This window comes from Rutidosis leptorrhynchoides, chromosome 4, assembly GCF_046630445.1.
Source record: "Rutidosis leptorrhynchoides isolate AG116_Rl617_1_P2 chromosome 4, CSIRO_AGI_Rlap_v1, whole genome shotgun sequence".
Lineage (NCBI taxonomy): Eukaryota > Viridiplantae > Streptophyta > Magnoliopsida > Asterales > Asteraceae > Rutidosis > Rutidosis leptorrhynchoides.
Window position 1 is genome coordinate 279272306 of NC_092336.1, and position 72089 is coordinate 279344394.

The following is a 72089-nucleotide window of genomic DNA, read 5'->3' on the forward strand; positions in this document are numbered from 1 at the left end:
TGGGGTTTATGTTGTTGATTTCTTAGACTGGATACAAAAGTGGATTTACTAGGTTTTAGGGTGGGTTTCGACTTGAGTAATAAACAAGAAGGTAAATGCACGTGTTTGATAGGTTGTGTGGTTGTGTTGTGAGCTTTCGAATGCCAAAACAGAAAGCAGTCTGCAGCTGCTATAGCAGCTGCCTTTGTGGTTTTCCTTTCGAGCAGCGGCGGTCGAGTTTTCATGGGATTGTCAATCGAACAGGAAACAAACAATCAAAGCAAAGGGTTCGATTGTAGTTTGGGAAATTCGTCATGGTGATGGGTCGAGTAAGCTGGAGACAGAAAACAGTTTGGTTATGTCATTATGGTTGTGACCGGCGGCGTAGATGGATGGTTGATCAAGAAAAGGGGAGAGTGAGTGATGAACGGAACTCTTGTTCCTAGTGTAGGTGTATGTATATAACTCATACATATGAATAATATAGGGATAGACAAATTGGTGAAATCGAATGTGTAAAGTTAAGATAATAATAGAGAAAAAAATAAGCAGCCTCAACTTTAGTTGTTAGCTTGATGTGATACCAATTTGGATACTTGTGTTTGATTTAAATCACAGCTGGAATCCATTAATGACAGAACAAATAACTAATATGTACTATAATAATGTAAAACAAAACTGATTCTGTAATCGATTTTTATAAATACAAATATTAATAATGATAATTATGAAATACTTATTATATTTTTAATATTATAAAAAAATACAATTAAGTATAATAATAGACATATTAATAATATTATTAATCAGAACAATACCAACTAATAATAATAGAAATTATAATAATGATAATAATATTAATAACACTAATCTTAGTAATAATAATAATTACAACAATAACTATAAGCTGTAAATGATCATACCATTAAGGTTAACAAAATAATGAATTTTAATGTTAATAATAATATGTATTGATATTACAAGTAACATAAAGGATATAACAAGTTATTTTTATTCAATTTCTCAATATATATATTTTATATATTTATTTCCTAATATTTAATTCATATATTATATCAAATAATATTTCAAATTATATATATATATATATATATATATATATATATATATATATATATATATATATATATATATATATATATATATATATATATATATATATATAACTATTTATAACTAGTTGTTCGTGAATCGTCGGAAACAGTCGAAGGTCAATTGAATATATGAAACAGTTCAAAATTTTTTTGAGACTCAACTTAACAGACTTTGCTTATCGTATCGAAAATATATAAAGATTAAGTTTAAATTTAGTCAAAAATTCCCGGGTCATCACAACTACCTACGAGCGACGTTTCAATGAACTGGCTTTAATGTGTCCTGGAGCATTTGAGGACGAAGAAGCAAAAATTGAAGCATTCATAAAAGGGTTGCCGGAACGAATCCAAGAGCATGTAGGTGCTAACGACCCTACAACAATGCAGAAAGCGAGATGTATAGCCCACAAATTGATAGGCCAAATTACAGGAAGGATAAAGAAAGAAGCGACCGAGGAGGCCATAATGAAACAGGGAAAAAGAAAGTGGGAGGAAAGCAGTGATCAGGGTCACCAGTACAACAACAACAATCAAAACAACAACTACAACAACAATCGCAACTACCCCAACAACAACAATAATCGAAACAACAACCGCAACAACAACCGCAACAATAACCGCAACAACCATCCCAATAATAATAACACCAACAACAATCTCAATCACAACAATAAGAATAACAAATGACTCAACAACAATAACCCTAACAACAAGAACAACAACAACAACAACGACGACGACAACAAAAGGCAAAGAACTATATGCCCCAGGTGTGATACGTTTCATCCTGAATGGTTTTGTAGAGAATTATGTACCAAGTGTAATAGGAATGGCCATATTGCGGCAAAGTGTGAAGTCTACGGACCAAATAGAAACAAAGGAGTAAATAATGCCGGAACAAATAATAACGGCGTTGTTTGCTATGGATGTGGAAAACCGGGCCATACCATAAACCAGTGCAGGAATGGAAATAGGCAAGGCCGTGGCAGAGCCTTCAACATTAATGGGAAGAAAGCACAGGAAGACCCGGAGCTTGTTACGGGTACGTTTCTTATCAACAATACACCTGCTTATGTTTTATTTGATTCGGGTGCCGATAGAAGTTATATGAGTAGAGAATTTTGTGCCAAATTAAATTGCTCGTTAACGCCTTTGGATAAAAAGTGTATAGTTGAAGTAGCAAACGATAAACTAATTAAGGTTGATAAAATTTTCCGAAATCGAAAAATTAGTTTAGTTAGCGAAACGTTTGCAATTGATTTAATACCGGTGGAATTAGGAAGCTTCGATGTAATTATTGGAATGGACTGGATGTCCAAGGTGAAAGCCAAAGTTGTTTGTCATGAGAAGGCGATTCGCATTCCGAGAGAAAACGGGTTACCCTTAATGGTGTACGGAGAAAAGGGTAATGCCAAATTAAATCTTAGTAGTTTGAAGGCGCACAAACTAATAAGAAAAGGTTGCTATGCCATACTAGCACACGTCGAGAAGGTTGAAAAAGAAGAAAATTCCTGAGGTGTTTCCGGACGAATTACCGGGACTACCTCCACACCGATCCGTTGAATTTCAAATAGATCTTGTACCAGGAGCCGAACCAATAGCTAGTGCTCCATATAGACTTACGCCCACGGAAATGAAAGAATTACAAAGTCAGCTACAAGAATTATTAGAACGTGGTTTTATCCGACCGAGTACGTCACTATGGGGAGCTCCAATTTTGTTCGTTAAAAAGAAAGATGGGTCTTTTCACATGTATCGATTACCGTGAGCTGAACAAAGTAACCATCAAAAACCGATACCCTTTACCCCGAATCGACGACCTATTTGATCAACTCCAAGGTTCGAACGTATACTCCAAAATAGACTTAAGATCGGGTTATCATCAACTGAGGGTTAAAGAAGCCGATATACCAAAAAAAGCCTTCAGAACTCGTTATGGCCATTACGAATTCATGGTTATGCCATTCGGTCTAACCAATGCACCTGCAGTTTTCATGGATCTCATGCACTGAGTATGTAGTCCATATTTAGATAAGTTTGTTATTGTCTTTATTGATGACATTCTTATCTATTCGAAGAATAACCAAGAACACGAACAACACTTGAGAATTGTATTAGAGTTGTTAAGAAAAGAACAACTTTATGCAAAATTCTCTAAGTGCGCTTTTTGGTTAAATGAAGTACAATATTTTGGCCACGTAGTCAGTAGTAATGGAATCAAAGTTGATCCCGCCAAGATCGAAGCCATCAAAAATTGGGAAACCCCGAAAACTCCAACACAAATACGTCAATTTTTGGGGTTAGCCGGTTATTATAGGAGATTTATTCAAGATTTCTCCCGAGTAGCCAAACCTTTAACTGCCTTGACACACAAGGGGAAAAAGTATGAATGGACTTCCGAACAAGAGGGTGCCTTCCAATTGTTGAAAAAGAAGTTGACTACGGCACCTATTTTATCGTTACCTGACGGAATGGAAGATTTTGTTATCTACTGCAACGCATCAAGAATGGGTTTTGGGTGTGTTCTTATGCAATGGAAGAAGGTGATTGCATATGCTTCTCGACAACTCAAAATTCATGAACAAAACTACACCACACATGATCTGGAATTGGGCGCAGTTGTTTTTGCATTAAAGATGTGGAGACATTATCTATATGGGGTCAAGTTTATTGTATACACCGACCACAAAAGTATCCAACATATTTTAAATCAAAAGTAACTAAATATGAGGCAGCGTAGGTGGGTTGAGCTGTTAAATGATTATGATTGTGAAATCCGTTACCACCCGGGGAAAGCGAATGTGGTAGCCGATGCCTTGAGTAGAAAGGAAAGAGAACCTATTCGAGTAAAAGCTATGAACATGATTATTCATACTAATCTTAGTACTCGAATAAAAGAGGCACAACAGGAGGTTTTGAAGGAAGGAATTTTTGGTAAGGAAATACCCAAAGGATTCGAAAAACAGCTTAATATTCGGGAAGACGGAACCAGGTATTTAACTGAAAGAATTTGGGTACCAAAGAATGGGGATTTGAGGAAAGTGGTACTAGATGAAGCACATAAAACCAGATATTCAATACATCCCGGAGCAGGGAAAATGTACCAAGACCTCAAAAGAAACTTTTGGTGGCCAGGAATGAAGGCCGATATAGCCACATATGTAGGAGCATGTTTGACTTGTTCTAAAGTTAAAGCTAAACATCAGAAACCATCGGGTCTACTCCAACCACCTGAAATCCTAGAATGGAAATGGGAAAACATTACCATGGATTTCATTGCTAAGTTACCGAGAACCGCAGGTGGTTATGATATGATTTCGATAATAGTCGATCGTCTTACTAAGTCAGCACACTTTCTGCCAATAAAAGAAGAGGACGGTATAGAGAAATTAGCACGATTATACCCGAAAGAAGTTGTTTCTAGACATGGTATACCAATCTCTATTATCTCTGATCGTGATAGCAGATTTACTTCCAGATTCTGGCAGGCATTACACGAAGTGTTGGGAACTCGTCTAGATTTAAGTACTGCCTATCATCCACAAACTGATGGGCAGAGTGAAAGGACGATTCAGACACTCGAAGACATGCTACGAGCATGTGTTATTGATTTTAGAAGCAGTTGAGATTGACATCTACAATTAGCTGAGTTTTTCTACAACAACAGCTACCATTCTAGTATTGAGGCGGCACCATTCGAGGCACTTTATGGTAGAAAGTGCAGGTCTCCGATTTGTTGGAGTGATGTGGGGGATAAATAGATTACAGGTCCAAAAATTATCCAAGAAACCACCGATAAAATCATTCAGATTCAGCAATGATTGAAAACAGCTCTGAGTCGACAAAAGAGCTATGCAGATGTTAGGAAAAAACCTTTAGAGTTTGAGGAGGGTGATATGGTTATTCTTAAGGTATCACCTTGGAAAAGTGTTATTCGTTTTGGAAAGCGGGGGAAATTGAGCCCAAAATACATTGGGCCATTCAAGATTGAAAAACGCATTGGGCCGGTGGCCTATCGACTTGAGCTACCTCCACAATTAGAAAAGATTCACAACACCTTTCATGTTTCGAACCTCAAGAAATGCCTAGCTACCGAAGATCTCATTATCCCTTTAGACGAAATTTAGATTGATGAGAAACTAAATTTCGTTAAAGAACCCGTCAAAATTATGGATCGTGAGGTCAAACGACTCAAACAAAGTAAGATACCAATCGTTAAGGTTCGATGAAATGCTCGAAGAGGACCTGAATTTACTTGGGAACGAGAAGACCAAATGAAGCTGAAGTACCCACATTTGTTTTCCGATATCGCACGTTAACTAGGTACTATTCTAAATTTCGGGACGAAATTTAATTTAACGGGTGTGTAATGTAACGACCCGAATTTTTTCCGCTAATATATATAAGATTAATATTTACATAATTAAATGTTTTCAACATGTTAAGCAATCCAACTTGTTAAGACTTGTCTATTTGAAATGAATTTCATACAAACGTTTGTCCACCCAGTTTGTCTGACGATTCACGAACGTCATAACGTGTAATAATTATTTAATGGAATATATATATATGGATATATATATATATATATATATATATATATATATATATATATATATATATATATATATATATATATAAATTGTTAAAATGATATTTAAGTATTTCATTAAGTATATTAACAATTGGTTATATATATAAAATGAGACTACTAACTTAAAGACTTCGAAACAATATACATATATGTAATGTTTTTCGACGTCTTAAACCCTAATTTAAACTAAATGTATATGTATTGTATTAAGATGTATTAATACACTTTTGAAAGACTTAAATACATATATACTAACATACTTATACTCAACAAAGATAGCTATACTCATAATCTCATTCAATTCCATCAAGAATTCTATTCGTATTAGTTCGGTATTTACACCCGTATCATACCCAGCTTCCATACTTAAATACTATGAGTATATACCAATATGAAATACCAATTATAGCCTCCTTAGCAGCCCTATGAGTCACAAGACAAGGATAAACATGATGGAGACTTGTGGGAACCAACATTTAACTTCTAGTTTGCATTATTATGCTATATTCTAAATTTTGATAAAGTCTCTTAACCATATGCATGAACCATGACTTTTAACACTCTTTTTACTCATTCATATCAGCTGTTTAACTTACCTTCACTCTCATAATACTCACACACAAGAACTCCAAGTATTCTCTCCATTTTTTACTCTTTAAACACTCTTTAAACACACATACTTCAAGTACTAGAAAATCTTCATTCACTTTGATCATAAACTAGCTTCAAGAACACTTTGTTAACTCATCTACTCCTCTTTATCAAGGTAAGAATCATATATAGGCTTTGGTTCAATTCATATACTTATAACTATCTTAATTCAAGATAGAAATCTTATTCGAACTTTTGTTCATTCTATGATTCTACTCCAAGGATTACAAGCCATCAAGGATATCTTTGATCACAAGATTATCATCTTATTTTCTCAGCAACTTTGTTCATTTATTTTGAGGTAGTCACCTTATTCATAATCTTTTTCGATTCATATCCATATAGCTATCTTATTATGAGTTTATAACTTACAACAACAAGAACATAGTTTAGATTAATTCTAAACTTGTTCACAAACAAATTTAATCCTTCTAACTTGACTTTTAAAATACTTCAACACATGTATTATGATAATATGTCAAGCTAACATAAGGATATAAAACTTGTAAACACGAAGAACACCTTAAAACTGAACATACGCCGTCATAGATCATCGGGGGCTGTTTTGGGTTTAATTTTAAAAACCTATCTTAAACTTTGACTTAAAAGATTTCCTTTGGTGAAAAATCTTATTTTATATGGATATGAAATATATCCAAAATCTATGGTTAAACTCTAAGTGGAAGTAGGTTTTTCAAAAGGGTCATCAAGATGTCGTTCTTACAACGGATATGACTATCTTCTCTTATTTGACACCTAAGCTGTATTTTCAACTATAAACTTATACTTTTTCTATTAAGATTAATAATTTTGAGTTCGATACGAAACCATGGCAACTCGAATCACTCAAAACGGATTTGTAACGAAGAAATTATGGGTAAAACAAAATTGGATATTTTTACTTGTTTTTAGCTACGGTTTTGATTAATAAAAATGGATGCTAACCTTATCCTAGCTAACTTACCTTGTATCCTACATGTATTTATACCTGTCTTTTTCCCGAACTTATGGAAATACAATTTATAATAGTCGTGATTAAGTTCTACGACAATATATTATAGTCTTAATAAAGATCGTAAGGCACCATATATATATATATATATATATATGACTTGATCACCGTGGATTCATATACAAAGTTTTGACATATCATTTTGACTTCTTCTATATATATTATTGGAACGAACTATTAGACACCATTGGCAGTAATCTCGAGTTAGCTGTGGGTCGAAGTGGATTCCAAAATATTATATACTTTGAGTTGTGATCGAGCCTGAGACATGTATAAAATGGGTTACGGATTGCTTCAGACAATATACATATTATGTGTCTTATTATATTAAGACAATATATTATAGTGTTAGTGAATTCTAACACAATATACGCATTTATATTTATATATATATATATATATATATATATATATATATATATATATACTGTTGGACTATTGGACTATTGGACTATTGGACTACGAACGTTGGACTACTAACAATGGACAGTAAAAATTATCACAAGTATCATAAGTATGGAATATATATATATATATATATATATATATATATATATATATATATATATATATATATATATATATCTTGACACAAGAATATTATTATTAGGTTCGTGAATTTGTCAAAAGGCCAAGTCTTATCACCATCTATTCGGAAATCATCACAAGTGAGTTATAGTCCCATTTTTACTTTCTAAATTATTTTGGGATGAGAATACATGCAAATTTATAAATGTTTTACAAAATAAGCACAAATTCATAAAACTACATTCTACGACTGTTTTGTTATACCGGATATCTGTACTTATTATTATTATGCTTGGTAACCTAAGAATTAGTGAAAAACACTAATTGACGTGAATCCTAAAGGTAGATCTACGGGCACCAACCACCACCATTTTCGAGTAGTGGAAATGCTTTAGTACTTCGAAGGGTTCTTGTCATACATTTGAATAGTGGAATGTATGATGCCAGATATCTTAAGCGCTCTATGTTAAGGTTGGTTACCAGGCGACTCATCGTATGAATGATTTTTGCAGTTGTAATGATCCTGCGCATTTAATTAAATGAAATCTTGTAGCTTATTAAATGTTATGATTATTATATAGAAATTAAACCTATGACTCACCAACATTTTTTGTTGACGTTTTAAGCATGTTTATTCTCAGGTGAATATTAAAAATGCTTCCGCTATCGTATGCCAACCCAAGGTCAAGATTTGGAGTCAGCATAATTGTTTATATTGTTTAAACTTGCATTCGGAGTGTTGTTGTAATATATTTGATCATATTGTAATGGGTTGTGTAAAAACTTATTTATTTGTGGAGATTGTCTTTGATAGACAATCTAAATTATGTCATTAAGACCTTTATTCAATAATAAAGGTTATGGTTGTTTTTAAAAATGAATGCAAGATTTAAAAAACGTCTCATATAGAGGTCAAAACCTCGCAAAGAAACCAATTAATATGAAACGTTTATAATTAATATGAACGCAGCATTTCACAATACAAAGAATCATCATCTAAATCATTTCAAGGAAGCAAACATCAAAACAAATTACATATTCGGAATCCTTGCATCTTCCTCTTCGAATCCATACCAACTTTGTTGCATTTGGGTAACTTTCTAAAAACGATAGATTTTGTGTTCTTGATGTTTTTAACTTATAGAAGTGTTAATTAGTGTCTATGGATCAAGTCTAACATGAATATATGATTCATATGCTTGTTCTTGTCATTTTGATGTAACTAGCTTAAACTTGAAATGGGTGTGCTTAATCTTGAGTTTTGGTGGATCATATGTTGTTAGATGTTAAAAGTGCATGTATTAAATGTGTTACTAGCATCACTAGCTTCAATTTGGTATGTAAGTTGACTTGGAAAAACCTCATTAACATGATTAAGGATTTTATGATTGTTGGTTAGGATTTGGTAGCCTTAAATGTGATTTTTGATGCATTAAAAGCCTTGAAATGTCATTTGTAAGTGTTTAGTAGTATTGTATGTGTAATTACCTACGAAACGGCGTATTAAATGTGTGTAGTAAGTTCCCGAATCATCTTATGCGTTTTACGAACTTGAAACCGTGATAACGAACTTTAAGTGATCAATTTACGAGAATTCGATTATTGTAAATGATGTTTTTGATTGATGAAAAGTATTTAGTTGTATTCCTTGTTAAATTACCTTTCCAACGATATAAGATACGTGTTTTGAATATTTACGGTTCATAAGTTATGGTTGTTTGAAGTTGGATTCGTTTAAGTGTTCAAAACTTCCAGACTTGCTGAACATATACATGGAGCGGCGCTCCATAACCTTGAGCGGCGCTCCAAATCCGGCTGTCCAAAGTTTCACTTTTTTGTTTAATTCTAACTATGCTACGCACCTCCAATTAACATGAAACTTATTCTAACATGCTCATATATGATTATTAGATTTAGAAAAATAGTTCGGGACCCGACCCGAATGTGTTGACTTTTTCGTTGACTTTGCCTTGACCAAAGTTGACTTTTGCCCAAACTTAACCAAATACTTATGCAATCATTCTAACATGCTTTTATCTTTGTATCTTGCATGAAACTTGACAAATTGACTCACATGCTATATTTATCGAGTCGTAACGAGCCATAGGACTAATTAAACACTTTGACCGACCGTGATTACCGATATTAATACAACCTATTTGTTTAGGTCAATACTAGCATTTGTTCTTACACACGTTTAGCTTGTGAAGTACTTATTTACTCGTGCACTCAAGGTGAGATCATAGTCCCACTTTTACTCTTTTATACTTATACTTGGGATGAGAAAACATAAACGATTCATACTTTTATACTTTGAACACGAATACAAAAGCAAAGACACGTACGAGTTAGGACGAAAATCCTCAAATCCAATTATCATTAGTTACACTTATAGGGTGTAAGCGAGAACTTATGTTGTGTGGCCATACGGGTTTAACGAACCCTCATTCGGACGGTTCGCTACCGTTAGCGAATGAAATATAATTTTATCGGAATAGTGTAGGTTCTAACACTATATGCAGAGGTAAGATTCAGTTAAGTTTGATAATTGGATGCTCGTGATACAAACACATCTTTTGAGATGTATATGTAGCGACCCGGCAAAATCGTCATTGACGGTGCCGTTAACTTAGGTCCCGTTGCGTGGTCATAGTCTCTATATGAGACGCGTTTGACCAAAATTATGTCGCATTCATTTAAAACGTACAAGACTTACAAAGTTTATTTTACCAAACAGATCGACAATGAGTTTAAGTGTACAAAAGTTATAAAGTGTAAATGAAATAACTTGCGACATAATTAGTTTAAAATCACAGTTTGCTATAAACAGCGAAAGTATGTATGCTTAAAGTTTGAATCCAAAAGCGCTATCCCTAGCGTATGCATGTATGCTTGACTCCAAGCAAGTAATCAAAGTGTGCGGAAGCATGTATCAAGTAGCCAAGTATGAACCAGAGAAACATATAGAAAACTGTCAACGAAAAACGTTGGTGAAATCATAGATGTAGTAATAAACGTTATTTTTGAACCACAAGATTTAGTATCTCCATAAAATTGATCATCCAAAAGTTGCATTCCAAAAGTTTGTTCGCGAGCACCCAATTATCAATGCTTAACATTCCTTCCATAGAACCCCATCACAATAGTGTTAGAACATACACTGTTTCTCGAAAATATATTTCATTCGTAAACGGTAGCGAACCGTTTGAATGAGGGTTTGTCAAACCCGTATGGCCACACAATATAAGTTCTCGCTTACACCCTGCAAGTGAAACTAATGATAATCGAATTGAGGATTTTTGTTCTAACTCGCTGTGGAATGTTTGTTTCATCGTACTTGTGTTCAAAGTATAAAAGTAAGTAGTACAAAATGTAACAAAGTATATATTTCTCATCCCACAATTTAAAAGTATAAAAAGTTGTTGAAAAGGTGGGACTATGATCTCACCTCGAGTGCACGAGTATAAATGTACTTCACAAAGTAAATGTGTGCATGATAGTTGCTTAGCCTCAACCTAAACAAGTAAGTTGTATCAATTAACCGGTTACGACACAAGGTCGGGCGAAATGTGTTCAATTAGTCCTATGGCTCGTTACGACTCGATTATGTAGCATGTGAATCAATTTGTCAAGTTTCATGCAAGATACAAGTATAGAAACAAGTTAGGAAGATTGCACAATCATTTGGTTAAGTTTGACAAAAAGTCGAACTTCGATCGGTCAAAGTCAACGAAAAGTCAACACGTTCGGGTCGGGTCCCGAACTATTTTTCTGAGGTTTTTAATCATATATGAGCATGTTAGAACAAGTTACATGTGAATCGGAGGTGCGTAGCATAGCAAACATTATTCAAAAATCGTCAAAGTTGGACAGACCACTTTGGCGTGCCGCGCGGGTATATGACGCGCCGCGCCATTACCTGTGCAGAGAATTCTGGCAGTTTTCACACTCAAGCACGAATCCAACTTCAAATACCCATAAATCCTAAACCGTAAACATCCAAAACAAGTATCTTATATCGTTGGAAAGGTATTTTGACAAGGAATACAACTAACTACTTTTCACCAAGCAAAAACATCAATTACAATAACCGAAAACACGTCAATTGATCAATAAAGGTTTATTTTCAAAGTTTCAAGTTCATCAAATGCATTTTAAGTTTCGGGAATCCAATTCACACATATGATATGCCGTTTTGAAGGTAATGAAACGTGCATTACAACTAAACACTTACAAATAGCATTTCATGGCATTCAAGCATCAAAAAGTTCGTTTTAAGTCTATCAAACCCTAACCAAAATCCACAAAAATCAATATTCATGTTTTGAAGTTTTCTTAGTCAACCGATGCATCAAAACGAGGCTAGTGATACTAGTAACACAATTAAAACATGAACTTTAACAATTTAACAACATTAACTCATCTAAAATCAAAGATTAAGCACACCCATTTTCAAGTTCATGCTAGTTACTTCAAAACAACAAATCGAGCAAATAAATCATATTTTCATGTTATACACGAGCCATAGACACTAACTAACACCATTTCAAGTCAAAAACATGAATTTAGAGAAATATAGAGTTTTAGAAATATTACCCAAACGCGATGAAATTGGTACCAAAATGTAGAGGATGAAGAGAGGATCACGAATATGTAATTTGTTTTGTGATGAACTTCCTTGATTGAATTTAGATGATAAATCTTTGATGTTGGGGTTTGAGAGAAAATATGGAAGTAGCAAGAATGAGGGAGGTGGAATGGATGGAGGAGAAGGCCACTTTGACTATTTGACCTAGTCAAATTTTTGCCCACTTGACAAGTTTAGTCCCTCAAGTTTCAAAGCGGGTGCGGGAATTAACCGAGCGAATATTTTTAAAACGCTAGAGTAAACGAGTGATGTTATAATTAAATAACGGGAATATTATGAACGTTAGTCAACGGAAAATACGAATTTAAATAACGAAAGATATTATTTAAAAAAAAGACAGTGTTAAAAATAAATTTAATGGAAAAATGCGGGATGTTACATTACCTACACCTTAAAAGAAATTTTGTCCCGAAATTTAGTTGGAAGTAGTAATCGTTGTTTCTTCTTCGAAACCTTGCGTTGCCAATTCAACGAATAGGTGAAAGTACTTCCTTGGGCATTATAACGAACTTGACAGTCAAGATCTTACGTTGTTTTAAAGTTTGGTTTCACGATTCATAGTTTCAACCGGTCCTCTTAGGAAGTGAAGTTAATCATCGATAGTAAGCTCGTCGAAAAGGATAGCAAGTTCTCGTTCCACAAGACACTTCTTTAAGTTTGATACATGTAACATAGGGTGAATGGGGACTTAAATGAGTCAGAAAATCTAAACGACTAGCAACGGGTCCAAACGACCCAAGATTTAAAAGGATCAAAATATCGCGTATTTTTCTTTCTACGTTTCCCGAAATTGATTACACCTTTCTAAGGGGTGACTTTTAACGTTGCGCGGTTACCCACTTGGAATTCGAGATGTTTACGTCTAACATCGGCATAGTGGCGATTACGAGCCGTCTCGAGCCTTTCTGAGGTTAAAGAAGTTTCTTGGTTGTTCCATGAATTAGCTCAGGTTCGGTGGTTTGATTATCATTAACTTGGTTCTACATAAGGAGAATGACGTTTCCGGTCAAATAAGATTTCAAAAGGTGTGACGATAAGACTTGAATGATAACCATCGGCGTAAGAGAAATTTAGTAAAGGCAATGACTTTTCTCAAGAAATTTTGAAGTCGATAATACGAATTCGTTTTATGATTTCCAAGGTTTGAATCGTATGTTTTTTTGGCCCTTCGAGATGCATTGATGTGTTGTACTCATGTTTAAACGTGGTCCCGAGGCTTTTCGAAAAGCACTCCGAAATCTAGAAGTGAAACAAGAATCTCGATCTGAAATGAGGTACATTTCTGTAAGGTATGTTTGAATGGGTACATCCGGACTCGAAAACGTTAGTTAGAACAAATTTCTCAAGAAATTTGCGTCGCGAAAGATTTATCTGTTTCCAAAAATGTTTGTCGGAGCAAGTTCTCATCGGTTTCTGAAAACGTTCGTTAGGACTATTCACCCTCGTGGCGAATACTAGCATAACGTGAAGATTCTCTCTCTCCATTGAGAGTTTAGAATAATGATTTCCTTAAATAGAAGTACGAGTGTAATGCGAGAGAAGTTTCCGCCTCGATGTGAGCATACCAAACAGTTTGTAGTTCGTCGATAAAACTGTGCGAAAACGAGATAGTATACACGTGTAACATACGTCTGATGTTGAAAGAATTTGCCATTCATTTGGAAGCATAAATATGGTTCAACAATAATCGACGATGTGTCCCGGGTATGGTTGTTATCAGTATTCTCGGAGTTGTCTGATGTTCAAACAAGAAAAATGAAATCATGTACATGGCACATGGTGGTGATTAGGTTGATCGAGTCCAATCACCATCACGAGTCATTAGAACTTTGGTATGGCTTACCGTAATATAACCACGTTGATCGAGTGTCGTTATATTACGCTAACTCATACCTCCATTCCCACATCACTCCATAGATTCAAGTTCGTGAAATCGTGAAGTTTTAAAATGAACAAAGTGTAACGACGTCTCTAACGTGACTAGTATTAATCGAAAGAATTAGTGCAACTCTAAAGAAGCGTTCCCCGAGGAAAGTGTATAAATGATTGTTCACTTCAAAGCGGTTCAAGTCAAACAATAATGTATTCCGGTACGAGAAGTGTAACGAATCATGATAACGAATAGTACGCAACCGTAGTGATAAATAGTGATGACGATACTCACCTAGAGTAGTGATGGTAGTAACAAGAAGTGGTAGATAGTAAGGAACACCGGTGTGACACCGATAGTAAGTTGAAATGGTGGCGAATAACAATCTGGGAGACAGAGTTCCCGAACAAGTATAACCTATGAAGTCGTCGTCATCTATACGTGTATGAATCATGAAATTACGTGTGTTACCAGAAAGTGGCAGAATACGGATTCGTATGATGAAAGCTTGGTACCATCAAGAAGTTTGCCTAAGAACGATTCAAGTATAATGCACAAGTAGTCAAGTAAGTGCTATCTATAGCAAATGTATGTCAGAATGCAATGGTTAACTATCCGGTTGTAGTCTAGATTCACTAATGCGTCCTAACGACTCTGTCAGACACACTAATGCATATCCTAGTTCCCTACAACCAACGATCTGATACCATCTGTAGCGACCCGGCAAAATCGTCATTGACGGCGCCATTAACTTAGGTCCCGTTGCGTGGTCATAGTCTCTATATGAGACGCGTTTGACCAAAATTATGTCGCATTCATTTAAAACGTACAAGACTTACAAAGTTTATTTTACCAAACAGATCGACAATGAGTTTAAGTGTACAAAAGTTATAAAGTGTAAATGAAATAACTTGCGACATAATTAGTTTAAAATCACAGTTTGCTATAAATAGCGAAAGTATGTATGCTTAAAGTTTGAATCCAAAAGCGCTATCCCTAGCGTATGCATGTATGCTTGACTTCAAGCAAGTAATCAAAGTGTGCGGAAGCATGTATCAAGTAGCCAAGTATGAACCTGAGAAACATATAGAAAACTGTCAACGAAAAACGTTGGTGAAATCATAGATGTAGTAATAAACGTTATTTTTGAACCACAAGATTTAGTATCTCCATAAAATTGATCATCCAAAAGTTGCATTCCAAAAGTTTGTTCGCGAGCACCCAATTATCAATGCTTAACATTCCTTCCATAGAACCCCATCACAATAGTGTTAGAACATACACTGTTTCTCGAAAATATATTTCATTCATAAACGGTAGCGAACCGTTTGAATGAGGGTTTGTCAAACCCGTATGGCCACACAATATAAGTTCTCGCTTACACCCTGCAAGTGAAACTAATGATAATCGAATTGAGGATTTTTGTTCTAACTCGCTGTGGAATGTTTGTTTCATCGTACTTGTGTTCAAAGTATAAAATAAGTAGTACAAAATGTAACAAAGTATATATTTCTCAGCCCACAATTTAAAAGTATAAAAAGTTGTTGAAAAGGTGGGACTATGATCTCACCTCGAGTGCACGAGTATAAATGTACTTCACAAAGTAAATGTGTGCATGATAGTTGCTTAGCCTCAACCTAAACAAGTAAGTTGTATCAATTAACCGGTTACGACACAAGGTCGGGCGAAATGTGTTCAATTAGTCCTATGGCTCGTTACGACTCGATTATGTAGCATGTGAATCAATTTGTCAAGTTTCATGCAAGATACAAGTATAGAAACAAGTTAGGAAGATTGCACAATCATTTGGTTAAGTTTGACAAAAAGTCGAACTTCGATCGGTCAAAGTCAACGAAAAGTCAACACGTTCGGGTCGGGTCCCGAACTATTTTTCTGAGGTTTTTAATCATATATGAGCATGTTAGAACAAGTTACATGTGAATCGGAGGTGCGTAGCATAGCAAACATTATTCAAAAATCGTCAAAGTTGGACAGACCACTTTAGCGCGCCGCGCCATTACCTGTGCAGAGAATTCTGGCAGTTTTCACACTCAAGCACGAATCCAACTTCAAATACCCATAAATCCTAAACCGTAAACATCCAAAACAAGTATCTTATATCGTTGGAAAGGTATTTGGACAAGGAATACAACTAACTACTTTTCACCAAGCAAAAACATCAATTACAATAACCGAAAACTCGTCAATTGATCAATAAAGGTTTATTTTCAAAGTTTCAAGTTCATCAAATGCATTTTAAGTTTCGGGAATCCAATTCACACATATGATATGCCATTTTGAAGGTAATGAAACATGCATTACAACTAAACACTTACAAATAATATTTCATGGCATTCAAGCATCAAAAAGTTCGTTTTAAGTCTATCAAACCCTAACCAAATCCACAAAAATCAATATTCATGTTTTTGAAGTTTTCTTAGTCAACCTATGCATTAAAATGAGGCTAGTGATGCTAGTAACACAATTAAAACATGAACTTTAACAATTTAACAACATTAACTCATCTAAAATCAAAGATTAAGCACACCCATTTTCAAGTTCATGCTAGTTACTTCAAAACAACAAATCGAGCAAATAAATCATATTTTCATGTTATACACGAGCCATAGACACTAACTAACACCATTTCAAGTCAAAAACACGAATTTAGAGAAATCTAGAGTTTTAGAAATGTTACCCAAACGAGATGAAATTGGTACCAAAATGTAGAGGATGAAGAGAGGATCACGAATATGTAATTTGTTTTGTGATGAACTTCCTTGATTGAATTTAGATGATAAATCTTTGATGTTGGAGTTTGAGAGAAAATATGGAAGTAGCAAGAATGAGGGAGGTGGAATGGATGGAGGAGAAGGCCACTTTGACTATTTGACCTAGTCAAGTTTTTGCCCACTTGACAAGTTTAGTCCCTCAAGTTTCAAAGCGGGTGCGGGAATTAACCGAGCGAATATTTTTAAAACGCTAGAGTAAACGAGTGATGTTATAATTAAATAACGGGAACATTATGAACGTTAGTCAATGGAAAATACGAATTTAAATAACGAAAGATATTATTTAAAAAAAAAAAAGACAGTGTTAAAAATAAATTTAACGGAAAAATACGGGATGTTACAGTATACGCTTGATAATCGGTTTATACTAAATCTTGTGGTTCAAAACATATTTTATACATACACCTATGATTTCACCAACGTTTTCGTTGACAGATTTTCTATGTTTTTCTCAGGTCCTTGAATACTAGGTGATACATACTTCCGCACTATACTTTTTGATACTTGCTTGGATGTCGAGTATACTTGCATACGAGGAGTGTCTTTTGACTTATTCTTAAATTGTGTCGCATATGTTTCAATTGTACCTTAAACAATGTAATGTAACTAGTTGTCGAACTACTTTGTAAACCTTGAAACATCCTTACTTTTAAAATGAATGCGACATACTTTTGGTCAAACGTTGTTTTAAAGACTTATGACCACGTAACGGGACCTAAGTAGACGGCTCCGTCAATGACGATTTTGTCGGGTTGCTACATAGCCAATGTACAACCTATTATTCATAAGCTTATATGAGGGTTCTTTGATTCTTATCTTTTTCGCTTCCTTGTTATCTTCGGGTAGAAAACCGGATTCCATGTAATCTGTCAATGGTTTCATCCATGCGTTTTCTTCATCTAGGAAAATATCATGTACCTCTGCGACTTCAATTGACCTTTGCTCTAAGGTTTCAACCAGGACTTCTTTGGTTAGGTGTGCGAAGGTAATGGAGGCAAGTTTCCTAAGAGCATCGGCTTTCTTGTTTTGTCTTCTTCTCACATGCTCAATTGTGAAGCTCGTGAATTGTTCGACTAGCTCTTTTACTTTGGACAGATATTGCTGAATCGTTAGGTCTCTTGCTTCGAAGGTTCCTGACACTTGGTTAGCAACAAGCTATGAATCAACGAAGGCTTTCAAGTGTCATATGTTCATGTCTTTTGCTTGCCTTAATCCGGCGAGCAATACTCTGCTTCATTGTTTGTTGTGATGTATTCAAAGCGTAGTGCATAAGTGTATTCCTTTCCTTCAGGACTAACCAACATAAGGGCTGCTCCAGAACCATCAGATATGGAGGCTCCGTCGGTGAATAGCTGACGTTGTTCTGTTTCTTCATCAGTAGTTTCAGCTATGAAATCGGCCAAAACTTGTCCCTTGATCGAATGTCTTACTTGAAATTTTATATCGTGTTACCCTAGCTCAATGGCCCATTTGGCCACTCTCCCTGACTTTTCTGGCTTTGTAAGCACTTGTCAAATTTTTTTTTCTGTTAGGAATATTATCGGATGTGCTTGAAAGTACCTCCGAAGCTTGCGGGCTGTGTGTACTAATGCCAAGGTGAGCTTTTCAAGTTCTGGGTAGTTGATCTCGGCTCCCTGTAGCGTTTTGCTGATGAAGTATTTATTGACCTGGCTCCGTGTACATTCAGCTACTAGTACTACACTAATGCTTTCTTTCGAAGCTACTAGATAGACATATAAGGTCTCTCCTCATAGCGGAGAGGTGAGAGTTGGGAGATTGGAGATATGCGCCTTCATTTCATTGAAAGCTTGATCAACCTCTGCGGTCTACGTGATCTTTTTCTTTCCCAAGCATCCTTTTAAGACTTAAAGAAGGGAAATTGCTTCTATGCCCTGTTTGATAAAATCCAGCTGGGTGATGCTAAACTTCCATTCAAACTTTGAATTTATTTCAATGTGGTTGGAGCTTTGAGCTCTTTGATTCTGTCCACCTTCTCTGGGTTTGCTTGATGAATCTTCCTTCTTCGGTGCTGAAGGAACACTTCTTGGGATTTCGCTTCATGTTAATCGACCGTAAGGTGTTGAATGTTTCTTGGATGTCTGCCGAGAGATCAGTGTCTTAAATGATTTTGATCACCATGTCATCAACATATGCTTCCAAGTTTCTTCCCGGATGTTTGTGGAAATCTTTATCCACGAGTCTTTGATACGTTGCTCTAGCATTCTTGAAACCAAATCGCATTTTTTGATAACATAAGATGCCTCTGCTGGTAAAGAAGGAGGTTTTTTCTTCATCTTCTTTTGCCATTTAGATTTGGTGATATCCTTTATAAGCATCTAAGAAACATTTGAGTTTGTATCCGTTCAAGGATTCAACTTTCCAATCGATTTCTTGAAATGTGTAGAAATCTTTGGGATAGGATTTGTTGATGTTGGTGAAGTTAACGCACATTCGCCATCCTCCATCTGACTTTTTTACCATCACTGGATTAGCTACCCAGGTGGGGTATTTGGCTTCCCGAATTATGCCTGCCTTGAGTAACTCTTCTACTTCCTTGCAATCTGCCTCATCTCTTTCTGAAGCTAGATCTCTATTCTTTTGGTGAATGGATTATAGGTGCCTGTATTCATTGAGTCTGTGCTCTGTTGTGATATTTTTTCCTTGGATGTTTAGAGTTCGGGGTATCCCAGTCATATTACTGTACTCCTAAGCGAAAACATCTACGTTGGACTAGAAAAGTTTATGAAGCTTGACTTTTAGCTCAGGGGACAATCAACTCCTGATGGTAACCTGTTGCTCGGGGAAGAGTGGATTTATGGATATCTTCTCTCCTTGTGGATACTCTTCGTTTCCCTCTAGGATACATTCTCCAGGACCTTCAATGGTTTTTTAATTGCCATTACTACTTTGCTTCGATCATAGGTTGAAGCAAGGGAGTTATTCCTTCGGTTGTATGGAACTTAACCAGCTCATGCAATGTTGACACTATGATTCCCATTTTCTTCATAGAAATTCTTCTGAGTAGGATGTAGACTGGACCACGACAAAATTGAGGTTCTCCGTTCTTGTCATTTGCTGAATACCATTGGTGAAGTCAAGGTCAATATCCCCATTTGGCCAGCACATTTCTACTGAGAAACCTACCAAGGGGACCCTTGGTGGCATTAAACGAACTCTAATTGTCGGGTTGAGTTGTTCGAAGCAATGTTCATACATTATGTAGCAAGAACTTTTGTTGTCAAGGTAGATTCTATGTACTTCCCTGTTGAAGATCAATCCGTTGATAGTGACATGTTAGTCAGATGGGGTGATGGTTTCTAATGCTGGGAAGCAAATTTCTTCCCATTCGATGATTTAGCTTGGTATCTCTCTTTTGTAGTATCTTTGTGATTCATCAGTGAAGCAACTGTCTACGGCCAGTATTGCTTTACCCACATTGGACTTCTTTTCTTCGATAACTGGTTCAGTAACCTTAGGTGTCTTGTGGTTTTGTATACCTTTCACCAAGTGGGATAATTTTCCCGACCGCACCGTTTCTTCAATTGCTAACCTTAACTGGATGCATTCGTCTGTTTCATGACCATAATGGTTGTGGAAATCACAAAACTTTCTTGTATCTTTCGGTTTTCCTTTGTTCGCTAGTTTTGGCATGGCTTTGAATCCTTCGGCTGCTTTTTCTGTGGAGAGAATTTCCTTTGGAGTTTTGATGAGTGTGCCTAAGATTCAAGTATTAGGTTCCCTACGAAAAAGAGCATACCGGCCCCTATCTTCTCTTCGCTTGTGTCTTTCTTCACGGTGACTTGACTTTTCCCTTCGTTTGGATGTTGGCGGTTCTTCATATGTGAAAGTTCCAACAGTCTCCTTCGCGTCCAGCTAGAAATAAGCTCCGTCGAGCAAGGTTTCGTAACTATCAGGGAGGTCTCAGGTGAGATGCTCAACGAGGGATCGGGCTTTACATCCATATAGGAGTCCCAAAATTCTTTGTGTTTTAGGAAAACTGGGGATCTGTTGAGTTTCATTAGTGTATCAGCATAGGAAGGCCCTGGTTGCTTAACCATCTTTTTGCCTGATGCTGTGGACAGCTGCATGGCTCTTCTTATGACGCTTCTGCTTGCTGAACTTTGATTTGAATTGTATCTTTAGCTCGTGGAAACATACAATTGAATCTCTGGCTAGAGAATCAAACCAGATTCTTGCATCACTTTTAAGCATGTAGGAGAAAACATGACATGCTACAGCCATGTCCCATTTGGACATTCTTGCCGCACCTTCGAAAACGTTGATATAGTCATGAGGATTCTCCTTCTCTTCGTAATACCCTAGTTGCATTAGGCTGGGAAAATGCCGTTTGTGCCATTGGTACCATTATGTGGTCAAGTTCCCTGATATGACCGAAACAGACAGTTTTATTTATGCGGTGTCGTCAGGCCGCATAGAGTCAGAATCAGCCAATCGAAGAGGGGTAGGTAGTTTTAAATTTATATTTAGCAGGGCCTAAATCGTATGAGTAAGGGAAGTATGACCTAGAGTCGTATTTTTAAGATATCAGTAGAATCGAACCTATAATTAAAGCTTAAGATAATCCTAAAGTGAAGGAGTAGTGGTTTGTTACCTAATTTTGGGTTTTATAGTTTATAAGATAAAGTAAAGTAAATGCGATAAAATTTGTAATTCAGATAAGGTTAAAACAAGTGCATACTACGGTTTCGTTAGTTACTTTGCCGAGATTATGGAATGCTGGCTCATGAATAGGTAGTGACCTTGTATTCATTACACTGGTCCTAAACGCCCCTGTCATAAGACATGTCACTTGGTAATGCGTTATGCTTGAAGATTCTGAATATACAGTAACGTCCCTTACCCCCGATACCCGTGCAGTCTGACTAGAGGCATACACGTTCAGACGGCTCATCCAATTGAGCGATTCGGTTAGGTGACATATTATGAAATGTCCCGTTCATATTGATTATAAACGTTCCATATTAATTGATTTCGTCGCGAGGTTTTGACCTCTATATGAGACGTTTTTCAAAGACTGCATTCATTTTTAAAACAACCATAACCTTTATTTTATCTATAAAGGTTTAAAAAAAATATCGTAGATTATCAAATAATGATAATCTAAAATATACCATTTACACACGACCATTACATAGTGGTTTACAATAAGAATATATTACATCAAAAATAAGTTTCTTGAATGCAGTTTTTACATAATATCATACAAGCATGGACTCCAAATCTTGTCCTTATTTTAGTATGCAATAGCGAAAGCTCTTAATAATCACCTGAGAATAAACATGCTTAAAACGTCAACAAAAATGTTGGTGAATTATAGGTTTAACCTATATATTATCAAATCATAATAATAGACCACAAGATTTCATATTTCAATATACATCCCATACATAGAGATAAAATTCATTCATATGGTGAACACCTGGTAACCGACATTAACAAGATGCATATAAAAATATCCCCTATCATTCCGGGAAATCCTTCAGACATGATAAAAACGAATTCGAAGTACTAAAGCATCCGGTACTTTGGATGGGGTTCGTTAGGCCCAATAGATTTATCTTTAGGATTCGCGTCAATTAGTAGATCGGTTTACTAATTCTTAGGTTACCAAGCAAAAGGGGCATATTCGGCTTCGATCATTCACCCATATAATGTACTTTCAATTACTTGTGTCTATTTCGTAAAACATTTATAAAACTGCATGTATTATCATACCAAAATATTAGATTTTAAAGTGGGACTATGACTCACTTTCACAGATTTTTACTTCGTCGGGAAGTAAGACTTGGCCACTGGTCGATTCACGAACCTATAACAAATATGTACATATATATCAAAGTATGTTCACAATATATTTACAACACTTTTAATACATTTTGATGTTTTAAGTTTATTAAGTCAGATGTCCTCGTTAGTAACCTACAACTAGTTGTCCAAAGTTAGATGTACAGAAAAAAATTGATATATATTATCTTGAATTAATCCACGACCCAGTGTATACACGTCTCAGGCTAGATCACAACTCAAAGTATATATATTTTTGGAATCAACCTCAACCCTGTATAGCTAACTCCAACATTACTGCATATAGAGTGTCTATGGTTGTTCCAAATAATATATACACATGGGTCGATATGATATGTCAAAACATTTGCATACGTGTCTATGGTATCCCAAGATTACATAATATATTAGAATACATGTATAATACAATATAAGTTAGCTAGGATATGATTAATATAGATTTGTTACCAATTTTCACGTAGCTACAACAAGAAAAATTATTCAATCTTGTTTTACCCATAACTTCTTCGTTTTAAATCCGTTTTGAGTGAATCAAATTGCTATGGTTTCATATTGAACTCTATTTTATGAATCTAAACGGAAAAAGTATAGGTTTATAGTCAGAAATATAAGTTACAAGTCATTTTTGTAACAGGTAGTCATTTCAGTCGAAAGAACGACGTCTTGATGACCATTTTGAAAAACATACTTTCACTTTTAGTTTAACCATGATTTTTGGATATAGTTTCATGTTCATAATAAAAATCATTTTCCCATAAGAACAACTTTTAAATCAAAGTTTATCATAGTTTTTAATTAACTAACCCAAAACAGCCCGCGGTGTTACTACGACGGCGTAAATCCGGTTTTACGGTGTTTTTCGTGTTTCCAGGTTTTAAATCATTAAGTTAGCATATCATATAGATATAGAATATGTGCTTAGTTGATTTTAAAAGTCAAGTTAAAAGGATTAACTTTTGTTTGTGAACAAGTTTAGAATTAACTAAACTATGTTCTAGTGATTACAAGTTTAAACCTTCGAATAAGGTAGCTTTATATATATGAATCGAATGATGTTATGAACATCATTACTACCTCAGCTTTTGTGGATAAACCTACTGGAAATGAGAAAAGTAGATCTAGCTTCAAAGGATCCTTGGATGGCTTGAAAGTTCTTGAAGCAGAATCATGACACGAAAACAAGTTCAAGTAAGATTTCCACTCGAAATAAGATTGTTATAGTTATAGAAATTGAATCAAAGTTTGAATATGAGTATTATCTTTTATTAGAAAGATAGCTTACTATAAATAAGAAAGATTTATTGAGGTTGGATGATCACTTTACAAGATTGGAAGTAAGCTAGCAAACTTGGAAGTATTCTTGATTTTATGAAACTAGAACTAATAAAATTTATGAAGAACACTTAGAACTTGAAGATAGAACTTGAGAGAGATCAATTATATGAAGAAAACTGAAGAATGAACATGTTTGTAGGTGTTTTTGGTCGTTGGTATATGGATTAGATATAAAGGATGTGTAATTTTGTTTACATGTAAATAAGTCATGAATAATTACTAATATTTTTGTAATTTTATGAGATATTTCATGCTAGTTGCCAAATGATGGTTCCCATATGTGTTAGGTGACTCAAATGGGCTGCTAAGAGCTGATCATTGGAGTGTATATACCAATAGTACATACATCTAAATGCTGTGTATTGTACGAGTACGAATACGGGTGCATACGAGTAGAATTGTTGATGAAACTGAACGAGGATGTAATTGTAAGCATTTTTGTTAAGTAGAAGTATTTTGATAAGTGTCTTGAAGTCTTTCAAAAGTGTATGAATGCATATTAAAACACTACATGTATATACATTTTAACTGAGTCGTTAAGTCATCGTTAGTCGTTACATGTAAGTGTTGTTTTGAAACCTTTAGGTTAACGATCTTGTTAAATGTTGTTAACCCATTATTTATTAAATCAAATGAGATGTTAAATTATTACATTATCATGATATCATGATGTATTAATATATCTTAATATGATATATATACATTAAATGTCGTTACAACGATAATCGTTACATATATGTCTCGTTTCAAAATCATTAAGTTAGTAGTCTTGTTTTTACATATGTAGTTCATTGTTAATATACTTAATGATATGTTTACTTATCATAATATCATGTTAACTATATATATATCCATATATATGTCATCATATAGTTTTTACAAGTTTTAACGTTCGTGAATCACCGGTCAACTTGGGTGGTCAATTGTCTATATGAAACCTATCTCAATTAATCAAGTCTTAACAAGTTTGATTTCTTAATATGTTGGAAACACTTAATCATGTAAATATAAATTTCATTTATTATATATAAACATGGAAAAGTTCGGGTCACTACAGTACCTACCCGTTAAATAAATTTCGTCCCGAAATTTTAAGCAGTTGGAGGTGTTGACGTAGCTTCTGGAAATAAGTGCGGGTATTTCTTCTTCATCTGATCTTCTCGTTCCCAGGTGAATTCGGGTCCTCTACGAGCATTCCATCGAACCTTAACAATTGGTATCTTGTTTTGTTTAAGTCTTTTAACCTCACGATCAATTATTTCGACGGGTTTTTCGATGAATTGAAGTTTTTCGTTGATTTGTATTTTGTCTAACGGAATAGTGAGATCTTCTTTAGTAAAATATTTCTTCAAATTCAAGACGTGGAAATTGTTATGTACAACCGCGAGTAGTTGAGGTAACTCAAGTCGGTAAGCTACTGGTCCGACACGGTCAATAATCTTGAATGGTCCAATATACCTAGGATTTAATTTACCTCGTTTACCAAATCTAACAACGCCTTTCCAAGGTGCAACCTTAAGCATGACCATCTCTCCAATTTCAAATTCTATATCTTTTCTTTTAATGTCAGCGTAGCTCTTTTGTCGACTTTGGGCGGTTTTCAACCGTTGTTGAATTTGGATGATCTTCTCGGTAGTTTCTTGTATTATCTCCGGACCCGTAATCTGTCTATTCCCCACTTCACTCCAACAAATTGGAGACCTGCACTTTCTACCATAAAGTGCTTCAAACGGTGCCATCTCAATGCTTGAATGGTAGCTATTGTTGTAAGAAAATTCTGCTAACGGTAGATGTCGATCCCAACTGTTTCTGAAATCAATAACACATGCTCGTAGCATGTCTTCAAGTATTTGTATCGTCCTTTCGCTCTGCCTAGCAGTTTGTGGATGATAGGCAGTACTCATGTCTAGACGAGTTCCTAATGCTTGCTGTAATGTCTGCCAGAATCTTGAAATAAATCTGCCATCCCTATCAGAGATAATAGAGATTGGTATTCCATGTATGGAGACGACTTCCTTCAAATACAGTCGTGCTAACTTCTCCATCTTGTCGTCTTCTCTTATTGGCAGGAAGTGTGCTGATTTGGTGAGACGATCAACTATTACCCAAATAGTATCAAAACCACTTGCAGTCCTTGGCAATTTAGTGATGAAATCCATGGTAATGTTTTCCCATATCCATTCTGGGATTTCGGGTTGTTGAAGTAGACCTGATGGTTTCTGATGCTCCGCTTTGACCTTAGAACACATCAAACATTCCCCTACGTATTTAGCATCATCGGTGTTCATACCTGGCCACCAAAAATGTTTCTTGAGATCCTTGTACATCTTCCCCGTTCCAGGATGTATTGAGTATCTGGTTTTATGAGCTTCTCTAAGTACCATTTCTCTCATATCTCCAAATTTTGGTACCCAAATTCTTTCAGCCTTATACCGGGTTCCGTCTTCCCGAATATTAAGATGCTTCTCCGATCCTTTGGGTATTTTATCCTTTAAATTTCCCTCTTTTAAAACTCCTTGTTGCGCCTCCTTTATTTGAGTAGTAAGGTTAGTGTGAATCATTATATTCATAGCTTTTACGCGAATAGGTTCTCTGTCCTTTCTGCTCAAGGCGTCGGCTACCACATTTGCCTTCCCCGGGTGGTAACGAATCTCAAAGTCGTAATCATTCAACAATTCAATCCACTTACGCTGCCTCATATTCAGTTGTTTCTGATTAAATATGTGTTGAAAACTTTTGTGGTCGGTATATATAATACTTTTGACCCCATATAAGTAGTTCCTCCAATTCTTTAATGCAAAAACAACCGCGCCTAATTCCAAATCATGCGTCGTATAATTCTGTTCGTGAATCTTCAATTGTCTAGACGCATAAGCAATTACTTTCATTTGTTGCATTAATACACAACCGAGACCTTGCTTTGAGGCGTCACAACATATCACAAAATCATCATTCCCTTCAGGTAATGACAATATAGGTGCCGTAGTTAACTTTTTCTTTAACAATTGAAACGCTTTCTCTTGTTCATCTTTCCATTCAAATTTCTTCCCTTTATGCATTAATGCAGTCAAGGGTTTTGCTATTCTGGAAAAGTCTTGGATGAACCTTCTGTAGTAGCCAGCTAGTCCTAAAAACTGGCGTATGTGTTTCGGAGTTTTCGGGGTTTCCCACTTTTCAACGGTTTCAATCTTTGCTGGATCCACCTAAATACCTTCTTTGTTCACTATGTGACCGAGGAATTGAACTTCTTCCAATCAAAATACACACTTTGAAAACTTAGCGTACAGTTTTTCTTTTCTCAGCAACTCTAGCACTTTTCTCAAATTTTCTTCGTGCTCTTGATCATTCTTCGAGTAAATAAGTATGTCATCGATGAAAACAATGACAAACTTATCAAGATATGGCCCACACACTCGGTTCATGAGGTCCATGAACACAGCTGGTGTGTTAGTCAATCCAAACGGCATAACCATAAACTCGTAATGATCGTAACGCGTCCTAAAAGCAGTCTTTGGAATATCATCCTCCTTCACCCGCATTTGATGATATCCAGAACGTAAATCGATCTTCGAATAAACAGACGAGTCTTGTAGTTGATCAAATAAGTCGTCGATTCTCGGTAATGGGTAGCGGTTCTTGATGGTAAGTTTGTTCAACTCTCGGTAGTCGATACACAACCTGAATGTACCATCTTTCTTCTTGACAAACAAAACCGGAGCTCCTCATGGTGATGTGCTTGGTCGAATGAAACCACACTCTAAAAGTTCCTGTAACTGACTTTGTAATTCTTTCATTTCGCTGGGTGCGAGTCTGTATGGAGCACGAGCTATTGGTGCAGCTCCTGGTACAAGGTCTATTTGAAATTCAATGGATCGATGTGGGGGTAATCCCGGTAATTCTTTCAAAAATACATCGGGAAATTCTTTTGCGACGGGAACATCACTGATGTTCTTTTCTTCAGGTTTAACTTCCTCGATGTGTGCTAGAATGACGTAACAACCTTTTCTTATTAGTTTTTGCGCCTTCAAACTACTAATAAGATTTAATTTCGCGTTGTTCTTTTCTCCGTACACCATTAAAGGTTTTCCTTTTTCACGCGTAATGCGAATCGCATTTTTGTAACAAACGACCTCTGCTCTCACCTTTTTCAACCAGTCCATGCCAATTATTACATCAAAACTCCCTAACTTGACTGGTATTAAATCAATTTTAAATGTTTCATCCCCTAGTTTAATTTCTCTCCCCCGACATATATTATCTGCTGAAATTAACTTACCGTTTGCTAATTCGAGTAAAAATTTACTATCCAAAGGCGTCAATGGGCAATTTAATTTAGCACAAAATTCTCTACTCATATAGCTTCTATCCGCACCCGAATCAAATAAAACATAAGCAGATTTATCATCAATAAGAAACGTACACGTAACAAGCTCCGGGTCTTCCTGTGCTTCTGCCACATTAATATTGAAAACTCTTCCACGGCCCTGCCCATTAGTGTTTCCCTGATTCGGGCAATTTCTAATAATGTGGCCCGGTTTTCCACATTTATAACAAACAGGGTTGGTATTACTTGCTCCGACACTATTCGTTTCGGCATTACTTGTTCCGACATTATTTGTTCCTTTAGTTCTGTTAAACTTTGGTCCGTAGACCTCACACTTTGTCGCGCTATGACCATTTCTTTTACACCTGTTGCAAAATGTCGTGCAAAACCCCTGATGATTTTCTTCACACCTATGACATGGCTGTTTTTGGTTTTTGTTGCCGTTGTTGTTATTGTAGTTGTTGTTGGGATTGTTATTGTTGTTGAAACAGTTGTTGTAGTTGTTGTTGTTGTTGTTAGGATGTTTGTTGTAGTTATTGTTAAGATTGCGGTTATTGTGGCAATTGTTGTTGCGGTTGCTGGGATAGTTGTTGCGATTGTGGTTGTAATTGTTGTTGTTGTTGTACTGGTGAATCTTGTCACTGTTTTCCTCCCACTTCCTCTTGAGTTGTTTCGTGTTGGCTTCTTCGGCCGCCTACTCTTTAATTCTTCCCTCAATCTGATATATGAGTTTATGAGCCATTCGACTTGCCTTCTGTATAGAAGCGGGCTCGTGTGAACTCACATCTTCTTGAATCCTTACTGGTAACCCTTTTACAAATGCGTCGATCTTCTCTTCTTCATCTTCGAATGCTCCCGGACACAATAGGCACAACTCTGTGAATCATCGTTCATATGTGGTAACATCAAACCCTTGTGTTCGTAACTCTCTAAGTTCTGCCTTGAGTTTATTGACTTCGTTTCTAGGACGGTACTGCTCGTTCAACAATTGCTTGAATGCCGACCACGGTAGTGCGTAAGCAGTATTTTGTCCTACCTGTTCAAGATAGGTGTTCCACCACGTTAACGCATTACCTGTGAAGGTATGCGTAGCATACTTAACTTTGTCCTCTTCAGTACACTTACTTATGGCAAACACCGATTCGACTTTCTCGGTCCACCGTTTCAATCCAATTGGTCCTTCGGTTCCATCAAATTCCAAAGGTTTGCAGGCAGTGAATTCTTTGTAGGAGCATCCTACACGATTTCTTGCGCCGTTAGCTGCATTGCTAGATTCAGAGTTATTGTTGGTATGTAGCGCAGCCTATACTGCGGTTATGTTTGCAGCAAGAAAGGTACGAAATTGCTCTTCGCTCATATTCATGGTGTGTCGAGTAGTCGGTGCCATTTCCTTCAAAATAGATAACTGAATCGAGTTAATCATACAGAATATTAAGAATAGTCAATAGTATTTCGTAGCATAATATGAACTCATTTATAAAAGCTTTTTCTTCATATTAGCGTTTTATAAGTTTAAATCCAGGTACTACCTACCCGTTAAGTTCATACTTAGTAGCTAATATACAATTCAACTACTACAATTCCATATGAAAAAACTGATTATAATAATATATCACATACAAATATTCTTCAAACTTACAACTTCGCTATATTACATATAACATGAAATATAGTACACTATGATACAGGACAGTTTTGAAGATAAATCTAGTTAATACGCAAGTTGTTCAGCAAAGGAAATAAAGACACGTAATTCATAAGTCCAGAAACAAGTCATGCATTCTGGTTTTACTAAGACGACTTCCCATCCTTGGTCTTGTGGAAAATAACCGTTATGACCATTGGTTAGGCAGCATGTTGTAATGTCGTCAAAAGGACGAGGGTTTCGTAATGTCCAACAGCCCCGTAATAATCTAAAAACCTTGTTTCTCACCCCAACTACTGAATCCGTCACTTGTGGGAAGGTCTTATTTAAAAGCTGCAGTCCAATGTTCTTTTTCTCACTTTGGTAAGAAGCGAACATCACTAACCCGTAAGCATAACATGCTTCTTTATGTTGCATGTTAGAAGCTCTTTCTAATTCACGAAATCCTATGTTGGGATATGTTGAGTCAAAATAGGTTCTTAACCCGTAGCGTAAAATTGCATTTGGGTTCCCCACATTTAATGCTTTAAAGAAAACACGGCGTAACTTACGGTCTCCCCAATGTGATATACCCCACCTATCAAAGGAAAGCCTTTTATAAACTAAGGCATTTCCGGAATGTCTTTCAAATGTTTGACAACTTAATTTCGCCATAACTAAATGTGCTGATGAATTCTGACCGACTATAGACAAGATTTCCTCAATCATATCCTCTGGTAGGTCTTCTAAAATATTCGGTTGTCTACCCTTAACGTTTATTTTATTTTTATACTGCAAAATAGACAAGGATTAGATTCGTAAAAGATAATTAACAAACAATACAAGCAATTTTTACATAGAACATAAAAGTACAAGCACACTACAATACATATAATATACAACATGATTACAACCCTCTAATCTGAATCACTGGTTTCTTCTTCTTCGAACTTGGTTCGTTTTCCTAATTTTCTAGGAATATATGGTGTTCCTCTAATACGATCCGTCATTTTCCACAATGGTTTAGAGAAACCTAGTGGTTTAGAGGTTCCCGGGTCATTGTTACATTTTAGGAAATACGGATGTTGTCGATACATATAAAGTTCATCGGGGTTGGAATCGGGTTTCTCTATTTTTATATCTTTTCCCTTATTATTTTCTTTCGCTTTATTAAATTGGGTCGAGGTAATTTCTATAACATCATCAGAATCCTCATCGGGATCCGATTCATCGGAAATTTGGTAATCTTCCCAATATTTTGCTTCTTCGGCGGAAACACCATTGACCATTATTAACTTTGGTCCGTTGGTTGAGGATTTTCTTTTATTTAATCGATTTACTATAGGTATCAATATTTCTTCCTCCGAAACCTCTTCTTCTTCTGGTTCCTCCTCTTCCGATTCCTCATCTTCTGGTTCCTCTTCTTTCGGTTCCTCCTCTTCCGGTTCCTCCTCTTCCGGTTCCTCTTCGAGAATTTGTGAATCTTCCCAAAATATATTCGACTCTTCATTATTATTAGGTGAATCAATGGGATTTGTACTAGAGGTAGACATCTATCACACAATATCAAACACATTATGAGATTAATATATCACATAATATTTACATGTTAATAATATATAGTTTCCAACAAAAAAATGTTAAGCAATCGTTTTTGAAGAAAAACACGGTCGAAGTCCAGACTCACTAATGCATCCTAACAAACTCGGTAAGACACACTAATGCAATTTTGTGGTTATCTAAGACCAACGCTCGGATACCAACTGAAATGTCCCGTTCATATTGATTATAAACGTTCCATATTAATTGATTTCGTCGCGAGGTTTTGACCTCTATATGAGACGTTTTTCAAAGACTGCATTCATTTTTAAAACAACCATAACCTTTATTTTATCTATAAAGGTTTAAAAAAATTACGTAGATTATCAAATAATGATAATCTAAAATATACCGTTTACACACGACCATTACATAATGGTTTACAATAAGAATATATTACATCAAAAATAAGTTTCTTGAATGTAGTTTTTACATAATATCATACAGGCATAGACTCCAAATCTTGTCCTTATTTTTAGTATGAAACAGCGGAAGCTCTTAATAATCACCTGAGAATAAACATGCTTAAAACGTCAACAAAAATGTTGGTGAATTATAGGTTTAACCTATATATTATCAAATCATAATAATAGACCACAAGATTTCATATTTCAATATACATCCCATACATAGAGATAAAATTCATTCATATGGTGAACACCTGGTAACCGACATTAACAAGATGCATATAAGAATATCCCCTATCATTCCGGGAAATCCTTCGGACATGATAAAAATGAATTCGAAGTACTAAAGCATCCGGTACTTTGGATGGGGTTCGTTAGGCCTAATAGATCTATCTTTAGGATTCGCGTCAATTAGTAGATCGGTTTACTAATTATTAGGTTACCAAGCAAAAGGGGCATATTCGGCTTCGATCATTCACCCATATAATGTAGTTTCAATTACTTGTGTCTATTTCGTAAAACATTTATAAAACTGCATGTATTCTCATCCCAAAATATTAGATTTTAAAAGTGGGACTATAACTCACTTTCACAGATTTTTACTTCGTCGAGAAGTAAGACTTGGCCACTGGTCGATTCACGAACCTATAACAAATATGTACATATATATCAAAGTATGTTCAAAATATATTTACAACACTTTTAATACATTTTGATGTTTTAAGTTTATTAAGTCAGCTGTCCTCGTTAGTAACCTACAACTAGTTGTCCAAAGTTAGATGTACAGAAAAAAATTGATATATATTATCTTGAATCAATCCACGACCCAGTGTATACACGTCTCAGGCTAGATCACAACGTAAAGTATATATATTTTTGTAATCAACCTCAACCCTGTATAGCTAACTCCAACATTACTGTATATAGAGTGTCTATGGTTGTTCCAAATAATATATACACATGAGTCGATATGATCTGTCAAAACATTTGCATACGTGTCTATGGTATCCCAAGATTACATAATATATTAGAATACATGTATAATACAATATAAGTTAGCTAGGATATGATTAATATAGATTTGTTACCAATTTTCACGTAGCTACAACAAGAAAAATTATTCAATCTTGTTTTACCCATAACTTCTTCGTTTTAAATCCGTTTTGAGTTAATCAAATTGCTATGGTTTCATATTGAACTCTATTTTATGAATCTAAATAGAAAAAGTATAGGTTTATAGTCACAAAAATAAGTTACAAGTCATTTTTGTAAGAGGTAGTCATTTCAGTCGAAAGAACGACGTCTCGATGACCATTTTGAAAAACATAATTCCACTTTGAGTTTAACCATGATTTTTGGATATAGTTTCATGTTCATAAGAAAAATCATTTTCCCAGAAGAACAACTTTTAAATCAAATTTTATCATAGTTTTTAATTAACTAACCCAAAACAGCCCGCGGTGTTACTACGACGGCGTAAATCCGGTTTTACGGTGTTTTTCATGTTTCCAGGTTTTAAATCATTAAGTTAGCATATCATATAGATATATAACATGTGTTTAGTTGATTTTAAAAGTCAAGTTAGAAGGATTAAATTTTGTTTGTGAACAAGTTTAGAATTAACTAAACTATGTTCTAGTGATTACAAGTTTAAACCTTCGAATAAGGTAGCTTTATATATATGAATCGAATGATGTTATGAACATCATTACTACCTCAGGTTTTGTGGATAAACCTACTGGAAATGAGAAAAATAGATCTAGCTTCAAAGGATACTTGGATGGCTTGAAAGTTCTTGAAGCAGAATCATTACACGAAAATAAGTTCAAATAAGATTTCCACTCGAAATAAGATTGTTATAGTTATAGAAATTGAATCAAAGTTTGAATATGAGTATTACCTTGTATTAGAAAGATATCTTACTGTAAATAAAAAAGATTTCTTGAGGTTGGATGATCACTTTACAAGATTGGAAGTAAGCTAGAAAACTTGGAAGTATTCTTGATTTTATGAAACTAGAACTTATAGAATTTATGAAGAACACTTAGAACTTGAAGATAGAACTTGAGAGAGATCAATTAGATGAAGAAAATTGAAGAATGAAAGAGTTTGTAGGTGTTTTTGGTCGTTGGTATATGGATTAGATATAAAGGATGTGTAATTTTGTTTACATGTAAATAAGTCATGAATAATTACTAATATTTTTGTAATTTTATGAGATATTTCATGCTAGTTGCCAAATGATGGTTCCCATATGTGTTAGGTGACTCAAATGGGCTGCTAAGAGCTGATCATTGGAGTGTATATACCAATAGTACATACATCTAAATGCTGTGTATTGTACGAGTACGAATACGGGTGCATACGAGTAGAATTGTTGATGAAACTGAACGAGGATGTAATTGTAAGCATTTTTGTTAAGTAGAAGTATTTTGATAAGTGTCTTGAAGTCTTTCAAAAGTGTATGAATGCATATTAAAACACTACATGTATATACATTTTAACTGAGTCGTTAAGTCATCGTTAGTCGTTACATGTAAGTGTTGTTTTGAAACCTTTAGGTTAACGATCTTGTTAAATGTTGTTAACCCATTATTTATTAAATCAAATGAGATGTTAAATTATTACATTATCATGATATCATGATGTATTAATATATCTTAATATGATATATATACATTAAATGTCGTTACAACGATAATCATTACATATATGTCTCGTTTCAAAATCATTAAGTTAGTAGTCTTGTTTTTACATATGTAGTTCATTGTTAATATACTTAATGATATGTTTACTTATCATAATATCATGTTAACTATATATATATATCCATATATATGTCAACATATATTTTTTACAAGTTTTAACGTTCGTGAATCACCGGTCAACTTGGGTGGTCAATTGTCTATATGAAACCTATTTCAATTAATCAAGTCTTAATAAGTTTGATTGCTTAACATGTTGGAAACACTTAATCATGTAAATATCAATTTCATTTAATATATATAAACATGGAAAAGTTCGGGTCACTACATATTAACATTCCACAAAGGTCTAAACTTTCTTAAGCATAATAGAATACAGAGTTTTCCATATCCGAGAGACGTGATGTGTTTCGATGCCTTAGTTAATGATTGGGTTTAAAAGATAGTTAGGCTCTTAAAAAGAGTTCAACCATAAAGAACACCATGGCCAAGTCAGGTTTGACTTCCATGATCATGTTCGGTTATCCTAACGGTCCAATCCTTTATGTGTTTAAACAAACAGTTCCTTATTAACTAAGAATCCCTCAAGCGGGGTGCAATGCTTGAGACCGTGTTATGGTGACGTGTACTAATCAGCACTGACCGGGTTCCATGGCCTTACTTAGCATAGGTACATCTTACAATAACCGTTGTGCTTCAGCGTGCACGTACGAAGTTTTTATGCTTGGTGACTACACTAGCATGGTCTAGGACCGACAATGTACTAGGGGTCTAGTTAGATGTTTCACTACGAAAGAGTCCTCAGACGGAATCCAAGGCTAGGTGCCTCCGTCAAACTTACATTGTATCGATAGAATTCTCTTACCAATGGGTGACACAGATAGTGTACTCTGATTCGGGGTTCGCGACTTCCCAATAACAGAACCGATAACTACGTTCTATTAATTGGAAAAGCGATTGAGTTTAAAGCATAATCAGAAAGCATATCGACAACATACACAAACTATAATATTATTTCGGCATTATAACTGACTACATCATAGCATACACTAAAGATAACTACTCGCTAATCGTAGGAACAATATCACAAAGCATAATAATGAAAGACATTATATAAAGACAAAGGATAGAAGTACCGGTAGATTAAACGAGTTCCGAATACAAAAGTGACAATTTCAAACTCCAAATCGCTCCTAATACAATCTTCGGCGTTCTTCTCTGGGTACTAGGTTTCCCACATGGAGTTGAAGACCTTGAAAGTATGACTAATATCGTAGAAACAGAGAGAAAGAAGTGAATTGAAGTGTATGTAAAATGGATGATAAAGACCCTTTAAATAGACTTGAAATTGGCCTGCATACGGCTGGCAAGTCGTATGGCAGGCCATTTTTGTAGGCCGTTTACACTGGTCAGCCGTTTTGCCTGGTCGTTTGCATGGGCCGTATGGCGGGCCGTTTTCCCTACTGCCAGGCTGTATGGCAAGCTGTATGGCCTGCTTTGGTTTGCTGATTTCACTTGATCGTAACTTGATTTCCTTGATCATAATTTGGTTTCTCGTCTTTCACCGTTTTCGCTCTAGAATCTTCATTTTAGCTCCGATTCTCTTGATTCTTTTTGCTTTTGCTCCGATTCTCTTGGCTCATTGCAGGATTAATGTAAGGCGTGTTTGGAGGATAACAAGGAAATGGTCCCCCAAGGATGTATGGGGAGATAATGGGACCTCCGTTGTTATTTGGCGCAACTGGTTCCGAAACTACTGGAGGTTTTGGCAGGGGAGTTTGCCTTGGCGGAGATTCCATTTCCAATTCTTCGTCGTACTCTTCACTATCGTAAGTGAGAACTCGTTTGCTTTGAAGGTGACCATCAGCTGGTAACTTCCTAATAACTTCTCTGATATTGTCGAAGTTTTTGAGGATGAAGGTTTTATCCAACAAGGGTGGTGGATCTAAGTTATTACGGTTTGTGGTTATAGGCATAGTGGGAGTGACTAGGGTTCGAGCACTCCCTTCAGTTTGGGTGTTACATAGTGGCAGGGGAAACCCTGGGGGTGAATCAGGATCAACCATGGTGATTTCGTGCTAAACAAAGTGTGATTTTGTATGTTTTGTCATACGGATGGCACCAATTGTTTGTACACTTTTCTGAACAATCTTAAGGTATCTTAAGATTAGGTTGATCTGGTCCTAAAGTATGAATGATTTGAGTGATTGAGTGATTTAAATTATGTTTGAAGGTTTGATGGCGATTACCCGAAGGTAGTGGAAAGTTATCCAACTTTACGCCACCAAGATTTGAATGATCATTAAAGTATGTTCAGTGTGTGTGTGTGTGTGTGTGTGTGTGTGTTAGTGATAGTTGAGAGCATGCCTCATTCGGGGATTGTGTTTCCCTTTTTATAACCTGACAAAGAAGCGTGTCTCTGGTTTCAATGCCTTGATCAAGTTCCATATCTCATTAACTTATGCAATCTCGTGATTACTTCCATATCTTCGGCCTTGGTTATCGTGATATCTTCGTAGTCCAATTTCTTCGTAAATTTTGTGGTCGAGATATTGGGTACACTATCACATGCTCTATTATTTTAGTATTTCTTTCCAACTTATTTAAACATGCAAATTAAACATGCAGCCTTGCCTGAGTGGCAACCGAGTCGCCCAATGAAGTACACCACCCTGGTTCAATTCCTTGCTATGCCAAATTGTTCAAAAAGGGAGTGTGATAAGAGGGTGCATAATGCACAATTCACCCTTTCCCAAGTCTCCCGTGCGGTGGCTTGACTACCAGAGGTTTTACCTTTTACAGGGGAGTCAATCTGTCCGTTCATAGGTGAGTTTTCTCTTTAAAAAAAAAATTAATAATAATAATAATAATAATAATAATAATAATAATAATAATAATAATAATAATAATAATAATAGTAATAATAGTAATAATAATAATAATAATAATAATAATAATAATAATAATAATAATAATAATAATAATAATAATAATAATAATAATAATAATAATAATAATAATAATAATAATCATATTTGAATGCCAATTCATATATATCTGTAATCTGTAACAATGAAAAGGGTAGTGATATCTACACAATCAATTTTTACAAATAGACAACCAAACATACTTTACAGTGTTGTACTGTACAACACTGTAAAACATGTTTGGTTGTGTATTTGTAAAAATTGGTTGTGTATATATCATCACCCTATTAAAAAAGCAGCAGGCATATGTAATTAACCGAGCATGCAGTAGGTAGGTGATTAATTCCAAGGGTTTTGCTGTTTATTGTCGTGATACATAACCTAAGCTATAATATTAAAGAAGAAATTAACTAATTTCTTAACAAACGTTAATATTTGATTATACAAGTTATAAACATGAAGAAGGTGTGATGTGGTTCAGTGGTTGGTGGCCTGACTTCTTTAGAGGAGGTCAGGTGTTCGACCGTCGTTGGCTACATATTAACCACACAACTTCATCCCTTCCATGAAGTACCTCCCATGACACCTTTCTCACATCGCGTTGCGGGATAAGGGAGAGGGGGTTTTACCGTCCATGCCCAGTATGGGATCGTTGCGGGTTTTCTCCTGGGCACGCAGTTGGGTGACGGGTATAGCAACAGCGGAAGATGATCGCGTGAATGGTTAAGTCCCTCTGAGTGATGTCCAACTAACTGTTGTACAAGAAAAAGTTAAAAGAAAATGTTATAAACATGGAGGAAATCCATATACTACCACTCTTTTATCATACACCACTAATTTAGCTTTTAAACATTTTACCGTTAAGTTGAGAAAGAAGTATGTGATCTTCTGACAATTAAAGAGAAAGAAAAAAGTGAACTTTTTTTCAAAATAGTAATATATTTATAGGTTTTACAGAAATAGTTTTTTAAAAAAAAATTATAAAAATAGGAAAACCAAGCTTTGATTTGCCGGTTTGTGATTTTGGAAATCAAACCGGCTTTTCAATTGCCGGTTTGAGTGTTTTCATACGAAACTGGTATACGATATTTAGGTTTTTGATGTGGACCCGTAGAAAAACCCAAACCGGCATTTCAAATGCCGGTTTGGATATTTTTATACTTGACTGGTATACGGATATTAGGGTTTTGCTGTGGATCCGTAGAAACAACCAAACCGACATTTCAAATGCTGGTTTGGCTCCTTTTACTGACAAACCGATTTTTCAAAATCTGGTTGCATTCTACTTTAATTTTTTTTTAGTTCTATCTAAATTGTCAGTAGTATCGAGTGTTTTTATCAAATTGTAAAATTGCATCTCAAACTATAATTTTCCACACTTTTTTCAGACTATGAATCGTCGTCGTCAAATTCCAATATCCCACAGGACAATCCTCGACGGGGTTTGTTTTTTAAGAGGAACTGAGCCTAGAGAAGATCATGAACTCACATACGAACAGTTTGAAGAATTGTCAGTGTTGTGTATTATAACTGACATTTTCCCTGTATACCCTGATTGTGTATGTGAGTTCTATCATCATTTTTCTTTTTCTGAAGAAGACAAGAATGTTAGGTTTATGTTGAAAGGTATACCATATTGCTGGGATATGGATACTTTCAACAATGCTTTGGGACTCCAACTGGAGGATTGCAATTTTACCATCCTACTAGTCAAATTAATGGCGATCTTCTTGACACACATGTTGTTCGTGACACTTCTATACTTGATGTGGTCAACACATGTGTTGAAGATAACCGTTTTAACATTTGTGTAGAAATAAAAAAGATGTTTTTTGGTTATCTTAGAGCCAATAAACTGAAAATCTATACTATCATCCGTAGCAACATAACTGGTCGTTCCATTTGTGCGGTGGACGATTACTCTAACAATGTGTTTTTAATTGAAGCACTTATGATTTACTAGATCACGAATGGTATATCTTCCGATGTCGGATACATCATGGTTAATCGGATGCAAGAAGTACGGGAAAGCTTAAATGCACCGTTACCATTTGGGATGATGATTACCAAGTTATTCTGACATCTTGGCAAGATTCAACATCGGGTGAATATCGTATTCCTGAAAGAAAAAAAATCGTCTAGTCGGCTAGTTTGTTGTGTGTTAAAGCATATTTGCAGTTATCTGTTTTTTAAATTATGGCTATGATTTTAAGTTTCAAATTATGTATTTGTTTGTGTTTGATAATAAACATTGTATAGTATCAGTACGTCTTTATTAATATTATCAGTATTATTTCTAATAATGTAACAATTTTTGAACAACATTTTTATTGATCAACATAAACACGGTTACATTTTTTTTGGAAGAAAGAAAATTACATAAGTAGAATAAAACGAAACACACAACGTTATCATTAAAAACATTACTTATAGGTTCAAGCCTATAGGTTTCAGATGCAAGATAATAGGTTCACGTCTGGTAAACGCTCGTGTTCGTATTTCATCTCATTCCTCTTCCTCATTTAGCAACATAAATTTTTCATGGCCAACGTGATAATACATCACGCCCGAGTATTCGATGGGACAATTTTCCTTGATCCACTCAAATAACTTGGAAAGAGGAATATTTCTAACATTCAGGGGTAGGAACGTTTTTTTCCCCCTAGTGTGTACCGCGACATGTTGGTAGCATACCAACCTTTGTAGTAGACATCAATCCAAGGTTCATTTTGTGTAGTAAAAGAGTGATATGTGAGAATGAAAAGACTGATACAATAAAAATACTAAGTATATGTGTGTTTATATAAACTAGTAGGGATTGATAAACCGGAATTCTGATAGCCGGTTTCAGAAAAAGCTGTCAAAGAACAGTAAAAGCTGAGAAACAATGAATGGTAAGACTGAAACCGGCATTTTGATAGCCGGTTTCAGAAAAAGCTATCAAAAAACAGTAAAAGCTGAAAAATAATGAATGGTGAGACTAAAATCGGCATTATGATAGCCGGTTTATGTTATGGTTATATAAGTGCATTATGATAGTTGCATAAACACATGTTAAACATGGAATCGAAGTGCATTATGCCAATGTAGTTACCCTTCAAATGAGTCTCATCAATACAAAGTATAGGAATACATTGTTGGTACGCCATAATAGAGGGGCCAAATGCCCATAATACATATTTGAATGTGTGGACACTATATTCTACTTGAGGGCCAAACTCCCATCAAACAATAGTATCCGGATTGGTGTGAAGCAATTCATCGACATATGTGGGCAATTCTGCCAAGTAGCTTTGCCAAGTTCCAAACAAACGTTCAAATGCAATACGCCTAGAATTCCAAGCCTTTGCATAAGAGATATACACTTTCCAAATTTTTTTTACATGAGTTTGAATGTGTTTAACCTCATACGCAATATCTTGACTAATATAAGATATAATATTAGTAGCAATTATACTGGAGGTTAAGCAACGATTTTTGTTACTTTGCACGCTTCCATAACAAATGTGTTCCTCAAACCATTTTGTAATTTTTCACACATTATCCTTATTTTTTATTGTAGTAGCTACCATTCAAGGACATCGTCTATTTTGGTTTGTACCAACAATATTTCTCTCTGTAGATCGATATTCCAATTCCTAACAGCGGATACAAGTTCTTCTTTATTTCTAAAAACCATTCGTTTTCTAATTACACCGTCGTCGTTATAACAATCCAATCCTAGCCCGTCATCCTCATCGAACGCAGGTCGACCAGAATCTTCTTCAACATTAAGAAACCCGAAATGATGGTTCGCGGTAGGTTGGATCGGCCTCACGATCACGTTTTGATTATCTTCAGATATATCACCTTCAACACTATAATTCTCTACCGAACCATCACTCGTTGTTGACGCACCATCGTCGGAATTTACTTCTTCATTTTGTTGTTCACCCACCTCTTCATCTCCATCTTCATCTTCATCTACAAACACACCTCTTAATTGAGATGTGGATGCACCACCGGCCCCTGTTTGTGTAACTTGAGAAGACTGAATTAAACTTTATAACTGATCAACAAAACTGGATACTTGTGTCGAAAAGACTTGATCAAACTGAATTTCAATTTGACCAATGTAATGTGCATTTTGACTAGCCAAAAAATACATTGTTTTCAAAGACCTATCGTCGTGAATTTCAATCGGACACGCATTGCCGAAGTAATCATTCCACATAATCATCTTCAATGTATGTGTTCTTGGATCAGCACCCACATATTTATAAGCCATTTCGTTTAACTGCATGCAATTAATCTTTTGGTATAGTGGAAAACTGGTTCTAAGTGATGTTTCATCACCAGTTAACGACCCATTTTCAAATGTAATTCTACCACCCCAAATAAAATAAACCATAAAACCAGTAAATCCGGCCATTGTATGTGATGAATATAATGGTGTTTTAGTGTTTTCAGTAATATGAGGTATTTTAGTGATTAAAGAACAAGTAATCACTATGAAATTGAGATTAATTGATTCCAATCATAACTCTGTAAATAAAATTTTTGGCTAGCAAATTCAAATTGAAACATACGTATTACAAATGAAAATATACAAAAGTGCGTCATTCAACATAAGAAAATAGATGTGAATTCAATTTCGTATAACAAGTCTCATCACTTTACATATTCTAATGCTATAGATATATAAAGATTTTATATTACATAAGTTGTATGTGCCTCATGTATTCCTATTTTGAAAATCTGAAAGTTCCTCGATCGAATCTGTGAATACCATGGGTTTTGAAACAGTAAACAAATCAAACCCCATTATAATATGATCTGTTTTAAGAACAATATAAAACAATAACCTCACTTATATTCAGCAATGGGTCCAATACCAAATTATATATAACTGATAATGAAGAAAAAGCATATCAATTCAGCACAGACCATCCAAAGTACTCATCACAAGGTTGATGTTGAGATCAACTTCTATGTAAACCCTTTTGTACTTGTGTAGGATCATTTCTTCCAGATGTAATAGCCTAAAAACCATATATGTCTGCATAAGAGTTTGAAAGCACAAAAGTAAAGCCACTGTTAATGAAGCATTTTTTTTTTAACACAAATGCCCTTTTTTATATTGCTCGAAACCTGTAACATCACAAAAAGTATTAACTATAAGTCAATAGAAAAGAGGATTCAGTAATGAGTCATCATACAAGAATTTAGGTAAAACGCAAGCCCTTGTTTATATGGGTCGAAACAAGTCAGTTCATATTATCATATATCATAGCTCCAGACACTGATAGTTTAAAACGTGTTGACAATAAATAATTTATATAAAAAATATATAACTAGTATTTAGACTTTTAGAGGTTATTACTTATTAGCATAAAGGATATAGTTTGGGCAGCATTTGGTCCATTTGACCATTTCAATCCATTGAAGATACAATTTAGCAAACTTACCTACTTAAACACTTTAAGTTCATCATTTGGGTAATCAGGTGACCCCATAGTCTTTCTACCTCTACCAAAGTGAAATATTAGTACTAATTTCATATTGAATGTTAAGAAATGTATATAACAAAAACTTTACCTGATATCATCAACCATCAGTTTAAAATGACTACTTGTAATCAGAGGTGGCATTGACACCCATTTACTTACAAATAGGTAACTTTGGGTAGTATTTAATTGTAAACACGAATTTATAATACGGTACCTTTAATCTTCACACCAAGTTCTTTTCTTTTCATACCTTCACATACATATCTTGTTCAATGAAACTCCCAAAAACCACTTGATACTTGTGACTATCAATCTCCGAAGAAATGAAATAGGGGGTTCACACATATATCATATTATTATCAACAATAATCATATTATAACCGAACATGAACCATAACCAAAATATATAATCATGTATGCTTACGAATGTATACCTTTCCAGATTGGCGTGTAGGATAAATTTGTATCTTTTGCTTTACACCATATGTATGATATACTATGGCTTGTGTTTAACGGTAGTTGCTTCAAGGCTATCAAGAAGTACACAGCTGAAGATAGAAATTAAAGTAATCATCCAAAACCAGTAAAGTAAGTCCTGTGATATTGATCTTAAACTGACATTCTCAAATACCGGGAGAAATTGAACGGGTAGTTTCTTGCATCATTTGTATAAAAATAAATAGAGTCACATTCAGATCTATCTACTGTTTACTTAAAAGAGAAAGAAACGATTAATTTATTACTTGAGGCCACCAAAATAATGAAAACAAAGCATACTACACAAAATCAATGATCCTTCTGGTCATATCATTTTCAGTTCTCTTTGATGTCCTAATTCTTCCATTAACGATCTAGGTACAAATACACATATTTAGATTAACCAAGACAATGATTTACAGGTTTAGTTCTATTCTTGCACACTGCTCAGAGTATCTGATTCATTGGTGCATTAATAGCGTGTTAGCTTCAATCACTTGAATTCAACAGCAATAAACTATGTAACAAATAAACAGATAGCTTTGAGCCTATTTGCCGCATAACATGAGTAAGCAACCAATACATAAGCCTACATGAGAGATCAATATGAATTTCGTGTACATAATAAGAAGAATTAACTTTAAAACCCTAATTATAAGCGAATAAACATGTAAGTGGAAAAATGCACCAATTACTCAACAAAACAAGTGAATAACAGAATTAGTTAACAATGTAACCTAACTAAATGAACTAATTGAACAAAAAGATACATAATCAAACATATAAACAGATTTTAATAACGAAATAATGAGTCTACCTGTTCGTATCAGTTTTTGAATTTGAATGGAACGATTTGACGAGTGCTATATGCTTCAAATCCATCACGAACGAATTCGCTGACGCCGATCGATTATATTTAAACCTAATTTAGAGAATTATTTCTCAAGAGATGAAGCCGATCGATTTGTTTGTTTGACACAGAGAGTATTCAACGTCTTTTTGTTTACATTGGTTACTATTTCTATTTATTTACATTTAAATTTAATATTTTGTTATAAAAGTTAAATTGGATGTTAATTTTATTATTATTATAGATATTGTATAGTAGATTTTTTGAGTATAAATATGTGTGTTATGAGTTTATAAAACACACACTAAATATATTCTCTCATATTCTCTCATATTCTCTCTATATACTTATTAGTAGTCTACAGTCAAGAACTAGGCCACTAAAGGTAGTTATAAGCCTACAAAATTATAACACGTTATCAGCACGAAGTGCTCCGTATAATCAAGGTTTATCTAAGCAAGTACACGTCACTAATCAAGGTAAGAAATTATCTAATTTTTATTAACTTCACTAACATTTATATTTATGTTATTTAAGTTATATATGGTCGGTTATACCGCCTGAATTATATTTCTGTAATCTAACTTTTTTTAACTTCACTAACATTTATATTTATGTTATTTAAGTTATATATGGTCGGTTATACCGCCAGAATTATATTTCTGTAATCTAACTTTTATTAACTTCACTAACATTTATATTTATGTTATTTAAGTTATATATGGTCGGTTATACCGCCAGAATTATATTTCTGTAATCTAACTTTTATTAACTTCACTAACATTTATATTTATGTTATTTAAGTTATATATGGTCGGTTATACCGCCTGAATTATATTTTCTGTAATCTAACTCTTATTAACTTCACTAACATTTATATTTATGTTAATAAGACCTCATGATTGTACGCAACACGTCATTTGACAACACGGTACTTTATGTACGCAACACGTCATTTGACAACACGGTACCATGGGTCGAGATTAATTCCGATCAATACGAATACGATGGGGTCTTTATATGTTATCTAACATTTATGATTACTTATGCAATTAATCATTATTTATTTAATGCATACTAATGTTTATTCTTAAATTTATAATCTTAAAAGTTAAAATAAAAAAATGTAGTTTGTATTTTTATTAAAAGTAAATCTTAAAAGTTAAAATAAGAAAAAGTAGTTTGTATTTTTATTAAAAGTAAATCTTAAAAGTTAAAATAAGAAAAGTAGTTTGTATTTTTATTAAAAGTAAATCTTAAAAGTTAAAATAAAAAAAAGTAGTTTGTATTTTTATTAAAAGTAAATCTTAAAAGTTAAAAAAAAGTAGTTTGTATTTTATTAAAAGTAAATCTTAAAAGTTAAAATAGAAAAACTAGTTTGTATTTTTATTAAAAGTAAATCTTAAAAGTTAAAATAAGAAAGAAACATAAGTTCCGAATATGTTCCTTTTTTTTTTTGTTAACTGAATATGTAAACGATTAGTCAGCCTATAAAATTGGTATAATATGATTTATATTTTATTTGATAATATGAAGCAGGTTATGAAATCAAAAGTTGTGTATACCAAAACTCTACCTAAGTTGTTGAATATATTTTATTATTATAATATATATGTAGTCGTAAACTGGATATTTCTCGTTTGAGTTATTAACACATTAGATCTATGAAGTAATTAAATAGTTGTGAATATTATTTTATTCCAAAAAGAAGAAAATATATATATATATATATATATATATATATATATATATATATATATATATGTATATGTATATATATATATATATATATATATATATATATATATATTGCAATACTATGATCTGCTACTCTCATGTTATCATATTGTGGTATACTGTTTTAACTTGTATGATTGTATAAACCGACTACATATGAGCATGTTATAGAACATATTTGTGTCTAGTTATCTTCGGATAGAATAACTATTTTTGAGTCTTATGCATGATGAATATAATCATTGATTTACGTTTTGTATTGACTAGGAATATTCTATTTATGGAATGAATATTGATGAATCATAATCATGATTTTTTAAGACAAAGTATACTTGGTGTATTTGATGTATGCATCAAGTAATTTTATACTTATATATGTATATATGTATATATTGTGATTATATATGCTACATGGTTATGGTTGCTACCTTGTAAGTTTTTAATTGGTCTAACATGAAACTTGGAAAAAGTGGTTATATTAATTTGTTATATCATGACCTATGCTATTATTAATCTAATTGATTAATAAGTTAGTGGATTAGATTGGCATATTATTTTGTGATCGGTGTACTCTTTTAAACTCTCGCCATATACATGATTATATGTGCTATACACTGATGCAATTTGATTTTTTTTTTAAATCACGATAAATTGCATGTTGGATTATTTTAATATTTAATGCATAATTGATAATCATCATGATCTTTTAAGATTAGAAATATATTTGATCTGTACATAAATTAGTTGTATACTTAATATGCATATCTTTCAAGTGAATACAATTCACAGACCTTTGATATATTAGATCGATTTACATGGTAATTTAATATTTGAAATGTTACCTTATATTTGATATATATTATTTTATGCAAAAAAAAAAAATAATAATAAAAAATAATAAAATAAATAAATTATGTGGAGTCCAGTTTTAAGATGATTAATTGGGCTTATCATGACTATTGCTACTAGGTTACTAGTACGATTGTTGAGTCGCTTTCTAATGCGGTTCTTTCTCAGATTGTAACTTGTTTGCAGATAATGGTAACATACACACTATGATCAAATCTAAGAAATATTTCATTGATTTAAATCAAATAAAGTAATTATAAATACTATATCAGGTCTTGCAAACTTGATATAAGGAACGGAAAAGGCAAAAATTCATATTACCAAATGGTAAAAATTTTCTGATAAACAATGCCTTGTTTTCTCAAAATCAAAGAGAAATTAATTGAGTTTCTCTGATATATATATATATATATATATATATATATATATATATATATATATATATATATATATATATATATATATATATATATATATATATATATATATATATATATATATATATATATATATATATATATATATATATATATATATATATATATATATATATATATATATATCATAATGGATATGATTATCAGTAAATGATAACAGATAATGAGAAGTATCTATGTAGCACCGAAAAGCGCATATGATGAAAAGCGCGTATATGATTAAAAGCGCATATGATAAAAAGCGCATATGATGAAAAGCGCATATGATGAAAAGCGCAGCGCATATGATTAAAAGTGCATATGGTGATTAATGAAAAGCACATTGAGAAAGAATCACCAATATTTCTTGAAAGAATTCAAGGGAATATATATGGACCAATTCATCCATCATGTGGACCATTTTGATATTTCATGATTCTAATAGACGCATCTAGCGGATGGTCTCATGTTTGTGTGTTATCAAGCCGTAATATGGAATTTGCAAAGTTTCTTGCACAAATTATTAAATTGAGAACACATTATTCTGATTACATCATTAAAATGATGAGACTTGATAATGCTGGTGAGTTAACATCTCAAGTATTGAATGATTATTATATGTCTACAGGGATTGTTGTTGAACATCCAGTTACTCATGTGCATACACAAAATTAGTTTAGCTAAATCAATAGATAAACGCTTGCAGCTAATAACTAGACAATTGGAAATGAGTACAAAACTCTCAATATTTATATGGGGACATGTAAAATTACATGATGCGACATTAATTCGCATTAAACCAAGTGCAAGTCATAAATATTCTCCATTACCAACTTAATTTTGGTCGAGAGCCAAATATTTTCCATCTTAGAACATTTGGTTGTGCAGTGTATTTTTAATTGCACCACCACAATAAATGATTCCTCAAAGAAGGATGGAAATATGTGTTGGATATGAAACATCTTCAATCATAAGATATATTGAACCCATGACGGGTGATGTTTTACAGCACATTTTGCTGATTGTCACTTTAATGAAACATTGTTCCCTATATTAGGGGGAGAAATGAAAAATAAATAAAAAGATACTTCATTATGTGAACATCAATTAAGGTATATAGAACTCGCACAAAAGAATGCGAAACGAAAGTTCAAAAATAATGCATATGCAAGAACTTGCAAATTAATTACTTTATGCATTTAAAGATACAAAAAGAGTGATTAAATCATATATACCAGCAGTAAATGCTTAAGCTAGAATTGAAATTCCAAAAGCTGGCAATAATGTCACTCATGAGTCTTTGCCACGTCTGAAACGTGAAAGACAAATTGGTTCAAAAGATAAAAATCCTAGAAAAGAAAAATCAGCTGATAATGAGGTAAAAAAAAAGTGTTCAAGAAGAACCACAAATCAATATTCCTTCCGCAGAGGATATTGATAAATGTAAATACATAAATTGCAATAAATTATGCAATATTATGGAACCGAAATGAAATGAAAAATCTTGATGAGATATTTTCATATAATGTTACAATGACATCATGAATAAAGATGATGATCTGGAACCAAAATCTGTCATTGAATATCAAAATAGACATGATTGAGCTCAACAGAAAGGAGCAATACGAGTTGAATTAGAATCACTCAATAAAAGAAAAGTTTTCGGATCAATCGTTATCACTTTTAAAGATGTGAAACGTATGGGATATAAATGAATTTTTATCCGAAAAAGAAATGTGCAAATGAAGATACAAGGCAAAACTAGACTTGTAACTCAAGGTTTCCCACAAAGACCAGAAATGAATTATGAGGAAAACTTATTCTTATGTAATGGATACAATTACTTATTAGATACTTAATCAACCTGGTAGTTACTTAAATGCATCTCATGGATGTTGTTACTACTTATCTATATGGATCACTTGATAGTGATATATATGAATATACCTGAAGGGTTTAAGGTATCAGAAACATCTAATGCAAAACCTAAAGAAATGTATTCCATTGAATCACAAAGATTTTTATATGGGTTGATACAATAGTATAACGGATTAAGTGATTACTTGATAAGAAAAGTGTATACATATAAACTTATTTGCACATGTGTTTTAATTATGAAAACAATGACCAGATATATATCGTAGTTATTTATGTCAATGGTCTTAATATCATAGGTACAAATAAAGAGATCCATGAAGCCATTCAACTTCTAAAGAAAGAATTTGAAATGAAAGATCTCGGAAAACCAAGTATTGCCTTGGTTTACAAATTGAACATATGCCTAATGGTTTACTTGTACATCAAACAACATATACTGAAAAGATTTTAAAACGTTTTAATATGGACAAGGCAAAACCATTAAGTACTCCTATGGTTGTTAGATCACTTAATGTTGACACTGATCCCTTTCGTCCCTGTGAAGATCATGAAGATATCCTAGGACCAGAAGTACCATATCTTAGTGCAATTGGAGCTCTTATGTATCTTACAAATTGTACAAGACCTAACATTTCTTTTGCAGTTAATTTGTTGGCAAGGTTCAGCTCAGCTCCTACCAAAAGACACTGGAATGGGATCAAACACATATTTCGATACCATCGAGGAACTACTAATTTAGGATTATTTTATTCTAACGAATCGAAACAAGATTTGGTTGGTTATGCAGATGCAAGTTATTTATCTGATCCACATAAAGCTAAATCTCAAAATGGATATGTATTCCTAAATGGAGGTACCGCAATATCATGGCGTTCTCAAAAATAAACACTTGTTGCAACATCATCAAATCATGCCGAAGTGATTGCATTACATGAAGCTACTCGAGAATGTTTTTGGTTGAGATCAATGACACAACTCATTACTGATTCTTGTGGACTAGAACGCGATAAAAGTCCAACAACTATCTATGAAGATAATGTAGCTTGCATAACACAAATGAAAGAATGGTATATCAAAAGTGACCGAACAAAACACATACCTCCTAGATTCTTCTCATACACTCAAAATCTCATTAAGGACAACCAGATTGAAATGAGATATGTTCAGTCCAGCAAAAACTCTGCTGACCTTTTCACCAAAGCACTTCCAACTGCTATTTTCAGAACACACATTCATAATATTGGCATGAGGCATGTTCAGAAGATATAACAATTCAGGCGTTGCCTACTTGAGGGGGAGTCAACTCTATGCTGCACTCTTTTTCCCTTAGCTAAAGTTTTATCCCAATGGGTTTTCTTTAGCAAGGTTTTTAACGAGGCAGTACTAGTTATTCTCTAATAAAATTGTCATCCAAGGGGGAGTGTTATAAAAGTTAAATTGGATGTTAATTTTATTATTATTATAGATATTGTATAGTAGATTTTTTGAGTATAAATATGTGTGTTATGAGTTTATAAAACACACACTAAATATATTCTCTCATATTCTCTCTATATACTTATTAGTAGTCTACAGTCAAAAACTAGGCCACTAAAGGTAGTTATAAGCCTACAAAATTATAACATATTTCACTTATTATAAATAAATATTACTCCACAATAAATAAATAATTAAAAATCTTATATCAAAATAAATAACACATGTACCTCAGTTCATTTTACTCACGGTTCTAATTGTGCATATGTTTGCTTTCACTAAAAGATCTACATTTGAGAATTTTAAAGTGTGTATTATATTAACACAACAACAAACGTGAACACTATTTCCACCAACTTATAGGTGTGAAGATTTATTTGTACACGTTTGAAAAGCGTTCATAATTTTAACTATGTTCATAAGCATGAGGTAAGTTTTAAAATAACTCACGCTCGTGGAAAATGTGAAAAAATAAGCGTGAAGAAACGGCATTTTTGTTGTAGTGACAATACAAGAACATAAAATTAAACATATAAAACACTACTCGTCGTCTTCGTCATCGGATGCAAACGCGTTTTGATAAATTTTTTGGATTTTATTTTTTGCTCTCATCACCAACGCGTGTTGTTCGGGAATCATGTCGGGTGCACAAGGTTGTGTAAGAAACGTTAAACTATCCAACATGGTACGCTTCTCGGTTTCAATGTATATTTTTTCCATGGTCAACCTTGTAGCATTTGCGGTTTCGATCAACGTTTGGCGGGTTTCTCGGAAGAAAAACGTGAGGCCGCATCGGATGAACCCGAACTCCTGTGAATCTTGAAACTTGCACGACCCGGCGGATGACGTAAAGGTTCTTCATGGAAATTCGGAGCACTTTAATTCTCGGCTCCACCACTCGGACCACTTTCATTCGCGGCTCCATCACTCGGTAACTCCATCGGATTATTTTTTTTTTTGTTCACGACCCCTTCGTATGTTATAAATTTTGAACAATCTTTAAGAACTTTCCACGCATCCTCGTATAAGAAGTTACGACCAACTTGATCCTTAAACACACGTCGTGAATGTGACATGATATCGGCTTCGGTTTGCCCAATTTGCCAAAATTTTCAAGCTTCCAGTAAATTCCGATATATAAATTGACATCTTTCGCCATTTTGCTCCATTTTCCCGTAACTTGATCCATTCGACGTTTTTCCCCAACTTGCTCATTGTAAATTCTAAGGACAGTCCCTCAAAATGAGTCTTTTGTTTGATTAGTTCCCATTACCATATTTTTCGAAACTTGCATCCACACCGTTGCCAAAAGTTCATCGTCGGACCACGGAATTTTTTTGCACGTTACTTTCTTTCCTTTTTTTAAGTAACTGGGGGGGTGAATAGTTACTTAATACGTTTTTAACACTTTTTCGATTGATCACCAAATTCGATTAACTATGATAAATCAATTCAACTCAAACTTGATGTGTGATGTGTATGTTCAAAATGATGAATAAAGTAAGGTAAAGAACATAGACACAAGGATTTATAGTGGTTCGGGTGGATGTTAACTAATCCACCTTAATCCACTCCCAGATTACACTAATCAGGATTTCTTGCTTCACTAAGCACTTTTCTCCAAACTCGGTGGAGATCCGATTTACAAGTCTTTAACTTCTTTGGTAGACAACAAACCTAATCTTTCTATCCCTTTGAAAGATCAACTCCAATCTAGATCAACTTGTCTTCACCTTGGATAAGTATTAATCTTCAAATAAGATTAATCAACTTCCTAAGTCCCTTTAAGGAAGTAGATCACTAAGCGAGCCTATGCTTCTACCAATTCAAGTTACAAGACTTATAAAATTTGTAATGATGATCCTAAGACAATATTAGGACATACATTACACTAAGTAAACTCACAAGATAAATAATTTTGATTAGTAAGTTTACAACAACCAAATTCTATATCTATAAAGAATCTTCTCTTTCTTGATCACATTTTAGTAGTAATTAGAGCCCTTATGATCTCCGGAAATAAGCTTTTGAAATATGCAAGAGGGTCCACTTTAAATGCTCTTCAATGCTTGCCTTTAAAGTGTGATTCAAAAAATAGCCGTAATCACACGGTTGCTGACACGGTCGACCGTGGTTCGACCGTGAGTGCTCCAGTCTAAAAATGTGTATCCGTTGTATAGCCGTTTGACTCAAATTTGAACATCACATTTTAGAATCTTTACTCCATCTAGCACTCGCGAAAGAAACCCAATATCCTATACAAGTACTACATGCATTAAGTATGTAAGATTTGGTCTTATAGAGTGAAAATGATATAACACTTCAAATGTGGTAAACCCAACATTCTTGGAGAAGTGTCTTGATTGACATTTTGGGTAATCTCAGTTTTGGTCAAGACTTAGTTAGGCTCATTAATGCATTTGGTTCAATCCTAAAGACTAGTCATTATGTCATTAACTTCCTAGTTTTAATTAATCACAAGTCATATTCATTTTAAGATTTAGTGGAGATTAATTGAATGATGTCTTTCTAAAATAAATATTAAATATGTAAAGACATCAATGTTAAGTCATACTTTGACAAGTAATCAAAATGTGTTACTTAGACAAGACCAAATAGATTATTGACCATTATTTCATTGTGAACCATTTTACACTTAATTCATTGAAGTAGACTTGTTACTTGAATCATAGTATTCTAACTAGTAAGCACATAGCAAGCATATTAATCAAGTTGGCAAATTGATGAGTATTAATGTTGAGTCCCCAAAATAATTAAGGATTTAATTTTGACAAAACTGTAATTTATTTGCACTAAAATGTTATGTACAGCTAGCACAAGTTTATTTATGTATAGACAGCAAATATTGCTATGTCAAGTGTTCAGTATGCTTCCTAGTCTACCAGCACAAGGTAGAGTGTATTCTTCGAATCAGCACATGATGAGTACCCAGCAATTCAAGAATATCAAGTGAATCAGCATAAGAAGAACCAGTAAACCTGGTAAGCAGCATACAACACAAGACAACCATGCTCCATTACAAGCATGGTGGTTTCCTGAGTGATCTACATCAATTGTACTATTCAACAGAAGTTAAAGACAAAGTTGAATAGGAAAGGACACGCGTCGGCGGCTGACAAGTGACCTTACAAGATCACGTGGGAATGCAGAAGTTTAACGCATGTGCAGACATGTGCTATACTTTGTCAACGCCTAGGGAACACAACATTCTATTTGTTTAAACAAATAGTGGTGCCAAACCGAATTGGGGTGTTCCTGCAAATAGCTACCAAAGAGGAAAGAGGAGAGCACGCTCTCTGATGCAGTTGTCCCCACAAGTACAGACATCCTATGTACCAGTGGACAATAAAACCATTATACAGTTAATAGGACTGCTATAAATTGTTGTATCCACTATTGTAACAACTAGTGGTGTGGGTTTTATTATTTAGAGTCCAAAACGTGTAATAGCTTTAAGTTTATCCTCATAGCTATACTTAGGTAAATTTGTATCAACCAACTATCATTCCGCCAAGGATAGTTGTAATTCTTTATGATTTAATCAATAAAGAATAACAGTTGAAAAATTACCTTTGACTCTATTTACATTACATGCTTGAATACTAAACTGTGTTTAATTGGTTAGTTAATTAAAAGAAATTGTATTCACCCCCCCCCCCCCTCTACAATACTTCTGTTGTTAATCAAGGGACCAACAACTAGTATCAGAGCTTCAGTCTTGAAAATTTAATATCTTGGATCTGAATTCTCTCATTGATGCATACTCAAATACAGCTTACCTTGAAAATGGCTCATCCAATAGACCACCCAAATTTGATGAAGATGAGTATGAAACTTGAAAGACAAGGTTCATGCTTCACCTAGAGTCTATTGACCCACTTATGCCCGGTATTGCCACATATGGTCCATTTGTCCCAACTGAAACTATTGATAGCATTCCAGCCACTGCTAACACTCCTGCCATTCCTGGCAGAGAGGTTGTTCTCACTCCAGCCAAATGGGATGCTGAGGACAAACGTCGTGTTGGACTTGACCCTAAGATCAGAACTCTGTTAGCTATTACTTTACCTAACCACCTGTTCAAACTGATTAAGGGAAAGCTGAATGCTAAGCTTATGTTTGACTATCTAGATGTTACTTATGAAGGCATGGATGAGGTTAGGCAGAATAAGATTATTTCTTTGAAAAGAGAGTATGAAATGTTCTTTGCCTATAAGAATGAGACCCTTAAGCAAACCTTCATTATGTTTAACTCCTTAGTTGCTGACCTGCTTACTTTAAAAATCACATATACTGATTTTGAACAAGTAAACAAATTCATTGACTCACTGTCTACTAAATGGAAACATGTCACTGACCCCTTAAGAACCACCCAGACCTTAAAGAACATTAACATGTCCTCTCTTTATGGTACACTTTAGAACTATGAGAAGGCAGAAGCTAAACTTGAACTGAATTTAAAAGAAAACTTTAAGTCTGCCCCACCACCTCAAAATCCTCAAAAACTGATGATACTGCTCTTACTGCTGCTGCTAAAAAGAAAGCTCTAAAAGCTTTACTGGTTCAAAAGTTGATGGCAGAAGATGAGTCAGCTAAAGATGAAGTGGATAGTGGTACTAGGTTTGAAGAAAGCAGTGATGATGAAGATGATGTGGAAGGGTTTGCTGAGGGTATGGCTTTGCTGGCTAGGCAGTTCAAAAGGTTCAATCGTAATAGAACCAGCAAGCCATACAAAGGGAGTAAGAAACCAAGTGCTAGGTATATCAGCAAATCAGTCAAGGGTCCTAAATCTGAGTGTTACAATTGTGGGAAGGTTGGACATTTTGCTACTGAATGCATGTCCAGGAAACCTTCAACATCACATGCTAACTCCTTCTCAAAAGCTGATAAGTACAAGAACAAGTACAAAGCTATGAAGGCTCAGATGAAGGAAAGTGCAAAGGCTGATAAGAAGGGAAAGAAGCCAGAAAAGGTTCTAGTTGCTGAGCATCATGATTGGGATGAAACCAGCTCTTCTTCATCTTCTGGCAGTGATACTGATGATGATGATGCTGCTTATGCTTCTGGTAAAAAGCTGTGTTTGATGGCCAAGGAGGTCGAGGAGTCTGATGAGGATGATAATGGTAGTATGTTTTTGACTGATATGAGGGAAGCTGATCTGAAAAAGGATTCACCGCAATGGAAATCTGAAATGCTGTATAAGATTGATAATTTTCGAACTTATACTGATGATGAAAAAGCTGAAATGTTTGACTATCTAAGAGTTGATCTATGTAGAGGCAGTAAATGTGAAGACGTTTTGAAAAATGATAACAAATCTTTAAATGATAAACTTAAAAGCAAAACTGATGAAATTAAGATCTTGAAGGATGAAATTTCAAAACTTGAAAAATAAAATTTTGCTTTAAAGTCTCTTCACGTTGAGGCAGCAGGCAATAAGAACCAGCTAAACGACCTCAAGAAGGTTGTTGCTTCATGGTGTACATCTGCTCAACGCACAGCTAAGTGTGTAAATGAGCAGGTGCATGTCCAAGTTGAAGCTTTCTTTGCTGGTGACTATGCTGCTGTTGCTCTCGCAGAAGTTACTTACATGGATCCCATTCTTGAAACAGATCCTGAAGCTGTCTTGCCAAATACCTTTGCCAAGATACTTAAGGGTAAAAATCTCTTAACAAATAAGTTTGTCAGACCTACTGAGACCCCACCACCGTCCATGAAAGAAATTTTAGAGGATGAAGTAAAAGCCAAGGAACCCAGTACTTCAATTGATGAAACCACTGATCTCTCAAGCATTTACTATTTGACTCTAAAGGAAAGACGCATTAAAAGGGAAATCACTGAAAACAATCAAAGAAAGTTAAAATCAATTGATTCCCCTTCGTGTTCAAATTCCACCAATGCTGAGCCAGCTGATGAAAATCGTACTGGTCAACCAGTAGCTGCTGACAAGCCAGCAAAACGCAATAATGGCAAGTCAAAGGCAGCAATCAAGATTCACAAGAATCGACCAGCATCAGCTGACAAGTCAGTAACTTCCCACACTAACTCGTCGAACAACAAAGGCAAAGAAGTATACCATGATTATGGTACTGGTTCTAAAAGGAAAGCTGCCCTTAAGGGAAAAGCTAAAGTGAACCAAATTGTGGAATCATGTGTTGGGAAATCTATCACTGAGATAATGACTGTCAAGCTTAACCAGCTCATAGCTGCCATATCTGAAAGTAGACCCAATCTTACTGCACCCATCTATTCAGTGTATGACCAGTCACCAATACCAAAAGTATGAAAATGCTATAAGTGTGGCAGCAAGTTTCACCTTGCCAACCGGTGTACTCTAACCCCTGCCCCATCTGCTGCTGTCTCTTCAAGCAAATCAGCAGACAGGAAGAGATCATCAAAGATGACCCTTCCAGAGTCCATCCTTGGATGGGTTCCCAAAAAGAACTAATCTCTTAGCTACTGTACAGGACATTCAAAACAAGCAAATCTGGTATCTCGATAGTGGTTGTTCGAGACATATGACCGGATGTAAGCCCCAGCTGATGGACTATCAAGAAAAGGATGGTCCAGTTGTATCATATGGAGATAATTCGTTGGGTTACACAAAGGGTTTTGGTACTTTAACAAATGGGAATGTTACATTTTCAAATGTAGCTTATGTCGTTGGGCTTAAACATAATTTACTCAGCATAAGCCAACTGACAAGCAAAAGTAAGATAGTCCAATTCAGAAGGAAAATTGGCACTATTTTTGATAAGACAGGGAAGCCACTGCTGACAGCAAAAAGACACGAGAACATGTATCAAATCGACATGAACACAGCAGTCACAATAACTGATACTTGTTTTTATTCAAAGGCAGTAGACAACCTCAAGTGGTTATTGTAACATCCGTGTTACATCCGTCCCACGTCGGTTGGAGAGGGGAACGAAGCATGCCTTATAAGGGTGTAAAGACCTTTCCTAGCATGACACGTTTCGGGACCACAAGCGCAGCAAGATCTCATGAGAACTCTGCAGTTAAGCGTGCTCAGGCGAGAGTACTACCAGGATGGGTGACCTCCTGGGAAAGTGCTCGTTATGTGTGGTTGCCAAGAAAAATCCGTGGGCCTACAGGCAAAGCGGACAATATCATGCTACGGGGAACGTTTACCTGGGATGTTACAGATGGTATCAGAGCCAAGCCCCGAACCAAACGTGCACAATAAGGACGATGTGTCCCATTAGGGGGAGGATTGTAACATCCGTGTTACATCCGTCCCACATCGGTTGGAGAGAGGAACGAAGCATGCCTTATAAGGGTGTGGAGACCTTTCCTAGCATGACACGTTTTGGGACCACAAGCGCAGCAGATCTCATGAGAACTCTGCAGTTAAGCATGCTCAGGCGAGAGCACTACCAGGATGGGTGACCTCCTAGGAAAGTGCTCGTGTGTGTGGTTGCCAAGAAAAATCCGTGCGCCTACAGGCAAAGCGGACAATATCATGCTACGGGGAACGTTTACCCGGGATGTTACAGTTATGGCACAAGAGACTCTCACATCTCAACTTTAAAGATATTCATAAGTTATCTAGTAAAAGTTTGGTGTCTGGGCTACCCACAATGTCTTATATGAAGGACAGATTATGTCCTGGATGTGAAAAAGGGAAGCATTACCATGCCTCATTCAAATCAAAGCAGATTTTATCTGTTGAGAAACCATTTCACCTTCTTCATATGGATATTTTTGGTCCTGTTAATATAGTCAGCTGTAGTGGGAAGACTGGTGATTATTGATGAATATTTCAGATACACTTGGGTGTTATTTTTGAAGCAAAAGAGTGAAGCTGCTGATGAAATTATCAATTTTATCAAAAGAATGGAACTACTGAATGGGCAATTGGTGATGCAGCTTAGAAGTGATCATGGTACAGAATTCAGAAATGCAACATTGGAAGAATTTTGTGCTGATAAAAGTATTTCACAGAACTTTTCTGTTGTTAGAACACCTCAACAGAATGGTGTTGCAGAAAGAAGAAACAGAACTCTCATTGAAGCAGCAAGATCTATGTTGGCTGAGTCTGGGTTGAAAATTTCATATTGGGCAGAAGCTGTGAACACTGCTTGTTTTACCCAGAATAGATCTTTAATTGTGAAAAGACATCAGAAAACTGCTTATGGAGTTCTCAAAGGCAGAAGACTCTCAATTTCATTTCTTCATGTATTTGGCACTCCCTGTTTCATTCTAAACAATAGGGATCAGCTAGGGAAGTTTGATGCTAAGGCTGAATAAGGTATATTCTTGGGATATTCCAACATGTCAAAGGCATATAGGGTTTTCAATAAAAGAAGGGGTTGTTTTGAAGAATCCATTAATGTTACATTTGATGAAACTGCCCCTATTTCATCTACTAGTCAAGAAGATGAAGAGTTATTGTTTGAAGAGCCTACTCAGCAAGCTCTTGATGATGAAGAAGAACCAGTAGCATTTCCCTCTCTAATCTAAGTTGTTGGGTTCTCTGATGATGAGATGGAACACTCTGTTCCATCTGTGTCTAAATCATGTGGACCTACTAGCTCTACTAAAGTTTTACAACTGGAGCATAGGTCTACTGGTTTTGAAGGATCTCAAACTGGTACTGGTTACACTCATAATGAATTGTTGTCTCCCACTGCTGCTCATTCCTCTGAGCCAGTTGATGATCAAGTTGCTGTGTGTTCTACAACAAGCTCACCTATTCATAACACTAGATGGACAAAGGAGCATCTAATTAAACAAGTTATTGGTAATTTGGCAAGCGGTGTTAAAACAAGAAGACATGCAACAAGCAACTTTTGTATGCATGTAAACTTTGTGTCTACCATTGAACCTACATTTCCTGATGAAGCAATCAAAGATCCAAGCTGGGCAGGAGCTATGCAAGAAGAGATCTCCCAGTTTGATAGGAATAAGGTTTGGACATTAGTACCTAAACCTGATGATGAAACTAAGAAGATCATTGGTACCAAGTGGGTATTCAAGAATAAGATGGATGAAGATCGGATTGTGATAAGAAACAAAGCTAGATTGGTAGCTCAGGGTTTCAAACAGGAAGAAAGATTGGATTATGGAGAGACATATGCTCCAGTGGCTAGGATGGAAGCTATCAGATTGTTCTTGGCATATGCTGCTAAGATGAACTTTAGGGTATTCCAGATGGATGTTAAATCTACATTTCTAAATGGGAAGCTGCAAGAAGAAGTTTATGTCAAACAGCCTCCTGGTTTTGTAAGCAGTAATATCCAGACCATGTCTACAAGCTAGACAAAGATCTTTATAGCCTCAAACAGGTACTAAGAGCATGGTATGAGACACTTCATGTGTATCTCACTATTATAGGTTTTAAAGTTGGAACAATTGATACCACTATATTCTCAAAAGAGATAGATGGTGATCTCTTGCTGGTACAGATATATGTGGATGATATTATTTATGGATCTAAAAATGAGAAATATTGTCAAGATTTTTCAAAACTTATGTCAAAGACATATGAAATGAGCTTACAAAGAGACTTGCAATACTTTTTAGGATTGTAAATTAAATAACTTGATGATGGAATTTTTATAATCAAGATAAATATATCAAATATATGTTAAAGAAATTTGGTCTGACCTGTTTAAAAGATATAGGGACCCCAATGGCAGCATCTATTAAAATAGATGCTGATCCCAATGGTGAACCAGTCAATATCACTTAATATAGAGGTATGATTGGATCCCTACTTTATCTTACAGCCAGCAGACCAGATATTATGTTTGCCACATGTCTCTGTGCCAGATATCAAGCTGATCCTAAAGAGTCACACTTGCTAGCAGTAAAAAGGATATTTAGGTATCTGAAAGGTACTGCTAAATGTGGTATTTGGTATCCCAAAGACCAAGACTTTGAGCTAATTGGGTATTTAGATGCTGACTTTGCAGGGTGTAAAATAGACAGGAAAAGTACTACTGGTGGTTGCCAGTTACTTGGTGGTAGGCTAGTCAGCTAGACGAGCTAAAAGTAAAATACTGTGTCAACATCTACTGCTGACACAGAATATGTTTCTGCTGGTAGTTGTACTGCTCAAGTACTATGGATGCAAAGCCAGCTGAAGGACTATGGTGTTCATGTTACAAAAACTCCAATCTACTGTGACAACACAAGTGCTATTGCTATTACCAACAATCCTGTGATGCATTCAAGAACAAAGCACATTGACGTTCGATATCATTTCATAAGGGATCATGTTCAGAAAGGAGATGTGGAGCTACATTTTATTTCAACAGACCAGTAGTTAGCAGATCTTTTCACAAAGCCCTTAGATGAGAAACGTTTTAACTATCTCATCTCTAAGCAGGGTAAGCTTGAACTTTAAAATAAAAGACAACTTTGTTAGTGTACTGGCTCTACAACATGTAGGGCAAACCAGTAAGTCATAAATTCTTTCACCTACTACCTACATGTCAAACAGTCAGCACAACAAGGTCTTTTGTATCATGGTTATTCAATGTTCAAAACAAAATAATAAATAGCTCACAATACTTAAATGATACCTTAAATCTGAAACTCATTTACTCCCAATGATTTAAAATTAAATTCATTACATATTAAATGTCACAAAGAATTTTTTGTATCTAATACAAAATTTATCTTATGGTTTTTAACTTCAAATTGAATTGAAAACTGCTGCATTGAATGCTTAATGGGAGGTATGAGTGTTCAAGCCGATTAAACGTCATGTCAACAGTCTGTGTCCTCTCGAAAACGTGCCAGTCTGTCACATCTGCCCATGCACCTGCAGATGACAGTTGCCATTTTCACTCTCCTGCACTTTTTCCACCAATTTGAAAGGTTAAATAAGGCGATCAATTCCAAATAATAACCTTCAGTTATTAACTCTTTGATTTACCTTTCAAATACACACTCTTCTCTCTAAAAATCCCAAATCTTCAAATACTTCATACATTCATCTTCAACATTTCATCAATGGCAGAACAACAACACCAATCACCACCTCAGCCAGAGGAACAACAACAGCAACAACAACTGGCAAAACACCCTCCACCGGTTATCGAGGAACAAGTAGTACAGGGTTCACTATTCAATCTTGACCCCAACCTGATCAGGGCTGCTAATGCACCAGACCATGCACCGATTCGCCTTTTTAGAGGCAATGCAGCACACGCTCTCTCTATTCCCAAGTCTAAAGCCAACATTGGCTATGAGGCTTTGATCGACTACATCAGGCAATGCCCCTTGGCGAGATCCATCACCGGAGTTCCTTCGCGCCTCTATCCGGCCTGTTTAGCGAGATTCTAGTATACTGCCACCATGGCCACCACTCAACAGAATGCTCCTTGTATTCGTGGCATGGTGACTGAAACCCTAAGCTGCCAGATCACTGTTGATGCCATCCGTCGTGCCCTTCAATTACCCGGTGGTCCATTTGTTAATTCACCGACGAGCGATGATTTCGGTAGGGAAGTGCTGGAGACAATCGGATATGCTGGTCCAATTGCTCATACACCTCTAAGGAAGAACATGCCACCGTTGTGGTATTACTTTTTCGGGCTGCTGACCCAGTGTATCAGCCAAAAGTCTGGAAGTTTTGATCAGTGCTCAGATTTTGAGCTGAAGATTGGTCACGAAATGCTGTTTAACCGTAATATTGATTACGCCGGTGAAATCTATTTGAGGCTAAGGGAAATGGTGCTTGCACCCAAACGAACACATCTAATCCCCTTTCCAAGGTTTTTGAGCCTTATTTTTGAAAATGAGCTAGGTGAAGCTTACCAGCAGATCGCTGATGAATCATTTGACCTGCCTCTAAAGCAAGGGGGGATGCCAAAGGATAAACCTACTGCTCCATATGCTGCTTTGACGCCAGCAATGCTTGAGTATCTCGCTGCTCAAGGTGGAGTTGCCCAAACGACTGCCTTTGGTGTTGCACCAGCTGAGGGGAAGGGACCTCAGCGCAAGCCAGCTATGAAAAGGAAGAAGCCAGCTACCGCAACTAGTACAGCCACCGTCTCACATACTGGTAAAGCAGTAGTTGTATTAGAATCTAGTGCTCTCTGATCATAAAGAACAGCCCTAGTCTTATATACTGACTACCCAATTCTAGTATTAGAATCCGTTGCCTAACTATTTCTTGGTAACAGGCAAATCCAAACGAGCTAAAGCTGGCTCCAAGCAAACCACAGGAGGGATTGCCCCAGTCTCAACTGCTGCTTCTGAAAAGAAAGCTGTTATGGAACCTAGTGCATCTCTAGACCAAATAGCAGAAAACTCTAACTTAATTAAAAATATTTTAACTGCTAACTTAAAAAATAAAAGTGGAGTTAAAGGCACAATCTTTACTCCCAAGCTGACTGGTTTTAAAACTAGTGTTAAGAAGAGTAGCACCTTATACTCTTATAACTAGGCACTTCCACATTTTTCTAAAATGGACATCATGCAATATCCTCTGCTGACAGTTGATGTTATGCGAGGTGTATATGAAATAGATTATATTTTACTAGGAAAAACTATTAAATATGATACAATTTTACACAAGATATTTATTTATTTATAGAATGGATATACCTAAACCTTGCTACAACACTTATAGGCAGTGTACCTAATCGTACAGTAGTGTAGTTTTTAGTAAGTCCGGTTCGTCCACAGGGAACTCTTAAACAAGCTTAACGCTATATTAGTTTTAAATTTATAAAAATACAAATATATATATAAGTGATATTATTATTATAAAAGGGGGTTTTTACCGTTTAATGACCGGTTTGTCGATTTTTAAAACTTTAGTTGCAGTTAAAACATAATGTAAAATATTAAAAATAAATATAACTTAATTTAAAGCGTAAAGTAAATAACGATAATGAAATTGTGATAAATAAAAGTGCGATAAAATAAAATTACGATAATTAAAGAGTACGATAATTAAAAGTGCAATTAAATACAATGACAATAAATAAAAGTGCGATAATTAAAAGTGCAATTAAATATGAAATAAAAGAATTATGCTTATTTAAACTTCCATAATCATGATGTTTGACGTGTTGATTTTTTGTTTATTCTCATGGGTTAATTGTCCTTTGTCCTGGATTATTCGATATGTCCATACGGATTTGTCCCTAATAGTCCATCAGGCATAAATATAAAGTGTGAAAGTCTTCGTCAAATTATTCTTATTCCCGAAGTCAAATATTCCAACTAATTGGGGATTCGAATTGTAACAAGGTTTTAATACTTTGTTTAATGAATACACCAGGTTATCGACTGCGTGTAAACCAAGGTTTTACTACTTTGTTAACAATTACTCCAATTACCCTTGAATGTAATCCACCCCTGTTTCAACAAGTCTATTAACTATTAATCCAGTTCCGTGTCCGGTAAAATGAACAATTATCGGTATTTATAGATATCCCGCCCACTGTGCCCAGTCAAGCGTATGTGGTTATATATAAATACGTCAAATTATAAGTCTATATATTAAATTAATGAGGTATCATTTAGTTAATATAAAGCCCATTAATAGCCCATAGTCTAATTTCCACAAGTGTCGTTCTTTTGTCCAAACCCCAATTATGGTACAAAGCCCAATTACCCAATCTTAATATTTTTAGCCCAACATCATGATTACTTCGTCTTATATAAGCATAATAATAAATTAGCTACGAGACATTAAATTAAAAATAACATTAACCATAACTTACAGTGATTAAAAATAGCGTAGCGTTACACGGACAGAGTTTCGACTTACAAGACTTCAAAACATTCGACTAACCCAACCTTATTATTATCACTAACTTAAAATTAAAATTACAAATTGAGATTACTAATTAGAGTGATACTTGGTACATTAGATAAGAGAAAGAAATTAGAAAAAAGGTGTGTTTTTTATGTCCAAAACATGCGAGATTTATAGGTGAGGCATGTCCCAGCTTGCCATGCGATCGCATGGGATTTCTTCCTCCAGGCCATGCGATCGCATGGCCATCGGTTTCAGCTGTCATTCAGCTTTGCAACAGTATAGCCACCGGATTTTTATAATATATAATATATATATATAATTTTATTATAATTATATATATATATATATATATATATATATATATTATATTTATAGGCATAGTTGACTTGTAATTTTTGGTCCGTTGCGTCGAGCGTTGAGAGTTGACTTTAGTCCCGATTCTGGATTTTTGAACGTCCTTGCATACAATTTAATATCTTATATTTTGCGTTTTGCTTCTTGTACTCTTGTAATTTTGAGACGTTTCTAATCAAAAATTGGAACCACTTTGATTGTACTTTGTACTTTTGAGCTTTTTGGTTGTTTGCGTCTTCAATTTGTCGAATCTGTCTTTTGTCTTCACCTTTTATTATTTAAACGAATATCACTTGTAAATAGAACAATCACAACTAAAAGCTTGTCTTTCTTGAGGGATAATGCTATGAAATATATGTTCGTTTTTAGCATTATCAACAGTATAACCAGCAGAGCACATATTTGACCCCCAAAGCAGTCTTGAGCTGGTTCCTCATCGTGTTGAATCAGCTTAGGCCACTGCACAGCCTAAATGTTACTTGGATCATGCTAAGAGTCTCACTCCTACATCATTACCAGCTAGAACTCTTACACTATCTGGGTTAACATGTGTTGCCAATGAGTCAGCAGAGTCACAGCTGTACTTACAGACACCTAACTCTGTCTCAATCGAAGGGCTGACTAAATCAACAGTCTGTACCCAGAGACCAACAACAGATGCAATTTTTGAGTCAAATTTATTTGGTTCTAGAGTTGTTAACATAAAATGTTCTTTTGTTTCAGTTCTTAGCAGGGCAGATGAACAGGTAGAGGGGGAGCAAGAAAAGGATGTTATTGTTTCTACTGATGAGCTCTCCGTTTCTACTACTGGCGTTGGTGCTACTGATTTGTCTACTGGTGGTACTGATACTCGTAGTATTGCTTCTACTACTGCTGGCTCTCCTGGAGACAATGTGGTTGCTGGTTCCACTATTCTTACTGATAATGAGGAGTTAGCTACTGCTGATATTTCTGCTACTCCTCATACTGTCTCTGGTATTGCTGCTTCAACCACTGATTCTGAAGTGGTTGAGGTGATGATAATGGAACCTCCTCCTATACTTCAAAAGGTCATTGGTAATGTTGTTAAGGGGGTTCTTGATGTTGATATTTCTGGCACTACCACTGCTACTCCTCCAACTACTTCTATTGAGGAGATTATCACAGGTGGTGACCAAGATGATGTGGTGCTTACTGATGAGCTTATCGCAGCAAATTCTGCATATTCTATACATGTCACTGGTTCTACGGAACCCACTATAGATGCGGGTACCTCTGATACTGCCACCAATGATTCTTCTCAGGCTACTGCTTCTGCTGTGAAGAAACCATATGTGTGCCAGGTACTATATCTTGATGAAGTTGTACCTAACTTCATCTATAGGGGAGCTTCCATCACTCCCAGAGTTGCCTTGTTGGTGGATCAGCTAACTATTGATCCCCAAAGTGCTCTAGTCTCAGTCAGCAAATTACCAGAAGAGGAGCTGACTGAGCTATTATCTCAGCTGGATCTACCAGCAAGAGAAGAGGTATATGAGAGGTTGGCCACGCTACAACAAGTTAATAAGCAGCCATACTATCACTACTTTGGTATGGCTCCAGCTTCTTCTCCATGGCCTTGTACATGGAGGCCTCTCAAGTTCATCATAGATCCTGCTACTTGTAAATATGTTATACAGATTGTCCCTGATTCGCCAGTACCTTCTGATTCATCATCTTCTTCCTCATCATCTTCTTCATCGGATAGTGATGCTGATAAAGGTACTGGTAATGGCGGACTAGTCACTCATGATAATGTGACTGGTTCCAAAGACAAACTAGTGGATCTAACTGATGATGTTGATAATGATGCTGACAAGGATACCAGTTGTAAAGACCCATCCTAATCCATAAGAACGAATACAATAACATATGATTACATCGTGAGGTATTTGACCTTTATATGATACATTTTACAAACTTTGCATTCGTTTTAAAAGATAAACTTCCATTACATCGAAAGTTGACAGGCATGCATACCATTTCATAATATCTATCTATAACTGATCTAATCTGTCATTTACTTAATCATAATCTTTACTGAACTCAACGACTTGAATGCAACGTCTTTTAAAATATGCCATGAATGATTCCAAGTAATATCTTTAAAATGAGCTAATGCACAGCGGAAGATTTCTTTAATACCTGAGAATAAACATGCTTTAAAGTGTCAACCAAAAGGTTGGCGAGTTCATTAGTTTATCATAATCATTCATTTCCATCATTTTAATAGACCACAAGAATTTCATTTCCAGTTCTCATAAATATACGTCTCATGCATAGAGACAAAAATCATTCATATGGATTGAACACCTGGTAATCGACATTAACAAGATGCATATAAGAATATCCCCATCATTCCGGGACATCCATCGGACATGATATAAAAACTCGAAGTACTAAAGCATCCGCTACAATGGATGGGGTTTGTTGGGCCCAATAGATCTATCTTTAGGATTCGCGTCAATTAGTAGACTGGTTTACTAATTCTTAGGTTACCAAGCAAAAAGGGGCATATTCGGCTTCGATCATTCAACCATATAATGTAGTTTCGATTACTTGTGTCTATTTCGTAAAACATTTATAAAAATTGCGCATGTATTCTCAGCCCAAAAATATAAAGGGTAAAAAGGTAAATGAAACTCACCATACTGTATTTTGTAGTAAAAATATATAGAATGACATTGAACAAGTATAGAGTTGGCCTCGGATTCACGAACCTATATCATTTGTATATTTATTAATACATATAATCGTAGTCAAATAAATATATATATTATTGATGATGATTCACTGTTATTTTAATAAGTTATGAGCTCCATTAGTAACTTAAATATTTTTATTTTATATATCTTGATCAATTAATTAATATAGTATTAGAGTTAGGTTATATGTATTAGATATGGTTTTATATAGCTAATTTTTATTGTAATAATAATAATAATAATATTAATAGTAGTGTTGATAATAATAATATAGTTAAGTTATGTGTATTTTTATATAAATCATTTTTATTTGATATATTATTATTACTTGATCATATTAATGATAATAATAATATTAATAATAAATATAATAATAATGATAAAATAATACTAATTTTGATAAACTCATGATATTTCTTAATAATGATAGTAATAACAATTTCAATCGTAAATTGTTAATTTTGATAAAAATGTTAATTTCAACGGTAATACTAATTTTGATAAAAATTGTAACTTTAAAAATAATGATACATTTAGTAATAATGATAATAATGATAATATCTATAATACTAATACTTTTAATAAAAATAATAATAATAATAATACTAGTGATAAAAGTAATGATTATAATAATTTGCATTATGATAGTAATACTACTACTAATAATACTTAGTGATAGTGATAATGATAAAAATATTAATTATCATGTTACTAAGGTTAGTAATAATAACAACAACAATTATAATAACAATAATAATAACAATGATGAAAATGATGATAATAATAATAATAATAATAATAATAATAATAATAATAATAATAATAATAATAATAATAATAATAAATATAATTTTTGTATTAAAAACTACCTTAGAAGTCTTTAAAAAAAAAATAGTTGCACCAAGCAAGGATTGAACCCGAGACCTCTCGCTAACACACAAACACCCATGAGCACTCGAGCATCTTCATTTTTCTGATGTAAATCCCTGACCATTTTCATTTAACTATGAAATCTGTTTCTTATATCTTCTCCTTCCTCACCATAATTAAAATCGAATAGGGACTAACTCATATCGACAATGTACAGTTTTTAACTAGTATGTAGATTCGAATTAGAGGTACTTAGTGTAATTCCTTGATTTGTAAAACAAAAAAAAAATAAAAAAAATACAGCAGTTGCTGTTATTGCATAACACAAAAAAAATAAAAATAAATAAATAATGACTTAAATCATGATTTTGAAACTTAGAGGTTTTGAGACTTTGATATCTTCATGAAATATCTTCCAATTGATCATTAGAATACATTAGCATTATCAAATGAACTTGAAACCTCTTAAATTTTTCGAATTTGATCAATTAAAATTTGATCAATCAATTGGAAGAATCTGAGTACGAAATTTTGTAGATAGTTCAACTATAAGTATCCTAACACATCTGCACTTTTGGATTTTGATAATTGATTTGGTTTCTGATTTTGGCCAAAAAAATAAAATACAGGGAGCCGTCGGTTAAAAAAAAAATATCTCTCCCGCTTTTTTCAATTGCAGACAAGGTTTTACAGAGTATAAATGAGTTTACAACTGCCACAGATTCGTTTCAATTTGTTTTGTAGTCTTGATTAGTACGAACAAATTTGGAGAAGGGACAGCGAGCGAAGAAAATCAGATAAAGTGATAGTGAGATCCTACTGAATTCGTTTTTATCTGTAATGATATATTTAATATCATTAAATAATAAATATAACTATATTATTAATAATAAAAGAATAATATTAATAATTAATAATAATATTAATAAAAATAATAAAAATAATAATAATACGAATTAATAATAGTTTTATTAATGATTAAATTGTATTAGTAATAATATTAATAATATTGTTAAGGATATTAATAATCAAAGTGGTAATATTATCATATTAATACTAGTAACATTAATAACAATATTAATAATTACATTAATGATAATAATAATATTAGTCATAATAATAATGATATAACAAATTAATTATGTTAAAGTTCATATCCATATTATTTATAATAAAGCATCTAATACTTAACATTTATCTTAACATTAGTATTAATAATAATAATGAAGGTAATAATAATATTACTATAATTACCATATTCTTAACTTGTAATTACATATACTATATTAACTTTATATTTTATTACTTATATGTTACTTATTCTATATAATAATATATTTGGATAGTTAACATTTATATATTATATATATATATTACAATATAATAATTATTAATGACAATCATATCTATGTATGTATATTTATATAAATTCATTTTAGATTATTTATTTATTTATTTATTTTATATCTTGTTATTTGAATTTATTATATGTGCCTATATTTATATTATATACCTATTTATTTACAAATATTTGTTCGTGAATCGTCGGGAATAGTCAAAGGACAAATGTATTCATGTAAACCATTCCAAAAATTTTGTGACTTAACATTACAGACTTTGCTTATCGTGTCGATTTCAAGTTAAGATTAAGTTTAAATTTGGTTGGAATTTCCGGGTCGTCACACCAGTGGTTCTAAACCTTCGGGTGAAGGTAAAAATGATGGTGATCATGGTGACGATTCAGATTCTGACCTTCCACTTCCACCACCCCACGGAGGTACTCCTATGTTAGCTGCTAGTGATCGCCCCTCAACTAGCAGTTTTAATGCTGATGAGGTGGCTGACATCTCCTCCCTGGCTATCTACAAGACATTAGCAGAAGTTACACCAGATCTACAAAGCACCATTCGTTCTGCTATTATTGATAGTATGACTACAGTCATACGCCGAGCTGGGGAGGTTACCACTTCTACCATTGAAAACCAGCTCAAACAAGTATGTGCTTTTGCTGATCTAGCGGTGGAAGCTATTGTCAAACAATATGATGAAGAGGAGGATCTCAAAAGGCGAATCATCTCTTATAATGAATATGCTGATCATATTGCCCGTCTTCAAACTGATCTTGATGCTGCTAATCAAAGGAATCTTTTTCCTAATGAAGAGAATAGGGTATTGACAGAGAGGTTGGATTCGCAGGAACAACAAATGGCTAATATGGTTCCTGTCTATGCTTATCTTTAATTGATGGAGACTATACAACACATGGCTGCCCTACAAGCAGATGTTAGGGCCACTATTAATCAAATGGCCATGGGTGTTGCAAGAAATGAAGTTAGATCTTCAAATCTGTGTCTCTGACAATATGGTGTAGATTCTGGTGCCCATCTTTCTCCTGCTGATGCTGACTGCAACAACTTTGCATATTCAGTTCCTGAGTCAGATAGTGACCTTGATGCACAGGTTTTCCCTGACCACCATTCTGCCCCTGCTGATGACAAAAAAGGGGGAGAAGAAGTCTAAAAAGAAGTCCAAAAAGAGAAAATAATCTGAGGGGGAGCATGAGCATAAAAAGGCTCCTAAACAGCAAAGGAGAAATGGTGATGATGATGGTACTGGTACTGGTCAAGGTGCTAGCATTAAGCCCAGCAACGCTCATACTGAAGCTGGTGTACAGGCAACTGGTGAATCTCAACCCAGTGTGTCTGCCACATCAGTGGATGATATTGGTTCTGGCAGTAAGTCCAGTGATGTTTCTGAGCTGGCTGTTGCTGAATCTTTTGTTGACTCTCACACGATTGAAAGGAAAATGAAAAGAAAATTGGAGAGACATCAGAAGAGACAGCAAGATTTAAATGATGCCTTTAATGCCAAATGGGAGGCTTATGTTGCTCGTAAACAACACAGAATTGAACATAGAAGAAGCCTGGTCCCAGAAAATTTGGATATTAATGATGAAATACTCAGCATTAAAAAGTAGAAAAGAGATGCTAGTAAAAGAAATGCTAAGTTCATGGTTAAGTATGACAAGAAAAGGGCAAAGCTGTATGTTGAGCGAGCAGACATGATCAAACGAATGACTCCTGAAAAATTGAAAGATTATCTGCAATCTACTGGGTCAGGAGGAGTAAGAGCTAACGTGTTTACGAAATGGCAAGATGCAATGTTAGAAACTAGCTCATCTTCTCGACCAGCATCTTCTGCTCAGCCAGCTACACAACAACAGCCAGCAGAAATAATAGATCTTGATGATAATGATGTTAAGGGGG